Consider the following 72,089-nt stretch of genomic DNA (forward strand, 5'->3'; position numbering starts at 1 on the left):
GTAGCGTTTTGGTTATTTACAAGACCTAAATATGTATATGTATTACATACTTTAGTGACTTATTTATCAAAGTCAAATCAGGTGCGTTTTTAGATAACTGCTGTAGAGCTTTGTCTCTTAAGTAGAATAGTATGCAGTTTTTCTAGTTGTTCCATATATGTTTTCAGTAACATTTTTATTGGTGATTCGTTTACATTTTGAAGATTCCTTTCCTGGAGAAAGCCTAGACAAAATGATTAAGTGCAAAAACAAAATCTGGTTTTAACTCGTTTTTGCTGTTAAATAAAATCTTTGGCATTTGCACACGTTTCTGCATTCTACTATTTTAAGTGTTAATTTTATATATAGCCAAAACAATAAAAGCTAGTGTAAATCCTTAATATGCAAAAATAAGTGGGTTTTTTTCCCCCCCCAAAAAAATGAAAATCATTTAGATGAAAGTTATGCATAAGATGTTGTTGATCGTAGCATGATGCTGTTTCTTGTGGGGAAGTTAGTATTTTTGTAATATGTACTAAAACTTTGATTTGTTAAAGTACAATGTGTCAGCCATCACACTTTTTGTGAGTGCTTGACATTTTTCTAGCTTTTGCTCCAAACTCCTTTTCAACTTTTCATTATGAATAACTTCAACCGCATAAAATACAGGGCAATTCTGCAGTATTGGTATAAACAACATTAAGCTATGAAAAATCAATATGTCTGCAGGTGTCTGGAACAGCAAATATGTGGCCTTAATGGATATTCAGTGTTTACCAGTGCTAATATTCTTATATGGCAGCACCTTGTACTATGAAACTGTAAGGATATTTAAGTGCACTTTTTTTTTTTATAACGGATGCAAGACTTGCGAAATTACTTTTTTCTGTATTACTTTCATCATCTATACTATGTCCCAAACAAAAATCAATCTGTATGGATAATCTAGTCATGTTCCTCAAAATACTGAAAAGTAAGTAGTCATCCACTTCTATTGATAAATCTAGTATCTAATTGAAGATACAAGCAGGATTATTTTCATTTTGAATGTCTTGACAGGAAAGCACATCCACATGAAATCATAGAGTGGAGAGGAGCATTAAGAGAAGCACAAACTATTCCCGTTTCAGATTCTGATTTCTTAGTAGGAGCTATCTGCACTATTTTTTTTCTCATTTAAAAAAAAATTTGTATTACTAAATAGTAATTAAGGAGCAACAGAAGAATTGTGGGAAGCAGTAGACATGACTTTCATTATTTGATTCCATGCTATGAAAAAGATGAAAGACAGCTGATAAATATTTGACTTGTATGGTTCGCTTCAATTATGTAGGTATTTTGAAAACTTTCTTCAGCCGTTACAGCTTCTTTATTCTTTCTTAATTTGGGGGAAGGTGCTATTTTTTCACACCTATTTCTGGAAGAGTGTAGCAATAGTGTGTATAATATTTGCTTTCGAGTTTTAAAGTTTTCATTTTTTTTCCAAAGTTTAAGTTAGACTTCTTTTACATTTCTCAGGAGATTATATTTAGCTACTTTGTAAGCAGTTGCGCTCTCATCAGTGTTTAGATTATTTTAATGAAAGACAAGTTGAGTGGTGTATTTTGTGGTTCTGAGCTAATTCCCTATTAGGGTCCCTTTAAAATAAACTTAAGTCTGTAGAGATCTTCTAATAGGTTTGAAGAAAATGTCATTTGATTTGTTTATAATTTAAGTATTTCTCATTCTGCTTTTTTTCCCCTCCTGTAATACCCCATACTCACCTTTTGAATGTCATACTGCCGATAATTTCTTTATAGCCTTATTTGCCTTTAGAATAGTCTTGTTGTAACAAAGATAACCTGTTGCAGACTGATGGTCATGTCGTTTAAACTACGCACCAAGGTTCCTGCAGAGAGAGTGCTCTACTTTAAGGTGCAGTGTGAGGGCAGTATTCTCTTTTCTTGCCTAGTTAGAGATCAGTGTCCTCTGTGATGTTATGTCACATTTCTGCACTAACAGAAGTAGCAAGCAGTGTGGGAATAATTTTCAAGAGAAGTTGTTGAATTTTCTGGTACTTGGAATTGCAAGGGGAATGGTTTAGAACTTGGAGCTAAATAAACTGCTTTTTAAGAACTTCAGTGGAGGAAGTTGGTCATGCCTCTATTAGGCTTCACAAAGAACCTTAGATAAAAATAGGGTTCATGCCTTTCACATTGTCTCAGTTTGACATTGGGCCATTACGCATTTATATAAAGGTAGAGCAAACTTATTTTTGTAACTGTAAAATGATCTTTGTTTTTCAAAGTATGCTCTACAGTGCTATTGCAAAAAAATGGAACTGATAAAATAGAACAGCCTTTAATACTGCTTGCAAAGATTTTTCTGGAGCAAAACTTTCTGGAGCTAAGTGTACTAAAATACACTTCCAAGACAAAATTATCTCCTCCTTTCTTTTAGACCTTTGTTTAGCTCTATCCAGACATTCTAAAATGGACCTTGATATATTCAAGTTGTATTCCTAAATGCTTCCGTGGAAGAGATTAACTTGTCTTTTCTGCTCATTTTCAGCATTTATTTATAGATGCCAATCTTAGTTTTGCTTGAATCGTTCATTAAAATTATTATTGCTTTGAATAAGCTTCCAGTCTGTGAAAATACAGAACAGTCAGGTTTTCAGGTGACCCAATAGGTAGGTCACCTAAGTGCAATATTCTCAGGTAATGTCCTCATTTTACATAAAGCACAGCTGGAAATTAGGGAAGGTGCTTATTTTGATATCAATATTTCTATAACATGGGAGTAGTAATAGCATTTACAGTAGCTTTTGCGAGTTAGATATATTTTTATAGAAATTACATTTTTATGGTAAGATTTGTCATTAAGGCCGCAAGAGACTATTACAAACCTCTTCTGTTATTGCCTGGCCAAAGAACTTCACCCACTAGTGTTTGCATCAAAACCTAAAATTCCATTTGGAATTGGTGTCTGATAAGCTATTTATTTTTTTTATAGAGCAATCACTTCCTAGTAAACGATACTAGAGTAGTATTAGTATTTTTTTTTTTAGTATGGTCTCTTTGAGCATATGTAACTTAAGAAAAAAAAAATAGATCTGTGTTTAAAGAAAAAAAGGGGATAAGAGTTTTCCGTGACCCAGATAAAGCATGCCTGCTAGCAGCCATAGTAACAATGGGAATAAAGTAATTTCAATTTGTACTTTAGAGTTTAAGTGTTGTTGCATTTCTGATTTCATTGTCTTCAGCCTTAAAAACAGAGGACTTAAGGATTTTGAGAGATATATTTAAAATACACAGCAGAGTATAGAGGGGTGTCAAAAATTCTCAACTGCATTCTGCTCGTGTGTTTTGAAAATAGTATCAAAACATAAAAAGTTTTTACTTTTTCTGGTAGAGGAAAATGCAACTCTGGAAGTTAGTAAATGTGCTTGTAAAGTTTATCTTGTTTTAAAATGTTCTACCACGAAGTATAGAATTGTTAAGTTTTATTGACTTAGTTTGCGTTAAGGGAACTGCTACTTGGATAAAATGAAAAATTATCTCTGGATGTGTCAAACATCTCTATTGTGTACAGAAAATGAAGCATTGCCAAAATACTGGTTTGGTGTAAAAACAATGCTCCCCTAAGTAACTTTGTAATGTATAAAAAAAAAAATGCATGTTTTTAAAGCTATGGTAATTAGAATGTTGTTGTACGAGAAGATATAACTTTGTACGTAAGTTTAGCTCTAAGGTGGTGCGTGGCCCGGTCGGTGGCCGGGCCGTCGCGGCTCGGAGCAGCATTGTGCTGGGCAGGTGTAGCATCAGCGTTCCCGTGTGTCGTGGGAGATAACTGTCACGTGTGTGTTCAAAGTGCAATAAAGGATTAAACTACTCCTTTCGGTTATGCATGCCGTGTTTCTTTCAAAAGCCTCTCGACTTCTCATGTTTCACAGCTCTACAAACTACCACTCATTACTGTAGTCGGTATCGCACGTGATGTCCAGCATCACCCGCAGCCTGTGGGCTTCGCTTAGGGGTTTGTCTGCCTCTTCCACCCCCTCTCCCCTGATCCCTTCTGTGGCCGTTTTGGACATAGCCGACACCTTCCCCCGGGCCGGGTTCAGGAGGCCTTTGCTCCAGCAGCCGAGGTGCAGAGTCCCTCAGCTGCACCAAGGCCGCCTCCTTCCCTCATGGCGCGGCCTTCTCCAGCTGCGTCCCTGGCTGGGCCGTTACCCGCGGGGCGCAAAGCCGGCGGCGGAGCGGGCCGGGCCCCCCGGCGGGCGGCGCCCAGGTGGGCGCGCGGAGGGCGCCGCCCGCCGGGGGGCCCGGCCCGCTCCGCCCGCTGCCCGCGCGGCCGCCACGTCGCCCGGCGCCTGCGCACGCGGCGCGGGGCGGAACGCCGCTCGCCTCCGCGCCCGGGCGGCGGCGGAAAATGGCGGCCGGCATTCGGGAGAAGCAGACGGGTGAGCGGCTGCGCGCGGCGGGGGGCTCCCCCTCCGGCCCTTCCTTCCCCACGGGCCCTCCGCCCGGCGGCGGCCGCCCCGGCCTCGGGGCGGGCTGTGGGCTGCCCCACCGGGGGGTTCTCCCCCCTCTCGGTGCGCGCGCGAGGAGATGGCGGCGGAGGGTCGCGGCGCCCAACGGCCGCGGGCGGAAAGCGAGAGGTGCCGCCTGCCCCCGCGCTCCCCGCGTTTGGGGTCGCTGCTGGCCGCGACGGGAACCAGGGTGCTGCCGTTGGAGGCCTTGGAAAGGGGGAGTTACCGGGGCCGTCAGTGGTGCGGGGGCAAAGGGGGCAGTTTCGTGCCCGGCGCCCCAGATCGCCCGCTCCCCTGCCTCCTGCGGGCTTCTCTTCTGCTGCGCAGAGAGCAGCCCGCGGCCTCCCTGCGCGTGCGGTCGGGGTAGGGACTCGGGCTGAGGTGATCTTAGTTGTGACCAGGGCCACCCCCGAGCAGCTGGAGGAGGAAGGGGGCTGCTCCGCGGGGCTTGGGCCACCCCTCTGAGGACTCTCAAAGGGCGCGTGTCGCTCTGACACCCTGTTTAGTTCCCTCGCCGCAGAAGTTGTCCATGATTCGCACTGCTGTCTTGTCGTCCATTCCTTGACAGAAAGGCAGTGCCTTTCTGGGGGTTAGAGGTTTCTGGGCACGGCTGTTTAACGTGCAGTTTGCAAAAGCATCCACTGAAGAGTCTCAGTTTCTGTGTTGGCTTTAAGCACTTGCTAGTACTGTCAGCCACCTTTCTGTATCCTAAATCCACTTGCTATAGTCTCTACTTTGGTCGGCTGCCACCAACAGTGCTATTTGATGTTCCTTTACTGCGCTTTACTTTTGTTCACTCTGGTACCTCTCTGATTAAGCACCCTGGAGTCCTTGAGTCTTTATTTCACACAACTTTGTTCTGTTCTTCCCTGTTTCCTTCTCCTTAGCGCCTGATTATTTCCATCATTCTTCACTACTGAATCCATATTGTCCGTTGGTAATTTGTCGGGGGAGGTAATTTGTTTCTTGGGACATAATTTGTAAGAAAACTGTTTGAACTGCTAGAGGATGCTCAGGCAGAGACCTGAAGTGGTGTATTATGGTTTAGTATTTTTTATAACCAGACATGTACACCAGCTGCTGTGACCGTGGTCCTGCTCCCTGGCCTGTCAGAGCAAGTCATCATGCAAACAAAGCACAAACCTGATACATGCTCCAGGGCATGTTCAGCCTAAACAGAAATTAAATGACAAGGTGAATATATATATTAAAAAAAAGAAACGTAAATGATGAAAGGATAATGTTTGCCATGATAGTCACAGCACAGTGGTAGTCTGATTGCTGTCTTCTTTTATAGAGTTTTACTTTAAATGGTGAACTCTACAAAGAAGCTGCTTCTCTCCAGCCTCAGCTTTGTACAGAATTGCTCCTCTGGCTGTGGGATACAGAGGATGTCGTCAGTAGGGAGGAGGGAAGCTTGAGCGTCCCATTTGTAATCAGCTCCCGGAGGTCCAGGGTTTAAAAAACATCAGAGGGTAGGGCTGGGTCCAGAGTGATGCAGTGCTCGCTGCCAGTGCCAAGGGTGAGTGTGGCAGCAGTTTTGTTACTGGTTATGATGTGTTTTGAAAATGCAGTATACGGGATGTAGGGGCAGCGTGTGAAGGAAGACTTCAGGCCTGGGCATGTGCATGTGATGTTAGGAAAGCCAGAGTTCAGCTGGGCTTGAGATTTGCAAGGGTTGCAAAGAGTAGTGAAAAGAGCTGCTGCTGCACTGGTGGTGCAAGGAAACAGGTGAGACTGCTGGGGTGAGTGATCAGTGCCAGTGGCGAAGGCTGAGAAACTGGATTTCTTCTTCAGCAGGGTTTTCCAGGCCCTTTGGGAAGTGTTCAAAGAGAATTACTAGGAGTGAATGAGGGCTGGAACAAGGATTATTTGAGAGAACTTGACATGTATGAGTCCCTTGGACCTGATGAGCTACATCCAGCAGCGCTGAAAGATGTAGCTGATGTAGCTTGCAGGGCCACCTCCATCATCTTCGAAAGGTCGTGCTGACCAGGAGTGGTCCCTGATAACTAGAGAGAAGTGAATATTGCACCCATCTTCAAGAGAGCAAAAGGACAATCCAGGGAATAACAGCCTAGTTAGCCTCACCTGATTCCCGTGAAATTCCTGAACCATGTCCAAACCTTCCAACATGAGCTACCCAGTGATCCCAGGAACTCCATAGGAGCTGCACTTAGTACTCAGAGTAGCTTCAGTGTGAACCATTTCCACTAATGTTTCAATATGTGCATCAAAGTTGTTGTCAAGCAAACAGGTGTTTTTGGCTTATGTATATAGTGCTGATCCAGTTTGCTGGGACACGCAGAGCACGCTAGTTCTTAATCTACGGAATGTCCCGTGTCGCCTTTGGAAAGAGACTGCAAGTACTTTTAACGCACTGTAGCAGAATACAGCCCATATGATAAAGAAGAGACATTCTTTCTTAATGTGTTGCGACTTGCGTTTCTTCCTTTTGCAATGTTTCTCTGTGTCCATAAATTCTGTCTGACGTGTGACACTTGTCAGCCAAAAGTTGCCTAAAAATAAGACAATGTGGCTTGTTGTATTTATATTTTGTGGGGGTTTTCCTCTCAAATGAACCATATCATAAAGGCCTGTTACTGTGTTTTGGTTGTGCCAAATAGTATAGCTGTAAAGAGAATAAATCGTTATTCACCTTACTTTGCAGCGGCTTTGAAACGTATGTTGAACTTCAATGTTCCTCCGGTTAAAAACAGCACAGGAGAACCTGTATGGAAGGTAAGTACTTGAGCTAGAACAGCAGAGTTTTTCAGTGCTCTAGAAAGTTTAGATTTAGCTAAATTAAGTTTACTCTAATGTTCTTAACTTGCACAGATCTTTTTTTCCAGTTAAGAATATATAGAAATTGTATGTTAAAATTTCTGGAAATTATATATATTTGAAAGATGGATTACTTAGAGAGACAAAGACTAACAGATTCTGTAGGCAGATATTTTAATGAGCAGCTGGGGAGAATGTTTTAGAATGTGCTTAGGTCTCATTGATATCTATTGGCATAAATTCAGGTGAGAATTATAGGTGAACTCAAAAAGTCACAAAGAGACCTACAGAAAGGGAAATAATTGAAAACTTTAAATTTAGGACAAGTTGATATCAAGGAATCTTCATTAGCTTTAAAGAATTAAATAACTTGATTCTGAGGAATTTTTTGCCACCAGAAATATTCTGTGTCTTCATCTGTTCTGTTGTCTTATGTTACTTCTCCCTCTGTTTCCTCCCAAATATAGTCGGAGAAATTCTGCCCATTTGATAAATAACAAATTACCGACAACCCCTGATCTGACTGACATTTTTTTCAGAAGGAAGTGATGATTTTTTTTCCATTTATCTTTGAGCTTTTTTTTTTTTTTTTTCTTTTTGGTCCTAGTAAGCACAAATGTACAGGTAGTTTGCGACAAATTAATGATTTATTATAAATGGATAAAGGTTTAACATATGCAAGATCATGGCAGTAGTTCCTGAAACGTGAACTACTTCATCCACTTTCCTTACTGCTGTGTAAGAAGGTGTGTATCTTTACAGCCATATCTGTGTTACAGGTTCTTATTTATGACAGATTTGGCCAAGATATAATCTCACCGTTGCTGTCAGTGAAAGAGTTGAGAGATATGGGGATCACTTTGCATCTGTAAGTACTTTAAAAAAAAAAAGGAGGGGGGGGTTGTTTTTTTATTTGTTTAAGTAGTTTACCTAATATTCCAAACAAGTTATGACAATACATGTAAAATCATTTAAAGAACAAGTGCTAAAATAAATATTATATCTTATTTTCCTAAAGTCAAATGACATTATTAAGAATCAGGGTCTGATGAAATGATATTCTTCAGCAGCATATTCTACTCAGTATAGGAGGCCCTTGTTCAAACATAAAAATTATCCAGTAAGGTTTTTTTGAATATCTCTTTGTACAAATCTCTCATATTTCATACATGTTAAGATTTTCGGGCTCAAATGGTTTGTTGGGATTGTGTAGACTCCTTGCATGCATTTTTACATACAAACTTTAATTTTATCTTATCAAAGTTACAATATATTTAAATATTATTTTAAGAGATTTTCAACTTATCTTTAAGTTGTTTTTAGTTTGCTGTTGCTTGGTAGCAACGGCACAGAAGTATTTTGAACCTGCCTTTAGGTTTTTCAAAAGTTTATTAACTTTTGCTAAGTTAAGGCTAGGATTGAAACACAATTTCATCTATTGACACATCAGCAGAAATGAAATAGAAACGTGTTAGCATCTTGCCTGTCCTTGCTTAGAGGAGCAGGTTACTAGTATAAGTTAAACTTTTTTGATGTTGTCATGCTTTAAATTAGCCAACAAGTTGTATTTCATATATAAGCTTTTTTGAATGTTGTATTTTAGTTTCATGTAGATGGAATAATCAAGATTCGAGATTTTTGAAGTCCTTTCTTAATTTTCAAATAAAATTTCAAGATTGCCATTGACATATTTAGCTACTGAAAAAAAGGAGGTTTTTTGCTTTTTTTTTTGTGTTACATTCTTGCTAAAATCTAAGTAAATAAATTGTCAGGAGATGTTCTAGGGAATTAGATTGTTCCTTACAGAAGTGGTTTCTTTAGTGTTACAATGTTGCACAACTCTGAACAAGGACACCTTAGAGATTTAGTTTTCTTTCTTTCAGGCTCTTGCATTCGGATCGGGATGCTATTCCAGACGTTCCAGCTGTTTATTTTGTAATGCCAACAGAAGAAAATATTGACAGAATGTGCCAGGTAATTTGTTTGCTTGATCTCCAAAATGAGTAGATACAACACAGAGAGAGTGTGTTAAGTAATCTTGTCCCAAAGGGAATGTCACTATTCTGCATGCAGTTCTTGTGCGTGTATGAATACACCTTTGCTTGTGTTTTATTACTAAGAAATCTTTGTCATATAATATGTTTCTCCAAAATTTTATGTGGAAAACTTCTGTTTTTCAGAGAGTAGAAGAGTAAATGTGTAATGGAGTTTTGGAGAGTGAGTTCTGGGAATGAGGGGACAAGCAGGCACAAATTAACATACATAGAAATTCTATTTAAACATAAAACAAACAAACACCTCTTTTATAATGTGAGAATGGTCACCCAGTGGAACAGGTTGCCCAGAGGTTGTGGACGCTTCATCCTTGGACATGTTCAAAAACTGGCTGAGTTTTGCCTGAGCAACCTGCTCTGGTTGGACTGATCTGGGCATGGGATAGGACTAGGTGATCTCCAGAGGTCCTGTTCAGCCTCAACAGTTGATTCAGTGGGAGGAGCTGACTGAAGTTGTCATCTTTACCAGAGGAAGAAAAAGTAGCAAAGAGTAATTGTAGTCTGTAATAATGTGTAAAAGACAGGTTATTTCTTAATTTATTTAATTTCCTGGCTGTTCTGAGAATTTTGTTTACTAATTTAAGTCAAAACACTATGTACAAGGGTGTATGAATCAGGCAGAAATGGTAATTTGCCTATGATATTGTACCACCTTGTAAAAGTGTTTATATTTTTAATTATTCCAAAATATATTAGTATTTATTCAGGAAAAAGGTTTTGTCTTCCTTACTTTTAGGATCTTCGAAATCAACTTTACGAATCGTATTATTTAAACTTTATTTCTGCCATTTCAAGAAGTAAACTGGAAGATATTGCAAATGCTGCCATAGGTGCTAATGCAGTAACACAAGTGGCTAAGGTAAGAAAATCACACGGTCTCTGTGTTAAAGATACTATTGCTGCAGGTGTTCTGGTAGTCTTTTTTGGCCACTTGTATGGCACATGTGGCTTTTTTGAAGAAGAAAATGAACAGATTTCTTTCTATTTTGTATAGTTTGACTCAGTGACAGCGTGGATTTACTGGGGAAAATAAGGGCATTACAGTCATCTCAGTAATCCTGCTTACCACTAAACTTATCTTAGAAGTCCGAGTGCTGCAAGGCCTTTGTGGTGAATGATAAGGGAGAAAGTGGCTTCAGAGGCATTCCCAATCTCATCAACTCAGTAACTGCATCCAATCATATTTAATGGTGTGGAGGTTTTAGCTTATAATACATGAAAAAGTTTGTATGAATGCAGTTGTCATTTTAAATGGTGTTCAGTAGTGAGTGATCCGTACATACGCACCGTGGTACTGGACACTTGTAGACCTTTAAAGACCAGTGGACTTGCCAGGACTCAGTCTCTTGTTTTTAGTTTAATACTACATATTATTAATTAATGCCAAAACTACATATTATTAGTTATTTTCATATGCATTTAAATACATTTGTTTTTTCTCAGTCCTGTTGGGGATAACTACTGGAGTGAGAGAAGGAAACAGTTGGGAATTTAAATGAAAAACTAATGATGCTTTTTAAAGCCCTAGATATTCAACAGGGGTAAATTGGTGTAGTGCTGTTGACTAATTTTATCGTACGTATTCATCCCATTCACAATTTATGCTATAGAGGTTTCACTTTTTTTCTGAATGTGCAAGTATTTTACAGAAAGTTTGGAACTGTGTGAAATATAGTCTCCTATTCAATATGTATTACCCTCTCTTTTGTCTCTCCTGGCTGAAAACTGTCTGTATTGTAGTTCTTCATATTAGTAGTACAGTATAATGGTAGTATAGTAATAAAAAATAAGTCTATATTATTACACTGTTTTCCATATATATTGATGTTTAACTACTAAAAGTTCATCCACAGAAATCTCTAAAGTTGGTTTGTTTTCTTTTAGCACTCTTCAGGAGTGCTCTAGTATTCCGCACTCAGCGTTTACAAAGACTTTTCTCATTTGTACAATATGTCTTACATTTATGTCTTCTAAAAGGTAGCTCTATAACACTGAGGTTCAAACAGAAGTGCCAGTAAATCACAAACAGATGTTTTGTACTTCATTATGGACTGTTCTGAATATTGTTCCTTGATTTCCAGGTATTTGATCAGTATCTCAATTTTATTACTTTGGAAGATGATATGTTTATATTGTGTAACCAAAACAAAGAGCTTGTTTCATATCGTGGTAAGTTGGGCAAAAAATATACTGGAATGTTTACTTTTGAAGTTGTATTTAATATCTAACAATGTTTCTATTTGACTTTTCATTTTAAGATTCTCTAAAGTGTTAATATGTAGATTGCATGCACATATCTCTGCATCTATGTATGTTTTTTCACCTTTGACCTCTTCAGACATCAGGATAGCCTGCTAGGTGTGTAGATTAAAATCATGAAGAAAGAAGTTCTTAAGTCTTGAATACACCATTTTTACCATATGACTATTGTAATAGTGAAATGTAAATACGTATTTTCATTTAAGAAAAGAATTAAGATTAAAATATAGTTGTGTTGAACACCTAATTATAGTTTAAATTTTCACGATTTAAAATTTAGCCAAGGGAAATTGTAGCATAGATTTATATATGGATAGTAAGGCTTTTTATGAATGGAGTTATTTAGGAATCATTTCTCCTTACTTACACATACACAGAAACCCTGTGGTGGCTGCTGTGTGCAGGCACTCTTGTTTAGTCATGAGCTCTTCTGTGGTTCTTAAGGGATTAAATACTTTGTGAATGTGAATGCAAATGGTCTGTTATAAAGTTGCCTATAGGCAAAGTAACACAAGAAAAATGACTTTGAATTGATGAAGAGTTGTCCGGACCTTCTAGGCATTAACCAGGCAGTGCCTGTCTTTCCCAGTCAGGATGTGAAAACAGGGGTGCAGACACGTGGGGAGATGGTTGAGCCCAGGGGCTGCAGCAGAGCAGGGAAGAGCCTGGGGAGGAAGAGCACAGAAAGTAGGAACTGCCAGTGCACTCCAAGCACCTGAGCCAGGGAGCTGTTCGTCAGCTTCTCCAGGAAGTCTCAGAGCTGCAAGTGAAATGGGCCTGGGGGAACTGCTTTGTTTTTAGCTCTCTTGAGGCTTCTGTCAGGGCTGTTTTGGAACATAGCAGGAAAGTTATGGAGCTGCTTCCGCCAGCCTTAGCTCAGTCACCGGTAGGCTGCAGTGCAGTCTAAGGCAGTGTCTGTACTGGCTGTCAGCAGCAACCACCTGGATTTTTGTGCTTCTCTGAGCCATTAGTATGCTGAGCTGAGTGAAAACTGTCACCCGCTCACCACTGCCCCCCTTACTCTCATGGCCGGCTACTAGGTGGTGGTGTGGTTTGATGCGAGGGGAAAAATTTGGTAAGAGATGAATCCCCTTGCATTCCAGCCAATCCTCAAAGGTTAGAGGGACTGGAGGCAGCTGGGCTCATCTCTTCATAGGGATGATACCAAATACTATGATAGCTATAGGCCTGACTCTGGCAGTATCAGGTCCATGAACAGCGTGTTGACTGTAGATGCAATCACCTTCAAAACAAGTAGTCAAGTAGCACAATTTATTCAAATGCAACATCTACAAAGCAGTTTTTGGTTCTCATTACGGGAAATTCTCTGCTACAGTGTGGAGTTCTTAGGCAGTTCCTAGGGTACAAATGTGCAATCATCCCTCACCTCAGAAGATGGGAGAGGGCTCTCAGCCTCGATGAGTCTCCTCAGGCAGGGTCCTGACCCAAGGGGAGGAAACAGGTTCAGCCCGTTGACTGATCCAGAAGTTATGGTGGAGTCTGCCCTCTCCCATCTTCCCTCTTCCTTCTTTTTTTCTTCCTTCTTTTTTTCTTCCTTCTTTTTTTCTTCCTTCTTTTTTTCTTCCTTCTTTTTTTCTTCCTTCTTTTTTTCTTCCTTCTTTTTTTCTTCCTTCTTTTTTTCTTCCTTCTTTTTTTCTTCCTTCTTTTTTTCTTCCTTCTTTTTTTCTTCCTTCTTTTTTTCTTCCTTCTTTTTTTCTTCCTTCTTTTTTTCTTCCTTCTTTTTTTCTTCCTTCTTTTTTTCTTCCTTCTTTTTTTCTTCCTTCTTTTTTTCTTCCTTCTTTTTTTCTTCCTTCTTTTTTTCTTCCTTCTTTTTTTCTTCCTTCTTTTTTTCTTCCTTCTTTCTCTATATATCCCTCCTTAGTTCACCTTTTCTTTTACATTTAGCTGGAGCTTGAGTGACTCTAGTCATACTTACTCTTGTTATTTATTGGTTTAAAAAGTCTCTCGAGTTAATTGAAAATCCAGAGAGCATGCTCAGCGAGGAGTGGTTGTTCCTTGGAAGCGGTTAACTTCTGGGATGGGGGTGTGTGTTGGTATTATAATGAGATTAGAATGAGGAGAAGTTTGAGCAAAGTCCATCATAAATCCATCTGCCACCCTTGTTGGCCCAGCACCAGACATCTTATTGTACTGTGTAGCTTATCAGCTGCGTGGTGCGACCAGGTCGCCACGTCTGCAGGGAGCACAACAGAGTTTGGCCGTGGTGTCTTCACTCGGCTCCACCCTCCGTTCGCTCACCAGCTGCCCGGCACCGTCAGGTCACCACCTCCACAGGGAATCCCACACAGGTTGGCCATGGTGTCTCTGTTCTGCTCCACTCTTCCTTTACTCTTATTAGTGTGTGCTGGGAGGGCAGATCGTGTTGCCGAGGAAATCCTTGGCACATACCAACCACACTGGAAGAGGTAACTGTCTCTCACCTCAAGCAAGCCTCTGTAATGCCAGAACTTCTGTTAGGCCCTAGTTTTTCGCTAATTTCCCCTTTCTCAAGCAATTCTCCCACAGGCGGCAGGAGCTAACATGGCAAATGTAGGCTGATTTTCAGTTAACTGATTTGCTGGCGCCGTGACTGTGTTCATGGAGAAGTAGCATGAGAACAATAAGCATGATAACACTTTTCAGTTACGTCAAAGTCTTTCAGAGAGAGAAAAGAGGTAGGAATTGGGTAGGCACAGAAATACACAGGTTTAGCACTTCTTTGGGCAAGGGGGCAGACTGGGTGATCCCTTAGCCTCCTTCAGGATCTTTCAGTAACTGTTCGTAGAAGGAAGAGTAACTAATATTGGTATAACATGGAAGTTCTTGGAGGTTGATATGCAAATGTTATATACCCATACATTTATACACAACTGTATCCATTTGGTAAAAAAAAAAAAAAAAAGGTACTGTAATAAAAATAATCTTTTTTCCCTCCCCTGTGAACTGGGAGACCATTAGTTGGAAGTTAACTACAGGAACTGATACCCCCAGTTAATGTCAAAATTTTGACATTACAAGAAAATACAGAATTAGGAGCAGTCTGATGATTAAGAAAAATGAGCATGGAATAAAAAAGGTGCTGAGGGGAGCACTTCTATTGCTGTTGTCTTTCTAATAGCCTAATAATAAGTTTGACTTGTGAAGTCTAGCTACTGATAAAAACTGCTAATATAATCAATCTCTGTAAAGTTTTCAGAGGACAAAAGTAGGGAGAAAAAATATCATCCTTAAATTAGAGAGTGATTTTGGCTGACCATGCATAAATTTGGGATGGAAAGCTTAATAGTGCTCTGAGCAATGAAGTTCCTGTTTGAGGTAAGGAGATAAGGCAGGTAACTACTTCAGAGATTTTTTTGAAAAGTAAAATAAAATAAAGGAAGGGGATTTATGGTACCAGTCCAGAGTTAGTGCATGATTTGATACGTGTAATAAGATTAAATTGATGTTTCCTATGAGCTTTTATATTCTTGTCAGTGTTAATTCCCAGAAATGCTGCTAAGCAGTTCTTTTACTGACCTAGCAGCAAAGGGAAATATTTCTATCTGTAACATCATGTGTTTTATGGAATTTTCCCTACACTAGAAACTGAAAGTAATTTTAATTTTCTTTTTTTAAAAAAAGGTCTTTAGAAAAGTGTACTGTAAGTTTCTTAAAATATGCATTCCTGAAGATTTCACGTTTGGAAAGTGGTTTCCGAGTGGGTAGCTATTTGCATTTCCTAACACATGGTTTTCTAGGAGGTTTTTACTTCCGCGAGGCAAAAGTTAGTGTGTGCAGTGCCGGAGAGCACTTTGGCCTTACGTGAGGAGCGTTAGTTAAGTTCTCCCCAGTGTCCGACTTAAAAGTAATGGAAATGCTAAAAGGTGCATTTCACAGTTTGATCTCTTCACCCACAGAAGCATTTGGCTGTTAGTGGCACTGGATAAGAGGAGAGTCAGTGTCTCAGTATTAACATAGCATTATGAGTTTCTTTAATCCTATTAGTAACTTTTTTCCCGTACTGTTTTAGCCATTAACAGACCAGATATAACCGACACTGAAATGGAAACGATAATGGACACTATTGTTGATAGTCTCTTCTGCTTCTTTGTTACACTTGGTAAGTGTTCAAATTCTAGCATATTTTCAATGTATTTTCTTTCCAAAAGAGGTACGTTTTTGGTTAGATGTTGCAGCTTGGAGCGGGTCAGGAATGCCAGACATCAACTTCATAGAAGCTGGAACTGACTTCGTTTATTAGCTTTTCATGCAGTACATTTATATGATTCTTAACAATTAGTGATGTAATTACACAGGCTCCTAATTGGTAGACAATGATCTAACTCAGACCCTTACAGCCCCCCTTACTTGTTTAGCTCATCCTTTTAGTTCAACAGCTCTTTTATTCCCTCTGACCTTGGTCTACTTTCTTATCTCCTAGTTAGCACTCCCTTTGTTCTTTCACTGAAACCTGAAGGCTGGAATTGAGCAGGCCTGCTGGGCAGCCATGTACGCGGCTCTCTAGCCATCCCTCTACAATTCCCCCTTTTTCTTTTGTACCAGCAAGGCCTGCTTAGTAGTACAGGACACTTCTTCCTCTCATGATGTTCTGCAGGCTCACACTTCCCACCGCTAGGGTACCAGCTGTTTGCCTGCTACATCTGATGTATGTGAGGTTGCTTCCAGCCAAGGTCTCACCCATTTTGCTGGCACCCATCTGGTTCCAGCATCTGTAATGATACAAGCATACCCTTTTCCCCAGGTTATCAAGTCCAAAGGTCCCGTCCATTTTCCCGTGTTCCAGTCTCTCAGCATCGCCTTACACGGACCCAACTTTACTTCTGTCAGGGCTCCCTTTAGCCCAGCCCTGTGTTTGACCATCAGAGGGACTAGGCTGTCCTGGGGTAATCTCAAAATTTTAAAACATATTCTGCTCTTGCCAATTTTTCTGCAGGCATAATTCCCAATTCTCCTCTTTCTTTTTTTTTTTCTTTTTTTTTTCTTTTTTTTTTTCTTTTTTTTCTTTTTTTTTTCTTTTTTCTTTTTTTTTTCTTTTTTCTTTTTTTTTCTTTTTTTCCCTTTTTTCCCTTTTTTTCTTTTTTTTTTTCCTTTTTTTTCTTTTTTTCTTTTTTTTTTTTTTTTTTATAGCTGGCATTTCAGCGTTTGGTTCATATGTTCCACTATGTCATGGTCCTCAGGATGCAATAGTATGGTGAAAAAACAATCTTTCAAATCGATTATTAAGATGTCCCAATCATTTTGAAAGGTTCTCGATTTCCATTTCTATTTATGTTTGCATAGCTTCAATTTGGTTTCCTCCCCAGAAATTGCTTGGGATTTCTATATATTAAGGAGGCCCCCGCTCCAGTAGCATTGAGGCTTTTACAATTTGTAAGGACTGTTGCAGGTCCTTCCGTGCCAGTTGCACTGGAGCTTGGCCGTCGCTTCATTCTTGTTTCCCATGCTGAAGTACTTCCCTAGTCTCTTTCCAAGGATACAAGTCAGAGTACGGCTCCCAGTCCTCCACTGGTTGTGGGGGGGGAACGCCATAGTCTGAGTTATTCCTGGCTTTCCCTCTTTCAAATTCTGTACTTTCCTGTTGTGCTTATTCAGCCCTCTCTGCTGATATATATATTACACAATAAAGATCTAAAGACCACACACACAAACAGCACAAACACAGTTTCTATCCAGTGGCACGACCTCACGTAGCTGTGCACTCCGCTAGTGAGTTCCACTGGTTGTCGGCAGGACACTGAGACTGAACATTCTCTCGAGTTGGCAGATTAGAGGGTTGCTGACAGGCTCCTAACTCGGCGGGCGTCCCTGCAGAGACAACGTAGCCCTCAGTGTTAGGAGTCTCACCCCTCCTTTCTCTCTGCACTGTCTGTTTATGCCCGGTGCATCCTGCCACGTAGGGCCAGTACGTGCCAGCAGGCAGACCAGGGGGCGGACAAACTCCGCCTTCAGTCACATAACCTTCCCTCCTGGGTGCGCAGGTGCGCATACCAGTAAGTGGTCCTAGTCGTCAGTCTGAGGGTCCTGCCTTTCTCCTCTTACTCCCTCTCAGGTGTTTGACCTTCAAATTAATTTAGAGGATGTTTGCAGTTAAGTTGGCTACAAGCCCGGTCGAGCAGCCGCCTTCAGCTGCTTTTGGAGGAGGTCGGCTGTGAGCCTGGCTGAGCAGCCGCCTCCGTGCTCCTTATCTCTCAGTCTGGGCAGGCAAACATCTTCTTTCTCAAGATCTTGGATTCTATTTCGCACAACAATTTTATGACTCTACAGATCATACAAATTTCCAGCTTTCAACCATACCTCGTGTCAGCATCAATATACAAAGGATACAACACATAATAGAGATGAACATAGCAAATAGAAATAATAGCCCTAATAACGGTTTCTGTCCTCACTTAAAGCATTACAATTCTTCAACCCCCACTTTAAAAGACAGATCAAACCCCTCTGCACCTCCCTCCTGGCTGTTGTCAAGCCCTCAGCAACATAAGTCTCCTTGATCTCATTCGCCTTCTCTTCCCCGGCCCCCCTTCTCCTTTTTTCAAGGTGATCTAACAAGTCCTGGACCCAGCCGGGCCGTTCTTAGGCACGACGGGGTGGTCCGGGAGTGGGGGCACAGACAGTGCAGGCGCCACAGGCACAGATGAGGACGCGGGCGGGGGGGTTGGCAATGGATCTCCAGACACCAGCGGTTTTCGGTGGCGTGGCGGTCCCGGTCCTGAAGTGCTCGCAAAGGCTTTTACAGGTACACTGCTCACAGCTTCGGGAGGCTCACAATCCAGCGGTGGCCCTGTGATGTCCTTTGGGCGATGGTGGGGCTCAGAACCCCCTCGCTTCAGCTTGGGGCTTTGCAAGTGTCCCTTGTCTCTAGCCCATTTATACAGCTCATACAGCTTCTTCATGCTCACTGCTGCCTCCCTCTTTGCTAATAAGTCCAGCAGCAGTTGTACAGCAGCTTCTCGCTCCATTTTGTACGTACACCGGGGTCTCTGCTTCTAGCCCTTCCCTGACGACGTCTTTCCGTCCCGGGCCCCAGCTTCTTGCCCCCCAACGCCGTCTTTTCCGTGTGCGCAATCACGGCCGGCTTACCCGCTCTGGTCCCCTTCTTGGTCGGATCACTCGGCTGCACCCGTATGTCGTCCTCCGGAATCCCGCACCATTGTGCCAGGTCCCTGTACCAGTCCCTGTTCGGAATCTGGTCCCTGTTCGGAATCGAGTCCCTGTTCGGAATCTTGTCCCTGTTCGGGCGCCACTTGTTGCAGCTTGGAGCGGGTCAGGAATGCCAGACATCAACTTCATAGAAGCTGGAACTGACTTCGTTTATTAGCTTTTCATGCAGTACATTTATATGATTCTTAACAATTAGTGATGTAATTACACAGGCTCCTAATTGGTAGACAATGATCTAACTCAGACCCTTACAGCCCCCCTTACTTGTTTAGCTCATCCTTTTAGTTCAACAGCTCTTTTATTCCCTCTGACCTTGGTCTACTTTCTTATCTCCTAGTTAGCACTCCCTTTGTTCTTTCACTGAAACCTGAAGGCTGGAATTGAGCAGGCCTGCTGGGCAGCCATGTACGCGGCTCTCTAGCCATCCCTCTACAGTTAGATATGTAGAAGTTGAGTGATTAAAGCAGCCAAGTAAAACTGGAAACAGAGAAATAACCCCAGACACCAGTACAGGCTGGGGACCGACCTTCTGGAGAGCAGCTCTGCAGAGAGGGACCTGGGTGTCATGGTGGATGACAAGTTGACCATGAGGCAGCAGTGTGCCCTCATGGCCAAGAAGGCCAATGGGATCCTGGGGTGCATTAAGAAGAGCGTCTCCAGCAGGTCGAGGGAGGTGATCCTGCCCCTCTACCCAGCCCTGGTGAGGCCACATCTGGAGTATTGTGTCCAGTTCTGGGCTCCACAGTACAAGAGGGATGTGGAGCTGCTGGAGAGAGTCCAGCACAGGGCCACAAGGATGATCAGGGGCCTGGAACATCTGCCCTATGAGGAGAGGCTGAGGGAGCTGGGCCTGTTCAGCCTGGAGAAGAGAAGGCTGAGAGGGGATCTAATCAGTGTCTATAAGTACCTCAAGGGAGGCATCCACCTGAGGAGGATGGTGCTGGCCTCTTTTCACTGGTGGCCACCGACAGAACTAGAGGTAATGGTCACAAACTGAAACACCAAAAGTTCCACAGGAACTTAAGGAAAAGTTTTTTTACTGTGAGAGTGACAGAGCACGGGAACAGGCTGCCCAGAGAGGTTGTGGAGTCTCCTTCTCTGGAGATCTTCAAAACCCACTTGGACGCAGTCCTGTGCCATGTGCTCTAGGTGACCCTGTGTGTGCAGGAGGGTTGGACTAGAAGACCTCTAGAGGTCCCTTCCCATGTTAAGCATTCTATTCTAGGTGCAAAAACCTGGAATAGTTCACTCTGTAAGTTGCCAGGATTCTTGCTATACATAAAATCTGTCCTACGGTGAGTCTTAGCTTTAAAGATCACTGGGTGAAGTGTACTGCTGAAATGCAAGGTTTGACGTCGTATCTGTGGAATCATAGGCAATGGCTGCAAGGGACAAGCTTAGTATAGTTTATATTGTCCACTTAAAAAAAAACTCAAAATGTCTCAAGATGTTATTTTCTGAAAAATGCACTAACTTATATCTGAAACTTATCACGGAAATGGAAGTTGCTATCTCTTCTATTAGGAGCTATTCCTATAATCAGATGCTCAAGAGGAACTGCAGCTGAAATGGTGGCAGTGGTAAGAATTTTTTTTTTTCCTGAGCAAGTGTCATCGTTTTGAAACTTTCCTTCAGCATATTTGCTCTTTTCAGTATCATATAGAAATCCAGTGGTATTGTATATTTTTGCTTATCAGGGAAGAGAAGCTGGAAAGGAAATAAACCACTTTTCCATTCTGATTTCATTTCCATGGAGCACATCAGTAGAAATTAGAATATTGTAATACTATTACATTGCAATAGTATTGTTTTGCACTGTGATAAAGCTGATGAGAAACTTAAGCCTGAATAAGCATTTCTACCCTAGAGCATATGTTAAGTTTTCTGAGAGGGATGATGGTTAGAACCATTGCACTCTATTTACAGTCTGTAAAGTAATCAAAAAGCTTTCTGTGTGTCCTACTGGGACTGTCTTGCTGGGAAACCCTATGGATACAGGACTTTCTTTACTATATGAAAATAAACTTGATTATAAAATAGAGATGACTAGAGCTGGACTAGATCGTGATGAAAAAATGCCTTGTGCTACTTAAATCAAGTGTTCAGTGTTCATGTATTCATAGTAGTAGTAATCTCATTCATATGAAACATTCCCTGCAGCCCATTTGCTGCTTCTGCAGGTCGTCTGAGCTGTGGTCCCCTGTTTGTGCTTCCTATTAGTGGATTTTTTTGTTTAGGGAGAGGGTGCTAATTGCCTGAGAGGGTCATTAAAATGACCATTGGTCATTAAAAGCTGCCTTTTTTCATTTTTTCCTCAGAAATTAGATAAGAAACTTAGAGAGAATCTAAGGGATGCCAGGAACAGTCTTTTTACGGGTGACACACTTGGAGCTGGCCAGTTCAGGTATGGTGTTTGTGTTTTCGTTTTTCATATTTCAGTTGTCTGAAAGATCTCTTTACAATTAAATCACTGTGCTGAAAACTGTTTACAAGTATTTGGTTCAAATACTGAGTAGCTTGCCTGTGTTAAAAGAATGAGAAGTTATTCTAAGGAAGGTTTTGTATCTTTTTGTATAATCAGGTTGAAAACTTATGTAGCTAAGAGGTATGCAGTGAGTCAAAAAAGGTGATTTTGTTCACTTCTAGGGTCAGCAAGAACCAAGTCCCTGACAATATGCTTGGTTTACAGTTCTAGAACATGCAGTTGGGCGTCTGGACATATGCTAGCATCATTCAGTCAATTAAAAAGAAAGAAATTCGCATTTTCTCACTTGGGAGCAGTTATCAGCTGTAATTACATCAAGGGCAGGTGTTTCTCAGCTCATCTCTGCTTTCACAAGAGGAGAACTACCCAGGGACTGCCTCTTGGATCATTAGACTGATCTGAAACCTTTGTGGGGAAGGAGTGGTTGGAAAAGAAATTGCAGATGCTTCCATTTGTCTGATACGTGTTCTCATTAGCCTCCCACAAATACTTAATCTTAGGGAAGACTCCACAGGCTGCCAGAGAGGGACAGGGACTTGTTATGGTAGCCCACACTGTACGTGAGACGGTAAGGAGACCTATTAGAAAGACTGGGGCTAAAAGAATTGGTTACGATCCCCTAGTGTCCTAGGATATAAAATAGTCCTTACATAGTATTTTTTTTTTCTGAAATCAAGAGCAGCACTTTAGCAAAAGACATTAAAACATCTCTAAGTGTTGCAAAATAAGTCGAGATTGAGAGATATAAGAAAGTAAAAAGAGAAGAAATAGCAGTGAAGTCCCAGTTCCCTCCATTTCATTGGAACTGAATTGTAACCACTGTTTTTCCTTAGAAAGGGTAGCTTTTTTCTTACCATCTAGCATCATACCCTCAGAAAATCAGCATATAAGGAGAAATACGGGAACCATTTATCATTTAAGTGGTTCAGATCCCGAGTTTGTTTTTCAAAATGATAACAGGCAAGTGGTTAAGGCTCTTAAGCATTTTCATCTACATGAAAGAACATGCAGAGAGCCAGAGCATGGAATTAGTGTGCTTTTTATTCCCTTCGAATACCTATCAGACTTACTGTAGGGTTAATGTGCTTTGGGGGATTGTGACAGTCATGTTCTGTACATTTACATCATTCCTGTCTTCACTGTAAATTGTTTATGTAACCATATCCCAAGATATTTAGGCTTATCTGATTTTTTTTTTCTGTAAATTGAGTATCAATGGAGTCATTACGGCACATCTCAGTCTTTTCTTTGCAGACATCGTATGCAAGCAGACAGGAAAAATGAAAGGAAAAACACTTGAGAGATTTATATTTAAGGTTCATAGTGGGGATTAATGTTGAACGTGACCCACTTCAGCTTTTATAGCGTGAAACAGGTGATTAATGCTCCAATATGTATCCACAAGAAGGTCATAACTTATGCCTAAAAGGCCGGTTACTGCTCGGTGCTGCAGACTTCTGTTTCGTGTCCTGCATTGGTAACGGCTCTCAGTGCAAAGCAGGTCATCTTTTTACCACTGGACAGGGATTCATGACGTTTCTGGTAGTGAAGCCACAGGTGCTTCAGGGAAGGCTGCAATTACTCCCTAGCAGAGAACTTGGCTTTTAATTTGAAATCTGAGGTAGAAGGTGGTTTATATCACTCAGGATGTTCTGGAATGTTCTAAATATGTTTAAAGCAAGTACTAATGCAGTGTCGTCTTTTCAGCTTCCAAAGGCCCCTATTAGTCCTTGTTGACAGAAACATAGATTTAGCAACTCCTCTACATCATACTTGGACATACCAAGCTTTAGTGCATGATGTACTGGTAAGAATAAACCTAATTTTATTACCAAAAATATTTTTTGATTCAGTTTATCATTAACCTTAATGCCATATTTTCTTTTAATCAAAACACTGTTTGGTCTGTTTTGTTTGGAAGTTCAGTTAAAAGCAGCTTGGAAGATTTCCTCTAGAAGATTTATTTGATGATAACATCTAAAATGAAATAATTAAAAAGTTGAAATCCGGATATTGCCAAAACGTTGATAATTTAGCAACCCTACTTTGTTTTCAGTAGTTTGTGATCTTTTTTGTTGTGGAAGCTCTAAATTCCACCAGAGACATCTCGGTTTTCCAAAAGAAATAATTAAGTTCTAAGCCATTTTTAGTATTAGCCAGAACTTCTAAAAGTGCCTATTTCTGTTTTTCTCCACAAGATGGTGTAGCTGTTTAGTATAGAAACTGCAAACAGTGTATGACTCTACTCCAAGGAATCTAAAATAAGATTTGGGGGGATTTTTTTTGGAAGTCCACATAGTTTTAAAGCATATTCATTTCCTGGAGTTTATTTTATAAAGCCAATAGTAAAAATATACTGAACAAAACCAAATATGGTTCAGTTGGGATTTATAATTTTCATATATTATTATGTAATGAAATAATAAAAGATATTGTGAGTAAGAGTAATATCTTAAGAGTTTTGTTTTGTTTTACTGTAGCTTTTCTGAGAAATATTTTGTCTTTACGGCTGAGCCTGTTGGAGGAATATGCAAAATATACACCCAAAGACACATGTAGATAAAGTTATGTGTTTGCATTCAGTTTCTTATGATTTAAATAGTCATACATCATGATATCTATGAACTTGTATGGTTGTGATCAGGTTTTTTTTTAGCACAAATAGGACCCTCTAGGACTCATTTGCACTCTGTTCTGTGTAATTCATTGCCCTGTGCTTTATAAAAAGTCCCTTCCTCTTGGAAACAAATAGTAATCACAAAAATAAAAGACTCTGGTTTCTTCATGACAGGCATATATGGAAAAAATACAGTTTACACTGTGTTTAACCACCTGGAGACTTAAAATTAGAGGTATTAAACTTCTGCTTTTTTTTTGAAGACCAGTGCCAGAGTATAGGAGGGAGACCAACATTAGAATCATTAGAGGTGTAAATGTTCTTGCACGAGGTCAGTCTCCCTATGTTCGTTGTCTGCCATGCAGCCAGCAGCAGCTTGCTGACCAGCTCGCCAGGGCACCCGCCTGCGGCCCAGCTCGGAGCGGGAGCGCACGGGCTAGGCTGGGCTCGGCACGCGCACGGGTCAGACGGAGCGTGGAGGAGCAGAGGGGTCAGAGATGCCCTGTGAGCTGAGGATAGCCAGTGCTGCCCACATGGAGAGGGATCAGAATCGTGCTGGTAGGATGGTGTGAGGATCCGTGCATCGGTCTCGGTGCTGCATCAGGTTTCAGTAATTTCTCTGCACCCACTGGTTGCACCTTGCTTTGGACTGAGTTGATGGGTCTACAAATCTGCCTAGTGGAATTGTAACTGAGTTGACTGTGTTTTGTGTTAAGGGACAAAATTTAATTTCAGAATCAGGCAAGTTACAGTTTAAGGCAAGCTGTCCTCTCAAACACAGCCTAATACTTTACCAAGTAACCACAGTAGCCTTTTAAAAGACCCTAAATTGCAACAATGCAAATGTTACCAAGGTGATGATTTTCACTTAAATCAGTCTGTGGACCTTGTGGCTGTTGAGCTAAATGCTGACCTGACCACCGGGTGCTGTGCTGCGGCTGTGCAGGCAGGGCTGGGAGGAAAGTGTCCTCCTGTTTGTGTTCAAAGCACCTTCCAGCAGTGACCTGGGGAGGCTGCGCAGCGTGGAGAGGAAGCCTGTGAAGATAAAACGAGAAGGGACTTCAGTCAGTAAGAGCCAAAGCATAGATCTCCGCTAAAAACTGCGGCCGAGCTTTCAATCAACTGTGGGTTTTTTTCTGTTTCTCTTTTTTCTTTTTTTCTTTTTCTTTTTTGCTGTTAACCTTTTAGTGAACAAATGTTAGTGAAAAATACTCCCTTTTTACTGAAACCTTAAATAGGCCTTGTTAAATGCTATTTCTTCTTTGTGGCAGCATGTGCTTCCTTTGAATCGTTGTTTCTTTCCATTCTGGCAGGAGAGATTTGTAGCATTTTGTTTTTAGTGTGAACTCTGTAAAGTGATAGCTAGAAACACTTTTTGAATTGTTTTTATGTGACAGTTTCACTTATAATGATCTAGTTCTGAACATTGTAATGGACATAATAAAATGCAGTTGTATTTCTGGAAAAAAATACATAATCTGAAAGTTTTTTGACAAACTCTGTGAAGTCCAAGATTTTATTCCTTTTGTCATTATTTACCAAGAAAACAGGACCTTTAGAATTTAAAATGTGTTGCGAAAGGGGTTAGAGTAAAGTCAGTGAGTGGGCTCCTAGCTAGAGGGATGTGCTGCAGAAAACGTCTCTGGCCAAGGAAAGGAAGGGAAAACATATGGGAAGGAGCATGGTGATATAGGATGTGAGCATAAGTAACTGTCATCTATCTGAAAATGGGGTTCCTTGGTTCACACATTTGTGGAAGAAGAAAAGCCCAAAAGAGAAATTTCAGCTTTGTTGCAAGCAATACTGTTTTACTTTTCACTGGGGGGCATTATTTCAGAGGGAGAGAGGGAGGCCTGTGGAGGTGGGTAGATAAATAGTCCTCTCAGTGGATATTCCCCCTACCCGTGTGTTGAAATTCTTTGCTGCTTTGATTCATCTGCTGTAGTTGTGAAAGTGGAATTCAGTCCAAGAAACTTGTTTGTTATTCTGCAGCACTGAAACTTTTACGATGATAGGCAGCTGTTAGGCAGCTGTTAAAGCTCAGTTACTGTTAAATAATTTATTTTCCCTAAAGAAAATACTATTCCTATCAGTTTAATATAAGCAGATTGCTTGCCTATGAGACAGTCAGATATTCCTGCTTGAGATTTGTTGCTTTGTTTGGTAGTTGTTCAATAAGTTTGTGTAATTTTGGAATTATAGCACTGCTGCTCCTATTGTCTAGTTAGTTAGGAGGCACCTTTCTGCCCTCTTATGAATTTAATAAACAGCGGTGTTTCTGTTTATTCTGGAAAATATATTAGAAAGTAATTGGCTCAGAATAAATGACTGATTAAATTATTTCAAAGCTTAACTAAGAAAGTTTAACTAAGATTTCTTTTTTTTTAGGATTTCCATTTAAATAGAGTTAATTTGGAAGAATCAGCAGGAACAGAAAGTTCTCCAGCAGGTGCTAGACCTAAGAAAAAAAATAAGAAGTCCTATGACTTAACTGCATCTGACAAATTTTGGCAAAAGCATAAAGGCAGGTAAGCAGAATACGCGTTTATCTAGTCAATTTGTGTGGAAGGGTTTCTTTGGTGTAGTTGGGCTATATGGGCAAATGATCAGGGAATCAGGGTACTGCAGAGGGGGCTCATAAATCCCAGCATACAGGTGAAGATGTTTTGTAAGGTATTTCCAAGTTAAGGGATTTTTTTTGTCTTTATAGCACAAAAATTTAAGTCTAGTTTTAAAGGTACTAATAACAGTTCTAATACTGTTTTAGGAGGACTTTAATCCACAATAAAAGTTACAGCCATCATAGTATATCTACTAATAACAGCTTTGCTAGTATTGCTAAAATATTTTTGGAGCCCTGAACAGTTCTGGGTTAGAAAGGACAAAAAGAAATGGAAAAGGGTGTTGTCTTTACTCTTATTCAGATGAACAAAAAGCTGTACAGAAGTTCTGTCTGTCTCTAAGCTTACAGCATTTTTTAAAACTTGCAATCTGACTCACATGACTTTTGCCATCTGTTTGCTAAATACTAAATTTTGGGAGAAAATTCACTACATGTAGAATTAATTCTCTGAGTAAGTCATTACAAAAAATAAAATGATAAGGATAGTCTTATGATTCTTTCATATCCTAGTACTTCTGTTTTTGAAGCAATTTGGAAATATATTAGAAGGTTGTTTTATTTTAAACTGAGCAGTTTTTGTTGTCTATCTACATTCATTATCTATGCTTTTTGTTACATAGCGGAAAACTGTTGCTGCTCATGTTTTTGTCAAAAAATATAAAGTTTTACCAGAATTATAAAAAGCTCACAGAAAACAGTGGATATATCTTGGAAAGTTTCAGTAAACATTCAGCAAAATGTCATTATTTTCACTGTTGTGAGTCTGCTGCAGGATTAGTGTATTCATATTCCTAAAATACATTTCTGCAATCATCCTGATCATACAAACTTGTCTGGTTTTAGTGTTTCAGCTCATTCATTTAACTGAGACTAATACAGGATTTTGCATTAGTCCTTTTCCAGAGGTGGCCGAGTCTGTTCAGCAAGAACTGGAATCCTACAGAGCTCAGGAGGATGAAGTCAAAAGACTTAAAAGTATCATGGTGAGATTTATCACACGCATTCGCTGAGTAGTGTAAAATAGCCCTTGGGTGGTGTGTGCTTGCTGGGTGAGAGGCTGTTTTGCTTTGTATTTTTTCAAATATTGGCACATGTTGATATTTGCAAGCTCTCTGTAAGCTGTAATACAGGACTGGAAGTCCCATGTTTCATTATAAAGTTCAGAATTTATTGTTTTTATTGGCATTACATTTATATTACTTCTGTAATAATTGTAAAATATGATCCAGACATTAGCATGAGCGTGAGAAAAGAAGTTAAAAATGCACTGACTGTATTTGTATATGTAGTTGCCATATTTATTATGATTACTTTTATTCATCTTCCAAACTCTTCCCCAAAACCAGGGTATAGAAGGGGAGGATGAAGGAGCAATAAGTATGCTCTCGGATAACACAGCTAAGCTAACCTCAGCGGTGAGGTAAGTCATCAGTGATGCATTATTTCTTAATTAAGTTAATAGGGAACAATTTCTAATTCTCTCTGCCATTTCACTTTTAATGTCCTTTGAAATGAGCAACTTTAAAAATAGACTGTTCAACTCAAGAGGAAACCTTAGGTGCATTATTAATCTGCTAAAGTTTAAGACAATCCTCCTGACAAATACTCATGTGACTTCCATAGCAGGTGTATGTAAGACCCATAAATAGGAATTTGTAGCATTTCATCAAGAGCCATAAATTGTTTTCTGCATCATAGATTTATTTGCATTCTCCCTCTGGAAACACCCTCCTCCCTCTGCATTCCTTTAAAAGCTGTCTATGAAACCCACTTCTGAAAGCATCTGCTTTCTTTACACAATATATGATTAATTACATTTTGATTAATATAGTATTGTAGCTAATATATTAACATCTCTTAGCAAAATTACAGTCATTAAAAACTCTGCATGGAGAATTTAGTATCTTGCTAGTGCATACTTAGAAACTCTGGATGAGACTGAAAGTCTGAGATTTAGACTTTTCCTATCTCTAATTCTGTTCTTCATTCTGTTTCTGCCTTGGTTCAGTTTGCTTTTCTTAAATAAGACCCCATTATCGGCATGAAGCAGAAAGAGAATTATTCTGAGAGGTCCTGTAAATCCATTATGTGTCTATATTGTGTCTTAGTGAGTTGCAGAATGTGCTTTGTGTGCTATGCCAGGGCTGGAATGTGGTTGCAGTTGCAAAGGATGTCTTGGTCACACATTTCCAGACAAGCCAAGAAATGTTTCCAAGTTTGCAAGGTGCTGGTTCTTGGCTTATGGCAGTAAGACAGGGAAGAAACAAGTTTCAAAAGCTTTAAACTTACAGCACCAATGGGGAAAAAAAAAAAACAGCAGAGTATGGCTAAAGCTTTTTGAGGAAGCTTTGCTGTTCAGTGTTTGCAGTCTTCAGGACTCAAAACTGTTTTTTGTGATCATGAGCTTTCAATAATAGTGCTAAGTTACCGTGTTATACATGGTTTGCTAATCAACATTAAAACCTGTTTCAGTCTGTTCCATTGGATAGCTCAGTTCTGCTATGAGAATTATTACATCTATGCTTTCTAACCTTACTGTTCCATAGTAGGTCCAAAAAAAAAAAAAGAGAGAGATGTACAACACCCTATTCAACTAACAGGGCAACTCAGCAGGTTAGTTTGTATTTAATTTTTTCAGCTCTCTTCCAGAACTACTTGAAAAGAAGAGGCTCATCGATCTCCATACAAATGTTGCAACTGCTGTTTTGGAGCATATAAAGGTACAGACTGCTTCAGTTTTCTGTCTGTAATGCCGTTTACCTGAAGAAATGTGTTTGAACAAGTAAAGCAATCAAAAGTGTTGCCTTGGAAAGCAATCATTGTGTAACATCACTTAATGTTGAAGAGTGAGAGGGAATGATTTTTGAATGCCTATGCATTAAAAAATGAATCAAACATACCCTTTTATTTTAAAAGAACTTGTTAGTATACTATCATTTATATATGACAGCCATACTTTCATTGTGGCTTGAAGACCTCCTAAAACATAGTTGTGAAGGAGAAGTCTTTGCTGCGCAGCAAGGTATGATTTGAATCTAAACAATTCTGTGTTCAGTACATACGTATTAAAGGGACTGGTTATTGGTCCCCAAATGGGAGCGATCCCCTGAGGAGCGGCCGTAGTGATGCCCGGCCCTGAACTGCTCTTTCTCGGAGGGTTAGGGGAGTCTCCTGCATCGTGTGGTCTAGACGAACTCAAGAAGGGTGTTTGTCCTCCCACTGCTCTTGGAACAACTTGCAGGCAGTTTCAGTGTCAAGTGAAGACCATGGTTGTTAGCAGGAAGATTTGTAAGATGTCTTTTTCTGAAAGGCTCATGTGTAATTTGTGTTCTCCTAAAGCAGAAAGGTTGGAATCCTGTTCGTGAAAGTGGTTTAGGCATCAGGTCTCATTGAAAGTCAGTAGTTAAGAAAATTTTACACTGCACTGTTTGTAACAGCCATAGGAGGCAGTATGTGTTGAAGCCTCCCTTGGTAACACTTGTGAAGTCTGTTTTACTTCTGGCTATTACTTTTTTTCTTAGCTCACTACTGTAAATGAACTGCAAGGGACACACTTGTGTCTCTTCCTCAGTGTCAAAAATAGAAATAAGATTGATTTCTGCACTAGAATTAAGAATAGATTCGGTTTATTACTGAGGGACTGAGTTTTATGTGCTTTTGCAGTATTAGACGTGTCAGCCATCAGATCTGGCAACTTCTAAAAGCAGTACATTAATTGCAAAGAAAATGGAAATTGACAATGGTGGTTTATTTGTTGTCTAGTCTGTAAAGTCACTTTTCTAAGAAAAATACTGACAGTGCGAGCAGGCTTACACACCAGTAGGATTTTATCTATTTTGTTGAACATGGTTTCAGAACATGCAGAACGAAATGCCATTAGTTTTATCTCCTGTGCCCTCCTGGCTGTGCACTGGAGCTGGATGCCCGTGTTGACTGCATTGCCTGCGGGGGGGGGGGGGCACTTTTCCTTTATGCAGAGGTGGCAGGGACTGTCCTGGGCACCTGGATAAGCACCAGCTAGGAGGCTCCAGGGTGCTCATAGATTCCTTAGTTCTGGAATTGCTAAGTGCTCCGGCTCTTTCCTCCTGATTGCAAAGCTCTCGGGATCACAAAGTGAATGGGCAGGCAGTTTCTTCAGTGTGTTGGTGCTATGTGCTTCTGTATCATCATTTCTATTGATTTAGAATCATTCCCTTCCTCTCCGGATGTTTAGAAAACTACTTAAAACTGCTGCAAAAGTAGGAGCACTTTTTTTCCATTGGAATTTAGCTGCGCTAAAAACTTTTCAACAAACAAATAAGAAGTTTCCTCAAATGGTCCCAACTTTTTTCCCTTGTGATTTTACTCTCCTTTTTTACAAACAACATCTTTCTAACTTGAGCTGTAGAATTGTAAATTTAAGCTGAGATGTTACTCGGCGTAGCCGTGAGATATGTTTCCAAAAGAAGCAGTGTCTCAGCCACCATTTATACAGAAGTTCTGATGACAACTTGGGGCTGTGCTAGTAGGTTTTACATACAGTTAAATAATTAAGCCAGACTAGGGTAAGAGGAAGACTAAAAAAAATTTTGGCAAGTGCCAAGGCCATGGGAAGTGCCATTTCAATCTATTCTTTTCTTCAGGTTGCTACATTTTTGGTTCCAAAATAATCTGGAAGCACAATTATGCTTTAAAATTGCTTGTGTGTGTTGTTCATAACATTTTGTACTATAGTAAATTTTTAAGCATTTTTCTTCATTGAGTATGAGAATCAGTGCAAAGAATTCTCAGAGACCTTCTCAGGATACACTGAGTAAGTTTAGCTTTCTTAATGGTCGTATATTAGTGTTCAGTTTACAGCTGCTTTCCACATTGTCTTGGAATCATTTTCTGAGACACAGTAAGAGGAAACCAGAAATTAATCACCTGCTCGGAGGTCCTGGCAGTTTTCTGGCATATCCAAATGTTCAGTGCAAGGAAGGGGAGAAAGAAGCGCTGCTTCGCGGGGCCGACCAGCGGCCGGCAGCGCCCGGCAGCGCGCAGAGCTCCGAGCCCGGCCGGCACCGGCCGCCTTTGCTGCGCGGGGGCTGCTCGCTAAAGGAGGGTGCCCACAAGTTAGCACATTGCAGGGTGGAACGGGGGGTGTCTTTCAAGCTGCTTTCGTATTTTGAGTAACTCCTATCTTTGCTTGCCTGTCTAATATTAACATTTGCATTACTGATTTGTGTTAAATTGTGACATATGAAAAAGGATATGCTTAGACTTCTCTGAAGCAATTAATCTGAGGGGAAGATTAGGTAACATCTTGCTAGAATGCTGTGCCTATGAATGTAAGTGGCAATTTTTTGTGTGGATTATTCTCATCTTGGATTGCTGATAGATTTAAGATTTTTAATTCTTACATGATTTTCTTATCACATACCTCCAGTGCTGCAGTTATTACTTGGCTTGATCTCAAGGACTGACAACCTGAATAACTCCTCTACCTGTACTGCCAGTAGTCTTTCAGGTGAACTATTTCTTACTTGGTGAAGGAGTTCCGCTTGCGTACCTTGTCCTCCAACAGAGTAGTTAAAGATTTGTCTTGCCGTGTGAACAGCGAACGTGTGTGTTGTGAAACGTGTGTCACTGGCAGGGACTGTGGCAGTTTTTGTGTGACTCGGACTTCGTTATTAAGTCACTTCCCAATACGTGACAGTTTGGATGAGTTCAGTTCCAGTGGCTTCTCCTTCCCTCTTCCTTGGATGTTGTGTGCAGTGCAGCAGGAAGGAGCAGGATCTGCCTGCCCCTTTCAGCTTCCTGCCCAGGTTCTTTTCCCTCTTGATGACAGCAGCTGTAATTTCCTGGCAAGCCTCACTGTTAAGTTTTCTAGGGCTGTTACCTTGTGTTGTTTTATTTGACACCTGGTCATTTTCTGTCAGTGTCCTTGAGAAATCCTTCCAGTAATTTCTTCCTATGAGTATTTCCTTTTTTTTTTGCATATTCTCTCTCTCTTTAAGAGGAAGAACTTCTGTCCTGTAGAGAGGGTAAGAGAGTCTCCTACAAGTCTATGCAAAGTGACCCTCCAACAGATTTAAATGGGTGCTTCTTCTCTGCTTAAGGAGGAAGGATTTTGTGTTTGGCTTGGATTAGTGCTCGGGTGGAGAGCTACAGAACCACAGACCAGCTGAGGCTGGAAGGGCCCTTTAGAGAGAGTCCATCCACCCCCAACTCAGGCAGGGTCACCTCGAGCAGGTTCCCCAGGCGTGGAGGCTCTCCAGCCTCTCCGGACAACTTGTTCCAGATTCAGACAGAATTCCTGTGTTTCAGTTTGTGCTGCTGCCTCTTGTCCTGCACGGGGCACCCTGAAAACAGCCTTTGCACACTGACCTCAGGCGTGTGTACACATCGGTGAGGCCCCCCCAGGAACAGCTGCAGCTGTCTGAGCCCTTCCTTGTGCAAAGGACCCTCTCCTGCCTTGACCAGCTCGGTACCAACCAGCCCTCCTGCTGGCCAGCTCGGATTGCAGCGGAGATACTTGCTCAATCAACGGGATTGTTTCGTTCCTGTCCCCCAGCTTTTCCTCCCGGCCTGTGTGTGCGGTTGGCAGTGAGTGAGCAAAACTGCAGTTACTTAAAGTAAATGGAACATCTGCTTCACATCAGTGCTTCTTAGAACAGTTGGCTCTTTGGGAAATAGCCGTCTCATTGATGTGGCATATCTGGGAAATCTGTCAAAGGGTAACCAGTATTCTCTAGGGCTGTTCAGTAATCAGTGTGAAATTTAATTTGGTGTTCATCTAATTCCCAGTGAACCAGGGTTAAGAAAAAAACAAATTAGCACCTTTACTAGAAATTTTGGTCAGTTGTCTACTGAAGAAGCAGCTAATCAGGTTTGTTTTGCCAGACCGATCCATCTCTGATCTCTGTCATTCATACTTCTGTCACATCAACAGGAGAATGTAGAAATTTTTATATTGCTGCTATTTCTCATATTCAGACTTCCTCATGTGATAGAAGCAAATTTCCAGAGTTTTGTCAGGATTTTCAGTTTGGCTTGTTTTCCTCCAGGAGTGCCAGGTACGCGCTGGAAGTAACTGGCCCAGACCCTTGAGGAGAGCAAGTCCCACTGCACATGTGCCATAAGGGCTTCTGATTAGGCTCAAAGAGTAGCAAAAATGCTCACCCACAGGGAGATCTTTGCTGCAATTGGTCTCGTTTGGTTAGTAGCCTTAGCCAAATAGCTGTGAAGCTCCATAAGGTCAAGAAGTGCAGTTTGTGCTCAAAATAAGTTTACGACTGTAAATCTATTTTTATATTTTAAAATCTTTCCTACTTGAAGTGTAAGAACAGCATTTTATTAAAAAGTTAAATATTTAACAGATACTATAGGAAATTATTTAGCATTTTTTTCATCATACACTATTACCATTTGAATAAATTTGTCTTAAACAGCACACCAGCTAACATAATATGTGTATTGCCAAATTCAACACTAATGTATTTATCTTAATAAAATGAAGATTCCAGATTTCTTGACAATCCTTTGTTAGATGCCTTTTGTCTGGAAAAATATTTCCAACTTAGATGCACTGAATTTTGCTCCTTTTGAGGAGACACTGGTGCGGTGAAGTGCAGGGAGCGAGTGACGGTTTCGTTGGCGCTCGCTGTGTTTCTCGGCGCAGGGGCAGAGGGCAGCGCAGCAGCCTGAGGGCTCCGCGGAGCCGGAGCAGAAGCCGAGCGCTCGGCCAGGCCCCTAGGCAGGTGCTGGCTAGTAAGGCTTTGTAGCACTGGGAACCTTCGCTGTGATGCTCCATTCCTGTGTTCAAATCCTCAGAATTGTCTGTGATGGAAGTTGTGTTTTTCTTTAATCTTTGAAATGAGTCTTTCTGTTTGGTTAGGTAGAAAGGCCGGGGTCTGGTGGCTGGGTGTGCGGGGCCTGGCTCCTTGCGCAGATGCGCCGCGTTGCAGCCCTGCGTGTCGCGCTCACATCTTCGTGAAGCTTCAGCCTCGCTAGGTCCGAGCCACGGGGGACCATCCTCCTCCTCCTCCTCCCCCTCCTCCTCCTCTTTAAAAAGAACCTGTGCGGCTCGGCCCTCGTGCCTGCTCTGTCAATATGGCGCAGTACGGGAAAAGCTTTCTTTTCCAAAATTTGTCAGATAAGTTTATTCTAAACACTTCCCTCTTTGGTATGAATGAATTACTGCAAGACTCCAATCTGAAGCAGTTATTTCGGTGCAAGCCCTTTGGATCCAAATGGAAGACCGCCAGTTTCTCTCCAGGACGATGCTGGAGCACATTTAGGAGTTTCCAGCATCTATGAGCACTAACCAACTGCCTGGTTGTCCAGGAGCTTCGAGGTTCAGTGTAAATTTGCCTTCATGTGCACGTCAGCATCATTCTGTCTGACTACAGCATAGCAGGACCTGTCGTGGCATGTAGGTTTTTCTCAGCTCTGGTTTCGCATTCCAGTCTTCCTTTGCCTAATAGGAGATTTTACATTTGATACGAAAGTTACTTAAGCATCAGTTTTCTGAGAGTAAGTTCTTATAATGAAAGCCTTATTTTTTCTGTTAATTTGCATTTAAAAATCATTAAAAGTAGTCTTGATCAGTAAAGCTTAGATCTCTTTTTAAAAGTCTCTAAATACTCCTTCACAATAGAAAAGATGTTAATTCTAACACTTACTCTTAAACAGACTCGAAAGCTAGATGTGTATTTTGAATATGAGGAAAAAATAATGAGCAAATCCACTCTGGATAAATCTCTGCTGGACATGATTTCTGACCCAGACGGTAAGTACTTTGAATCCGAACTTGGTGTAAACTTTGTTAAGAGATGCACTAGATCAATACCTTCTATGACATTAGGTTTGGAAGGTAAATAGTGTATGTTTGTTGTAAGCTATGCAAGACTTATAAAGAAAAACTTTTTTTTTTTTAACTAATTTTAGTAGCAGTCTAAAGAGTTTACTATTTAAGTCGAGTAGCATCTGAAAATTATTGGAAATTTTGTGCAGCTCAAAATCCCTTCCTAGATCCTGATGTTTGAAGGTCAAATACACTTTGTGCTTTCCCAGTGCTTACTAGTACAGCATGAAACTGTGTCACCCTAAATACTGTTCTGTTAGAGTTTTACATTCTTAGAAATCATATCGTATAAATCCTGGTGTGAAAATGGATACGTGCATCACAGGATGCATGTAGGCAGCTTCGCTCCTCTGAGGGAAAGGATGGAAGGAGCTTCCCCCAAAGAGGGGAAGCCAAATCGGAACTACTCGAGCTGCACAGGGCTCTCGTGTGGCTGGGTCTGCAGCAGCAGCCAATGTTACTGCGTGCCTGACGTTCCGTGAAGCCCTGTCGCTTGTACTAGACCTTGCAAAGTTTGGAGTTTCTGGAAACAGTGTATAGAAGTGCTACAGCGCATATTTCTTTATCTTTTCCTGTTTTGCCTACAGAGTCAAAGGCAGTAAAAGAAATAATACATGGTCGATGGAAGTTCTAGCTAAAGTTTTACATAGGTCAGATCCGGTCGGGACTTGTAGAAAATCTGCGGTCAGGCATAGTAATTCAACACAGATCCCTGTTGTTACAGTAAAATTACTATGAATGTGTAATATTAATTAAGAAGCTCCGCTTCTGCTTAGCATTAGTGCAAACTATTCCTTTTTTATGTTTAGTACTAATTGTTCAAGTGCTATTTTGATTTTCTTTTATTTGCACAAACGGCTGGTGCTTATACATGAAAGTGGAGGTGATTGTGCTCTCTAGTATTTCCTGCTGGATCAGTTACTGTCTCTGAGCCCCTATTTCCTATGTGTTTTGGATTGTTTTCTTTAGAATGTCAGTTTATGTAACAAAAGGCTTTAAGTGACAGCACAGAGGTTTTTTAAGGGCATGCTGTCTTGTACAAATGCCTGGCTTCCTATTGAGTGATTCATTGTGAGGTACCAACAGAAAACATTTATTTTGAAGGAATAATGCATGAAGTCTTCCAGCACATTCAGTGGTGAACTGTTTGTTTGTGTTATCTGTGGGGTACTCCTCTCGAGGACAGTGATTTCTGCAGTTTTTCACAGCAGCCTGTTGACCACTTCAGTCTCCCATTTCCTCCCTTCTTACGACCATGTAGCTAATCCACAATTAGCTGCCTCCGGGTTCAGTGGACACTGTTGACAAGACCCGAGTTACTGCATAGTTGAGCAGCAGCCCCAGAGGCTTCCTGGGCGGTTGTGGACGGCGACTGAAGTTGTTTCTGTCCGGGGTTCGCCGGGTTCCGTTCGTCCGAAGCCCCCGGGGCCGCTCCTCGGGGTGCAGCGCTGGCGGCTGCGCCGGCCGGGTCCGTTGATCGCAGCCGTGATGGCATCGTTGGGCTGCTTGGAGGAACGTGCTCCTCCCTTGCAAAGTGGTTTTCTCATTTAGTAAAGGTACAAGGTATAATCACTTTTTCCTCCCCCCCCTCCAATTTATTATTTTTGGTAAGACAAAATGCCAGTTATGTTGCTGCTGGACACTACATGCCGTCCAGTGAGCACAAACCTTCCAGGAGACTAGTAATGCAGGAATCTGCTCACTCCAGGACAGGCTGCCTGGTGCCAACCAGCTTCAGTGCAAACTGAAACTTAGTGATCAGCAAAGTACTGAGGATATAAATGGGCTCGTTTGGAGCCAAGTTTGGGCAGGTACGCTGTGTGTTTCAGACACTGGAGGTGATTTTTGCCCAAGTAGTTTCCACATGAGCATCTACCTTGAAAGCTGGCTTTTGCTTCTGGTAATGCAAATTTTCTTTGATTCTTGTTCTTCTGATATATTAGTATTTGATAGAGATTAATAATATTTATTTTCCACAAATATTATACCAACTCATAAATGGTCATCACAAGAGCAGATGGACCAAGGAATGGACTGCTTAACTTCTGCCAAACTAAATAAATTCTCACTTATAAACAGTGTTACATTTTAATTCAGATGACCGCCCCCCCCCACTGACAACAGGATTGCTGCATTCTCTAGTGCAGAAAAAAAAAAGATTAACTCTTTCCTACCCCACGAGTGTAAAAAAAAAAAAAAAAAATTGCCTCTTTCTTGCTGTCCTATATGTAAAGGTATCAGACTTTTTAAATGAAGTATTACATTACAGATTTTTTAGTTTGTTTCACCAAGTTTTGGTTCTGAATTAGTACTTTTAAACCTTTTATTTTGCTAACAGTGATTTTGGTCTTCTAGAAACTAGTAGACGCTGTTCAGAATTTGATACAGTTGCTTAGAATCGAACTGACCCATGACCATGTCTTAGTGTTTTGATGCGGCAAAGATTAGTTTTAATTCCCATTGATAATTGTTCCCAAAAATTCCTAGCAATGTTTTTCCCCAGGAGTGAGGTGATAGTAAGTGATTCAGGGGTAAAATACTTCCTGAAGACGGAAGTTCTTAAATTCCTGGAAATTTAAGCTGTCCTCTTGCTGACTGAGGCTTCACTTAAGTGCTTTTGCAGCATTTGCAGCCTCCATCAATGCCGTGGAGGCTGCAGAAACAGATTGTAGAAAAAAATGTGCTGTGGCTTTTACTTTTAAGCCTTCTATTTAGTCTCTTTCACTTTGCAGTCGTCTCATACAATGGGACTTAGTGCCATTAGGAAACTTGTGACTTTGTGTACTGCTTGAAAGAATGCTCTAGGCAAAACAGGAAAGTGTGAATAAACCTTCAGGAACAATGATCCAATCTAACCAATTTTTCAATAAATTTTTTGAATTTTTTTTAAACATTTTATATTCTGAACCAGTCCATAGACTTTTTAAATGCATAATAATCATCATCATAGCTAAAAGTCTGAGTGTGTGTGTATATGTGTGTGTGTGTGTGTGTATATATATATATATATACATATATATATATATATAAACCTGAAAAATAATAACATAGTTGCATTGTTACAATTTTAGAGTGTTTTCTCTCTTTTGTTCCCTGCAGCAGGAACTCCCGAAGACAAAATGCGATTGTTTCTTATCTATTACATCAGCTCAGCTCAGGCGCCTTCAGAGGTACGTGCCCTCCAGCTTGCAAGACCAAACCCTGCCTGGCAGCATTTTCCTGCATTGTCTGAGTTGTGTTTCGACTTCTCTTTAAAGAAAACTAGGAAATGCCAATGTAATATTAAAACTTTAAACAAATGTTGTAGTACTACCAGGAAATCTGTCTGCTCTCAAAGCTTTAGGTAGGCTTTTGAAGGATATGAATGACTACTAAGAATGAAGAAATCATCTAAGTCTTTTAAAAACTGTCTTCTTTGAAATATTTAGTTCAGAATTCCCCCAAAGCACATCCTGCTATGCTTCCTGTTACTGTGCTCCACTGCTCTATAAAAGTAAATGCAACAAAATGTTAATATGATTCTTCTCACCTGGTGCTTGTACATTCAGAAATGTAATTTGGTCTGTTGACTTGTAGATACATAAAGGAAATGCTTCTTGTTCACATATATGAATAAGTCCAGAAGAAATTTCTTAGTATTTCTCTTGAGTTTATGAAGATGTATTTCAAGCTTTGTCATTACACTACACAGTTGAAATGTGATATACAGAATGAATGTAGACAACATGGAATCATTATCAATTCAATTATTTATTGTATTTACTTTGAATATTCTCTACAAATGTATTCTAACTCTTCATCATTTTATTTTATTTATTTCATTATTTAATTCCACAACTACTGCTAAAATTAATGAGAGGTACATTTTAATTTGCATCTTCATATGTTGTTTATATATTATTTAGTTGAGGATAAGTATTTAGTTAAGTCTTTTCACGTAGAGAGAGTTTAGAGTGGTCTAAACCAGATGCAATTCTCCACTTTGTCTTTTCAGGTTGATTTGGAGCAGTATAAAAAAGCGTTGCTGGATGCAGGGTGTAATCTTGCTCCTTTGAGCTACGTGAAGCAGTGGAAGTGAGTGTCAGATCTTATTCTCACGACTGGGGATATAATTAGGTAGTTTTATAGAACTCGGGAGTGATATCAAAGAATTATGTGTTACTCTGATACCTTGTAAAGTCTCCTTAAATACCCATTCTGGCATAATGTTTTATTGTTATAGTTTTGGTAATACATGCAAGACTTATTTTAAAACTATGCTTTCGTGGTGCCAGACCTCTACTGAGCACAATGCAAAGCAGGGTCCTTAATGATCCAAAGCACTAACAACTTAAGGAGATTCGGTGAAAAGTTGGGTTAGTTCAGACACCACGGGTTTTTTTTTGTGCTAAAAGGGCTGTGATTCCTATCAGTTATTCTAGTTTTATGTGTTACAGAAATAAAAATCTTTAAATCTAGTCCCTTTTACTTTCTTAAACATTGTGTGTGGCTATGATGAGATGAGAGTGATGCATGTAACGAAATAGTTACTTCCTGAACAAGTTTGAGAAGCAGAAATGTTTTTTACTTTCAAATGACCAGAGTGGAGCATTCTGCAGCAGGATATGTCATGAGATGAAGCATTTGATTTCTACCCCTGCTTTCACAGGGCTTTCACTAAGATGGCTTCAGCTCCCACCAGCTATGGAAACACTACACCTAAACCTTTGGGGTATGTTTTTCATTCATTTTCTGTAAGCCTTTGGATTCAGTTACCTTATTTTACAAATATTCAAATATGTGATCAGTGCTGTGCAAGGCAAAGAATAAAACATTTTTCCATCTCCAAAAAGTTTAAAGCCAAAATTACAAGCACAAATCACTTTTGTAGCCCATAAACAGTTCACAGGACTTGCTCTTGAGAAAATACAAGGGTCTGTGGCTAAATCTCAGAAGTAACTTGGTACAGTGGCATCTGTGCCTGCATGAGAAATGTTTAGGCTTCCAGAGGAGTATTTATTACCAAGAGATAGGTCTACGGCAGCCACCGTGCTGAGCCTGATAGCAGAAATACAGAACATTCCTGTGCATCCAAAACTAACTCCCTCCAGGGCTTAGAGACAGACTGGGATGTAAGAATGTCCTGTTCTTCCCTTAGGATCTCCTGGGTTTGGTGTCTGGCATCATACTGAAAGGTAGAGTGACTCGTTTCAAGACACGACCAGAGAGTCCGTGACTGTTCATGTGCTGTGGGTACCTGTTCCTCATCTAGAACACAGGGTACAGGACCTGAGTCACTCTGTTCTTGAGAGGATTTGAATTTTCACTCCTGATCTTTCAAAAAAGCCCTGTCACAAGGAGGCTTTATGGTAGTATGCTTAGGAATTTGAAAAGTCGGAATAATAAAACAATTTCCTGATGACTTATTTTTTTTTCCCTTCAAAGATGATAGATTTTGGAAAAAAAAGTATACAAACTTTAACTACAGGGATTGAAAGGCCTCCTCCTTTACGTTAAGCCACTTTTTTGGGTGTGTCTGTCAGTTTTATAATGGTATGTGAAATCCCTTGGAAGTTGTACTCCAAAATTGTTCATAATGAGCAAAAAAAAAAAAAAGGATGAAGTGAGCATTTAACTTAGACATTTTCTTTATTTTGTTCTTTTTTCAGTCTGTTTTCACGTGTTATGAATACAGGATCACAGTTTGTGATGGAAGGAGTGAAGAACTTGGTACTGAAACAACAGGTAAGTTCAAAGACAAAAAATTTAGAGCTACTAAGTCTGTAGTGACTTAGTAGGTATTGTGAACACTTAGAAAAATTACTCATTACCTCTGTGAAATTGTAATGAAATTAGTCGTGTGTTTAAAGAAACTGCTGGCAGATAGATTTGTCACTTCATAGCTTCCAGCTGTCAGTCAAGTAGTGACTAAAGATCAAATGTCTTTGAGTCCCTCCATTTATAAGGAATCAGATCCCAGCATGTGGGTGATTAAGACTGATTTCAGTCTGTCAGGTGACAATAACTTAATATTTACTGAATATTGATTATTAAAAATTTTAACTTTGAAATACGTGAACATCAGGATTTCTAAGAAAAAAGATTTAGTCATGTAATTATTTTCAGTGGAAGCAACAGAAATTTAGAAATAAACCATGTGGTAAATGCCTTTGGTTGTGTAATGTCAGTACTTAACAAAATGAAATTTCAACTCAAGTTAAATCATACATCTGCTTGACATGGTTAATCTGATCATAGATGTTGTTTCTTTAATCATTTTAATACATAATCGATGCATGAAAAGTATCAGCTATCACATGAAAGTTTTAAAATTGGCTTTTACAGTTTTTTAAGGTAGTCAATGAAAGTAATTCTGCAGGAATTTGAAAGCAGTGCAATGTCGTGAAATGCAGTTGAGAAAAATGTTTTAAATTTGAAGCTTGCCTTTTTATATAGAGCTTCAGATAAACTGGTTATTAGTAGGTAAGAATTTCATTCTATAAGAGAAGGTTATTTTCTTTCTTCCAAAGTGTGGTAAGGATGGTGTCTTACCTGGAATCCTTTTCTTGCTTATTTCTTCTGTCCATGTTACTAGTTCATGTGAAACTTTTATTTATTTTTCATACAGAGAATCTGTGGAATTCAAGGTTAAAGGACTGGATGTTAATAAATGTTCTTCATAATGGTGCAGTTAGTTAACTACCTCCTGTCAAAATCCCATGCGCATTTTTTTGGTACAATGAGAATTTAAAGCTTTCCTACAATAGGACTGACCATTTCAGTGGCTAGTGGGCAAGCTCGTACAAACTCAGAAGTCTTCCAGTCTGGACGGGTTGCTTGTTTAAAGAGAATTGAGGGGAGTTATGTTAATTATGCACTGCTAAGGAAAATACTGTGCTTCATAGCAAAGACTTGGTTTTGGTTCAGTAATTTTCTTAATGTAGCTTTATTATAATGTAAGTAGACTATTCTTTTGCAGAGTAGATAACTTGGATATTGATTAAAACTGCTCAACCTCTTCCAAACATGGCAGCAGAACAGTTTAAAGTACCTTCAAATGTTCTGTTGACACATGGCTCTAATGTTTTGCATGGTGAACATCTTACTCCGTAAACTGGAGTGTGTCTGTGTACAGCAACCCCTTCAGTATTCCATTAGTCCCTCATTCTGTTTCACAGAATCTACCAGTCACGCGTATACTGGACAACCTCATGGAGATGAAGTCAAACCCTGTGAGTATGAAATCTTTAAGCTGTGGTGTGTAATAGTCATGACAATTCTTTGTTCTTGATAGAGCACTTAAATGTAATGGTGCTCTGTCTCAATGATGGAGCCATTTTTGTAGCTATTGCATGAGAATTTTTACCATAAAAATGGTTTGCTTATAATAATTATTTATAGATGACAACTTATTTTACATTATTGATGTGTTTATCACTTTCTTACTATATTTCTGTTAAGGGAAGTGAGAGTGGAAGCAGTTTTTGAGTTCTTGGCTTCTAATATTCTTGTAGTGTACCCAGTTCCTGTTGCTTTTAAGTTTTTCTGGGGCCTGAAATTTTCTTTTTCACAAGATAACTTTTTTTTTTTTTTTTTGCTCAAGAGTGTGATTTCAGATGTTTAGCAGTTATTAAGTATATTGCATAAAATTGGGCTTTCCATGTCTTTAAAGCTATTTATGAGAAAATAGTATTATCAGTCTTTCAGTTTGCAAGCACTTTTGGTTTTGTGTCAGAAATGTCCTTGTTTCTCCCTGTTTCTATGAAAAATTACTCAGATTTGTCTGAGTTTTATAAACTTTTGAAAAACTTAAATTTTAGATGCACGGTCAAAAGAGTTGCCAAAATTTAAAACAACAGCAACAAAAAAGCCCCAAATCATGTCTACATAGTGTATGGCCAAAGCTGCTTTATTCTCACTATATACTGAGTTCATTCAGCACTCTTCCATATGAGCATGCTGTACCTGTCCTTGTTCTGCAAAATCCTGTTTGGAAAGTTACTTAAAAAGCATTAGCATGCCTGCCACATTTCACTGGTCTTCCTGTTTTAATTACATTAGGAACAGCTAGAGCTGCACCTGTAGTATCTCACACTGGTTTAGCTGTACGCCTAGAAAGATGTAAGGGAAAGGGGAAATTGCTTTGACCTCATCATTTGAGCAACATTCTTGGCACTACGGAAGCAAGTTTTTACATTATTTTACTTACCCGTGTTTTTAAAGAAGTACAAAGGATACATGGACTGGCAATACTGAATTTTGGCACTAGCTGAATTTTCACCCATAGCTTAACCGTATCTCACACTTTCTCGCTCTTCAGGCTGGGCCCTTTGTATCCACTGGTCCCTCTCTGCATCGCTAGTAGGTTACGCCTGCCCTTTAGTTGGTGCTGCCCTGGTCAGGTGCCTGTCCTTTCCTGAGCTACCAAATCCAGCGAGTTTAATGATAGGTTTTACTCTTTACTGCACTGGTTATGACAGAAGGGCAGGTATGCTTGGTTTAATAATAAGTACTAATCATGTGTAATAGGGAGATAAGTAATAGTAAAACAAAAAAGTAATCAACATGCAGGTAGTCCCACCTTTTCTTAAGCTTTATGGATAACATATGTAATGGCTGTTTGTTAGGCAAAACATTTGCTTTTGGTTAAAGAACCAAGAAATTTATGTTTTCAGGGCTAAGTAAGTGGAGTTGTTAAGGGCATATAAGCATATGCAAGTTTTGGAAACGACATGCTGTGCAGTACAGCGCTGTTCCCGTGAGGTTCTGCTCTCCTTTACCTTCTATCCAGCTCCAGCATTCCTGCAAACCTACCTGTGAAAAAAGGTAGATGAAAGAAAAACGTCAACAAGTTTGAAAAGACCTTTTAGCCTATTTTATATAGTCATCCAGTAGAGGTCACTCAGAATGCCTAATAAGCTACTGGTAGTAGATGAAAGTAAGTGAAAACTGGAAAAAAAAATCTGATAAACACCAGCTTCCTCAGCCTTTAAATATAGAAACTGGTCTGGAGAAGTTTGCAAGTAAGTCAGTCACGCACTTTAGTTTTCTTCACTTGATACTGTCAAATTGCACTCAGTAGAGAACAGCCTAGATGAGATTATATTTGGAGAAAACATCAATCTTCTTTCTTGAAAAAACAGAGATTGAGGCAGCCCTTCAGACCAATGCCTCATATCTACTATCATGTCAGACACTAGAATTCATGATCCAAAAAGATGTTCTATTCATCAGGCCTAAGGAGAGGCAGGAAGCCCTAAAGAACAGTTCTCTTTCTTAGTTTTCCCCGTTCAGCTAGTAGCAGAAAGGCAGGGAGGTGTCACTGTGTTACGGTTACGCCTGCTGTTGGCTCACCAGGAGGACAGTGTGCACATTTATACCCACGTGGTCTCTGTTCTGATGGTCGACGTCCTCTGCATCCTCAGAGTGGACAACCCAGGGTCCTGCTCGCAGAGGGAGTTTAAAAAGAAAATGTCTGTAATTCAGTGAGTCTTACTAGCTCTCCACAGTGATCAGTGTATGAGACCATACAGAGAACATTTTTTTTTTTTTTTTTACAAAATTACACTTTTTTACACTTTTATGCAAAATTAAAACAGATTTTTCAGTAGTCATGCTAATTGCATGTAAATAAATTTCAATTGTATCGTTGCTTATTATATTTAGCATAAGGCAGCATACTAAAGGTAAAACTTGTGCCACAGCCATTCCCAACTATTACTGTCAGTTAAAATTTTTAAATTATCCCGAACAGTACGCTATGCATAACCAATACCCAGTTGTCTTTAAATGATTCTGTGTGTTACTCAAGGACTTGTCCTTCAGACAAAACAAACAGCAGGGACAACTACTGGAAGGCCAAATAAGTGCACAGTTGTGGTTTAAAAGTTTTTCATAAGCAGGAACAGAAAGAACAACTCTTACTGATAAAAATAACATCCTGTAATTTTTTTGAACTATCCTGTAAATCAAGAAGAATTATTTCTGCTCTACAGAACTATCAAAACACAGAGGTCCTGCATGTAGCGCACAAATGAAATCAACTTAACTCCTGCATGCAATTTATCTGTAAACTAAACTTCACAGTACCTGGCTGAAAATGCAGGATAGAAAGAGGGAGGCCAAATAGCTGTCAAAAGCAATTTCTAAGACACTTTATTTTTCATCTATAATAACTGGCAAAACTCTTGCCTGTTGCCAATAAAAATATTGGATGCATCTCAAAGTTTTGCATGAAAAAAAGAATTTTTGTGTAATTTAGACAGTTCTTGAAGAACTTGCTTCTTCACAAATGTAATTTTGTTTTAATAAGAGTCATAAATCATGAAATGAAAAGAGTAAGTTTCAGAATAGTAGCAGATTTTGATCTATGCTGCATTTAGCTTTCATTGCTGTAAAAGTATTTTGGTTAATAATAATCAGATATTACTATACTCTGGAAAATGTTAACATTCATAAACTCACTACATGATAGTCCTCTAAAGCTGGTGACACGTTAAGGTTTTTTTTTTTTTTTAATTATTTTTCCATCTGCTGCCTTTCTGCTGGGGATTATTATGCAACCAATACTTTTTTTTTGGAAAGTTTGTTATAGTGGATTTTAGATGAACCAGAAACAGAGTCACTTCAGTAGCATCCTTCATGGCTCTAACTTTTGTGGAAAAACCACTGTGTGTACTCTGCTGGTACAGTTCTATATAAACATGGTAATATATGTGGACATCACAACTAATCCTGTGCGATGTAACTGCTAAATGAGGGAGTTGCATAGGTCTGGATTATGTTTAATATATGAGCAAATATTTGTAAACTGAATTAAGATCTTTAAGGTTAAACGCATATTATTTAACAGGAGACAGATGACTACAGGTATTTTGACCCCAAGATGCTCCGAGGTAGTGACAGGTGAGTTTAAGATTTGCTTTCTTCCTTCTGCTACATGAAATGGATAACTAAAGAAAGAATTTCATTTTTATTTTATGTACTGACTGCACAAGGTATTTAATTATTAATTCTAAGTCAAGGTAGTTGAGCAAATTTAGTTAGAATCTGGATCAATCAGATATATTTTTGTAATATTGTTCAAAAAATTTTGTTCCAATGATAAAACATATTGCTAAAATCTACGTCTGTGGAAAGAGGAATATGTACTAACATTTAGCAATGTATTTGACATTATTAGAGTAATACCTTTAAAAAAAATCCTTGTGCATTTATTAAACTGAAGTCATTTGATACTATGCTAAAACTGTTCTATCACTTCACAGTTGAAATTTTAATTTGAATACGTTTTAAAATTTGCTAGTAATTTTGCTAAAATTAATTAAAAATTGAGTTTTTTTCCTTGTATAAACAGATACACGTTATATATTCCTGTACATATGAAAGGCTTATAATTTATATTGCCACTAAAAAGAGAGGAAAATAAGTTTATAAATTTGTAGTGAACTTACTTATTATAACTTTTGCTTCTGTGAATATTATGGCTGCTAAGCTCACCTCTAATATTCTAGAAAGGATGACGCTGCATTAAGAATTTCCATCTGAGCTGCAGGAGAATAACCAGTGCATTTAATTGCATAAGTTAATTATTGGACTAATAGATACAGTACTTGCATATTGCATATTTACAATAGCAAAAGTGGTAATGAAAAATAAATTCCATAGACTGTATGATGTAAAAGAAATACTGCAACCTTTATCATTTCAAAAATGAAACTACTTTTGAAAGCATTAAAGAAAAAAAGGACAGTATATAGTTTAATTTTAATTGTATCTTTTGTTGTTTTATTTTCCTTTTCTAGCATTTTAGAATATTTTGTCTGAGAAATCTGTTTTATTGTTTATTGCTTGTCTATACATAAAGGAGTGTTCCTACCCATTATAGGTGCTGTTTCTCTGGGTTTGAACAATTTAATGGTGTACATCTACAGCAATTCATAAGTGTGTCATTCTGTGCGACTGCAATGATTACTACAGGAAGAGTTTTAAATTTTGGTTTGAGTCTTATTTTTTAAATGAACTCGTTATATTCCCAAACCTTGTTTAAGCTTTTTGGGCTGAAGAGCCCTATGCTGGAAGTGCAGAAATTAATTTTCCTGGTTTTCTTAGTAACTTTTTAGGACTTCATAGTAGTAGGACACAGACAATACATTGCTGAAAACTTATGTTTAGAGAAAATGTTGGGAATATGTTTTAATAGTACATTTTAAGTTAATGCTGTACACTTCAATTTTTATTTAAACTGCATTGTGTAAAGTTAAAATATAGGTTGAACAGATTTATGGAGGCGTGTCTAACAAAAGTTGCCTCATCAGAATTATACCTGACATATCCATTATAAAATTATACCGGTGGGATAAGAAGTAAGTGTCTTTTTTCATTCAGTAGTTGGGTTTTAAATAGGGTAGATTGGTAGGCACCATTGCTTTATCAAAATCAAGTGCCTAGTGTCAGCTTTTGAGACATCTAATGCACAAGTCATTGACAAGTCATTTAGGTGATCCTGCCCCTCTGCTCAGCCCTGGTGAGGCCACATCTGGAGTATTGTGTCCAGTTCTGGGCTCCACAGCACAAGAGGGATGTGGAGCTGCTGGAGAGAGTCCAGCGCAGGGCTACAAGGATGATCAGGGGCCTGGAACATCTGCCCTATGAGGAGAGGCTGAGGGAGCTGGGCCTGTTCAGCCTGGAGAAGAGAAGGCTGAGAGGGGATCTAATCAGTGTCTATAAGTACCTCAAGGGAGGGAGTGAGGAGGATGGTGCTGGCCTCTTTTCACTGGTGGCCACCGACAGAACTAGAGGTAATGGCCACAGACTGAAGCACCAAAAGTTCCACAGGAACTTAAGGAAAAAATTTCTTAACAGTGAGGGTGACAGAGCCCTGGAACAGGCTGCCCAGAGAGGTTGTGGAGTCTCCTTCTCTGGAGATCTTCCAAACCCGCTTGGACACAGTCCTGTGCCACGTGCTCTAGGTGTCCCTGCGTATGCAAGGGGGTTGGACTAGATGACCTCTAGAGGTCCCTTCCAACCTTAAGCATTCTATGATTCTATGACTTTCTTTGCTTTTCCAGTTACTACTATTCTTAGTGCATCCCATGCAGTTTGAATATGTAGCTACATAAATATAATGGTCATTAAACTGAGCACTAAATCATTAAAACAAATCTGCACATCAGAGGTATTCAGTTTTCTCATAGAGAAGGGATGCTTGGAGGACAGTGTGCTGATGTGTTTTGTTCATGTGACAAGTGTCACAACCACTATAACACCACCTTAATATATATCATCCATTGTATGGTTAAAGATTTCAAATTACCTTAAATGAAATTTGAGCATGACTCTGCTATAACCAAAACTCTAGTATAACCGTTAGAGGCATTCATCTAATTCTCCCATCTAGACGGTATCTCAAGTATTTAAAGATTTTTCAAAAAAGGTAGGTTATCTGGCTTGACAAAATATTACTTGCCTAAAATGTCAGTATTCAATAGAATAACTAATGCAAAGATATTAAAAAGTGTTCCTTAAAAGGAATCATTTTGTTCTAACCTACTCCTCCCGTTTTAAGAGCTACTGGCATTTCTGCCTATTAGTTTTAAATAGAGTGGAGATCACATTACTTAAATTCAGCCTTTACAAACCAACACCTCTATATTGCATGCAGAGCCTATGTAAAGCCCAAACAGGGCTTACCCTCTTTCAGCATGGTGGAGTTGTCTCTTATTTAAACAGGAGAGAGGTAGGCTAGCAATTCTGCAGTTTGAGATTCAAAGGAGTGTATTTATAGATAGAAAAGCTGGTGTTTTTCATACACTGGGAGCTATGTTACATACAGCGTGCATTGGTCACTTCAGAGATGGGGAAAAATTTCTTGGAATAAGAGAAAAAATAACCTGGAAGGGGAAATAGGGTGTTTTGTTTTAGGATCGAAAATAGTTAGAACAGCTGGGTGTGCAGGCCAGGCCAGGGCAGCAGGCAGAGGAGTTGGGGAAGGGGAGCAGGCTGCTCCAAGGGCGCCTTAGCCGCACAGACCCTCCTCTCTGGGTACAAACCTACCCCCTGCTGACGAGGCTCTTACTAATAGCTCCTTCACTGTCCTTATGCTCAGGCTCCAGAAGGGAGCTCATAATTCAAAAGACAGCTTTAAAAATGAGGAAGTAGGATTCCTGTTTACTCATGTATCATTCCTGTGGAATGAATTGTTTTGCATAATAAATTATTTACTTAAGATGAAATAAATCTTACTTAGCAGAAAGGTAATTACTGCTCTATTTTAAATATACAGCATTCCATAAACATGATATATGGTAATTTATTTTGTGTATTTATATCAGTGTCAAATAAGATTTTGGTTAAAATGTAGTTTATTTTTTTTACAGCTCTGTTCCAAGAAACAAAAATCCATTCCAGGAGGTAAGTCATGTAGAAATCATTTTTCAATGTTTGTGCATTTTTTTTCATAAAGTAACAGTCATTTTTAATGATTATGATTAAGAAAATTAAAAGTTTTTGTTTGCAAGAACCACTTAATTTAATTACATCTAGCATTAGTTGTACTTAGCACTTACTCTGAAGTAATCTTTTCATCTTCAAAGGTCTATGAAAGCATTAACTAATCCTGGAGAAAAAAAAATAGAAAATGCTTCTGGAGGCAATTACAGGAATTAAATAATACTGTAATTGGTACTCAGAAATTTAAAACTCTCATTGTTATAGTAGGCTTTTATAAGGCTTTTCATCATATTTATGTCCTTACACAGTCAATCACTGATATAAGTGATTGTACTTTAGACAGTTCCTCTAATTAAAGGAGGAAAAAAAAATCCTCCCTTGCTATTTAATACAAATTTTATGGCAGTAATTTTCATCATTTTTAATATAAGCATTTGGAAACAGTAACCATCTTACCTACTTAAGCCTAATACTAAGTTTCAGATGGAAAAACATTTGCTTTGTCAGTGTCTTTGATTTCTCTTGAAACATCTTAGCTTTTTGTAGAAAATGATATACCATAAGGGCACAATATATGACTAGGAAAAGGTCATGGCAGCTATGACAGTAGCAACAAAGCCCATATAAAACTCGAACAGTTACAAAAGTATTTTCTGGTTTCCCATCATAATTCCTAGTGGTCCATAAAAATATTTTTAACTGTTTCTGAACACTGGAGACATCTCCACATGAAAAAAATGATATATTGAAACTTCCAAAATATCCAAAATTTTGTAGTAGCTGATGATATGTTAAAAGCTCCCAGCTTGCCTCTTTGTTTACCTATAAAAATTTTCAACTACCCTATTGCAAGTAGGAAGCCAATATAGTTTTGATTATTCTTAGAAAGAAGTGTGACTGATGAGGATGCCTGTTGCTCTCTGTTTAATGATTTGGTCTCTGTTCTAAGCTGAAATGTTAAGATTTGGTTGCATGTTCTGAATATGTGTGTGTTGCATTTTAGGCAATAGTATTTGTAGTCGGAGGAGGCAACTATATTGAATATCAAAATCTTGTTGACTACGTAAAGGTATGTCCACTTATAAAAGCTGTATGGTATAACACTGATAGCAACCAATTTTATCAGACTTTCTGCAGTCTGCAGTATATTTCATGCTTTTATTAAATTTACATATTTATTATTTGCACAATCAAGAAAAAAAAAGATGTGGAAACATCAGTAGGAAATGAGGGTTTTTAATTTTTGCTCATGTTGCTTATGTTTTGAATTGAGCTAATAAAAAGAATTCTGCCTTATTTTGTCTTTCATAATTTACTACTATACACCAGGTTTTAATTTTGCCAGAAAGGGCTGTAAGTCTTGGTCTTTACCTGTGCTAGAGAACGCAAGAAATTCAGATCCAACATAATATTTCAGTAAAAAACATATTGGACTTTCAAAAAGGACTGAGGTTATTTTATTTCAGATGTTAAGTGATTTAAACTTCTCTCTACTGATTATATAGCTATATTCCCTTTGTTTAAATGTTCTGAGTAATATTTAAAGTGTTTTTATTTAAAATTACCTGTTTAGAAGAACAAGTAGATGACACAGTGCAAGCATCCATGAAGATGTATTTTAATTACTTGGAACGCAGTGGTCCCATTTTATAAAAGACATTTATAAAAGACAGAAATAACTGTATTTGGTACAGAAATAAATGCTATTCAGTTATTCTGCTGAAAATGGGACCTGACAAAACGCCAGTTTAGATCAAAACTTGTAAGGATGAAAACAGAAGGCAGCCCCCGCCCCGCCCAGCTGACCAGGAACGTTGGCAGACTCGAGCTCAAGCGCCTGCGTACGGAGAAGAGCAGCGCAGTATCAGAAATCACTCGGATTTGAGGGTGGACGAGGGCTTGCAGCGGGCCTGCCGGCCGCCCGCTTAGCACGCGGTCACCACCATAGCGCCTTGTGCCGAAACAGCCACACGGACGCAGCAGCGCTGGGGAAGGCTCATGTGCCTGTTTTGCTCTGTAATAATTACAGCTCTAACTTCCTGTCAGAAAGGCTAACAGGTTTGCAGATAGGCTTATTCTAGGCTGGTTTTGTCTGGCCAGCTCTCCTCCCTGCTTCTCGTTTGTTAGTCATAAATGCAGAGCTGGAAGGGTTCTCCTTATCACAGGAGGCTAATAACATGGGGGGAAAAAAAAGGCAAAGTAATTTAACAGGGAAGCTGATTAACTTGTTTTCTCAAGACTATCCCTGAACTCTGAGGAACAATAGCTCAACACTGGAAATAAACTCAGTTTGAAACTACGTATTACTTGTATTTATTTTCATTTTCAAAATGCTAACCCAGCACTTTGGTAGCCTTTTTACTGTCAAGCAAGTACTGTTAAACCATTCACTGCAACTGTAGTTATTATGTATCTACCTGAATTAATCATAACCTTCTGTTTCCAAATCCTTTTACAAAAGATGCTGCTTCTAACTTCGTGATACGGGAGTGCATCACAGGCACAGGTTTCTTGGCTTTTGCCACCACCAGTAGCAAATGTGCCCTGCATTCCTTGCAGCAGTGAGCAGCTAGTCCAAGGGGCAGAGATTTGGCTGCTTTCCCTGACAGGCAGCAGAGGGGATGAGCTGCCCAGTGAAGTTGTTACCCTCCCCGTACCAGTGAGAGAGTCCAGGATTCCCCTGGGCTTAAAGGGGTAAACAGCCTTTTTTTTTTTTTTTTTGGGCCACAGTGTACAAATAATTATTCTTTTCCTGACCAACAATGTGGGACGTCATCAAGAGATGAGGTGTTTGGTTTTGGTGTACAATTAATTTTAAATTAATTTAGCACTTTGGCTACTTCCTCTTGTCTGTTCTTAGGGTAAACAAGGCAAACATGTGCTGTATGGCTGCAGTGAACTCTTTAATGCTGCACAGTTTGTAAAGCAGGTAAGTTACCTTTGGTAGTATCTCTGTAATTTTTATTACTTATATAATTGTGTGTTGAATAATTTACCTTTACATCTTTTTTTCTTTTTTTTTTCTTTTTGGTAAATTTTCAAATTGTTTTTTAGTTTAGAACATACTCTGTTATCTATATTTACTTGATTGAGTCATTGCTTTTGTTAACTTTTGCAGGCCTGTATTGTAAATGTTTGTTCCACAGGTGAATAAGTTTGCAAAAGCCTTAGCAAAACTCATGCTTTTTTTTAAAAAAAAAAAAAAAAAAAAAGGCAGAAAGGCAAAGACAAAGAAACTCCCCACACAGTTCTTGGTACTCTCTAAAAATAGCATGTCTTTTCAGGTTATTTCAGCAACTCAGAAAATTAAAATCTGACATTCAAATGTGTTTTTTGAAACCTTTGTCCTAAATATTGCTTGCTGGCTTATAGGGAACTGGCTTATAGGGAGCTCAAAGTTGTCCATATCTATTAAAAACAGTCTTTGAATGCTACTGATGAAGTTGTTTTTTTCCAATGCAAGTGTAAAATGCAAACTATTCATGTTTGGTCAGCAACTGATAGGCCTTGAGTGCCTGTCACCATCTATGCTTTTGCTTCCTGCTAACATCAGAATAAATTGTTACTCAAAACTACATTTTACTGCACTAAACTCATTCTTGTTGCACCTGAAAGAGACTAAACAAAGGGTACGTATCAGCTTACAGCTTTTCAGTCCGTTTAATTAACTTTTTCATACCTCAGAGACTGCCTGTGTGTACTGGACTTCTACCATCTAAATTTATGACAGTGTTATGTTTTTTTAGTTCAGATCCATTCCTGTAAGTGTATGTCTTAAATATTTTCTCTATTACTACTATGCCTTTGGGTGCAAGTAACAGCCCAACGCTGTAGGACAGGCAACACTTACTCTATAAAATGGCTGTTAGTTTGACTGAAAGAGTAAGATCATCAACCTAATGTTATTTTTTGTCTTTTCCTCTTTAGTTGTCCCAGCTTGGCCAGAAATAAGACTGAAACACCATTACCTGGAAGGCAGCATGACAACGAAGAATTGTTACAACACTCAGCTATCTTCACATCTATAATTCTGTCATTACATTAAAACTTAAACAGTTCCATTAATTTGATATTTTTTTTTAAAGATCTGTACTTAACATAGTGTATAACAATATTTCAAAAATAAACCTTGAAACATGCTATATTTTTGATGGGGGTCAATTTCACATTATCACTTCCTAAATACAGTATTAGCTGTGCCCTATGACAGAGTTAGCTACAAAGTTTAGCATTCTGGGCATATTGTATATAATTGTAAAATAAAAACAGTAATTTGAAGAAAAAAAAGTCAAATCTTGTTTTAGGAGACATGTTCTTACTGATAGGCTAGGCCCTCTTTAGTTAAATAACAGAAGAGGACAACTGAGTTTTAGGACCGCAGAGAAGCAGCCTTAGCATGAGAAGTACTGCTAGTGGTTGTCCTTTCAGTATCTACCAAAGCCTTATACTTGTCTTCGGGTTTGCTCAGTCTTAATCATCTTAATCATCTGAGTTGTACTTGAAGGCACTTCAATACACCCTTCTGATACAGTAATTGAGCTGTCTTCTCTAAGGTTGAATATCTGTATTTGTTTGCCTACCTTATAAAATTGTGAAAACTTTAATACTTTTTTTTTTTCCTCATGTATCTTTATTGTAACTACTTTGGCCATTCTGGAAAGAAACTAAGCCACGCCCCTAGTAAAAACTAACTTTTATATGCACACATTTAAAATACTGTTTTTATCAGTTGCATTAGGAAGAGCTGGTTTACATGTGGCCAGTAAGCCAACAAATCTTTGGGTGTAAGTAATGATAGCTATGGAGATTATGGATAAGGGAATTTAAAGAAGGCAACACTTGCTTTATAGTACCTCTCTGCCTCTAAAAACACCCTCCCAGAAAGTTGTGCTACAGGTGAAGCAATAATACAGCATAGCCTAGGTAAAGTCTGACCTACTCAAGGAAGCATTGAGCACTTACTGTAGGCGAGGAAAAGACTTAACTGTGTATTAGCAAACTGTGAAATCATAAGAGTTACTGACCTTGTGGAAATTTTTAGAAATGGAAATTTTTGCAGTATTCTTCAGACAAAGTTTAATATTAATTTTGGTTTAGAGGCAATATTCTTTCCCCAAGTAGAATTATTTTTGAAACTTCATTAGAAATGCAGCCGATCTCTTCCTTAACATAGAAGTATGGCAATAAAAAGAGGCATAGTTTAGATCATTTTATCCAAAACTAGTGTTTTTAATTACCCTAGCAGAGCACTACAGCTCTAAACTACTAACTTCACTAATACAATAAATTTATTTATGCTGATGTTAATTACTGTTCTTGTGAGCATTCTCCTATAGTTCAGCCAGCTAGAGGACTCACTCTCTCAAACATGGTTCATTATTCCTCCAGTTCCCTAATGTGCATGGTAATTACATGCACACTGTGTTTGCTAGACAAAGTCAAAGAAGGGCATTTGGAAAAGAGAATGACGTTTAAGGTGGTTCTTGTTTTTTGTCAGCATTTGTTCCATGAGTTTGAAATAATCCCTGTAAAAATGAGTTAAAGCAGAGCTTGAACTTTGCAGCTGTCACCTAAGTTTTGGGAACACTGCAAACTGCAGATTTTCAGGGGAAAGAACTAGCAACTTGAGCCAATGCTGTTTTTTTGGTTAACATCTTTCTGTTTAATCTGAGAACTCCTATGGTCTTGATACATGTTTCTGAGTTCGTCAATTGCAGACAGCTGCTTCATGCCTAGGTTAGAGCTGTATTTTTTCAGCCAGGCGCTGTGAAAAATACACATAAGACAAGTTGTTTTGCTGGCCCAAAAGACAAAACTGCAGTACCACCCTACAGATTTTTTTTTTTAAGCTGAGAGCAAGTAGCTTGTGAGCTAAATCACAGCTTGTTACGCTCTGTAGCCGTAAACTGCCAGCCAGAGAGCCTCTGCCGTTTATGTAGCTTATTCATGAAATACCTGCTGGCTCCCGACACGGTCGGCCCCGGCGGTGCTGCGCGTCCCCTGCGGAGCCCACGGCTGCCGGGAGAGCCGCAGCCGGCGCGTAGAGAAGCCCCTCGCGCCAGCGGCGCCCAGCAGCAGCCCAGGAACAGTGCCGAGAATTGCTCACTTCACTGGACGTAGGCAGCAATAAAGAGCCTGAAAATAAAAATCATGTGATGGTTGCAGCATCAACTGCTTCTTTTAAAAGGCATGTAAGACAACAGGTTTTTATACAGCCTTTACTTGTTCCCTCTTCCTTTGTTCATTAAAAGTGTTTTGAAGTAGCAAGACTTTGTGTATTTGACATAAAGGTTGCAGATTAAGTTTTCTGTTGCCTCTGGAGACAGGTTTAATTTGTGTCCAGCTTTATAGTTGGATCTTCAGGTTTGTTTTGTGAACATGCATTGATCGAGTAAGGCTTTTTAAAAAAAAAAAAATAAATACAATTTTAACATGTTAAACATTCTTCTCTTTCTCTTTCCACATCAATTTGTTCATATTTGGTAGGTAGCAGTCCTAAAGCTCTGTGTTAACATTAAGCCCATAGATACCCCCCACTATGTCTTTGTGAAAGCCTGCTCAGCATAGTTCTTCCTTTCTGACACAACCTGCTTATTACCAGTTATTTTTTTGTTACACAGCCCCTTACATGGACCTCTCTAGAGTAAGGAGTGTAAAAGCTCATTCACCATTTCCAGAGGCAGGAGAAATTACAAGTAACAGGCCCCATTAACTAAGCTTCCGGAAGGTCTAGTCAGTGGCCATACCCTTCACCTCCTCCGAGGCCTTTGCTGCAGAGCCGGAAAGCCCGTCCCAGCACTCCGGCAGGGAGCATTCAAGCAAAGCGATCCCCGCCACAGTCGGGCTGCTAAATACATTAAGTGGGTTCCTGCGGGAGCAGCAGGTCTGGGGACATTTCTAACCATTCCCCCACCCCAACAAGGTGTTTGTTCCTACGGCTGAGGCAGGGCTGGGGGCAGCTCCAGCGGCTCGGGCTGGCAGCCCGTCCTCACTTCGGTAAGCAGAGCAGAGCAAGACGCAGTTTCAAGGTATTGAGTCTGTTCTCAGGGGAAAAAAATAAGTCTGGTCTTTCTTCTGCTGTCTTCCAAGAAGGCATTTGCCATCTCTCACTCACAGCTTGAAACAATAATCCTTTTTCTTTCTTTTGCTTTACTTCAAAGGGCTGTGAATATTTAGCTGGCTGTTTTGTGAATTAATGATGAATTAAATTAGTGCTTTTGCTTTTTAAAATGAGACTTAAAAAAAAAAAAAAGCCCCTGAGTACCACTGCTTAATTTATATGCCCTTACTAGCACAACACTTACTGATACAAATCATATTTCTTGCCTGCATTAGAATACAAAAGTGCTTCGATTACCTGGTCTCTGTCCTTGGCTGGCTGCTTTGTTGCTGACAACAACGCTAGGTTAGAGAGAGCTAAACCCAAGGAGGGCTCGAGTATTACAGAAACGTGTATTACAGGGGCTCCTCTGCACAGCCTGGCAAAATATGTCCTAAGTTTTTGTTTTGGGTTGAGTAGCAGTGACACGGTAGGAACAGGACATGGTGAGAATACAGTCCTACCCATCCTTTTCTATTCCTAACACCTAGAGCAAGGTCCTTGTTTCAAATTTTTTGCACTAGACATTAAAGATTCCTAAATACCACACACCAAATGTTCATCCTTAATATTATAGAGCGATTATAATGCACACAAATAAAGGTCTCATTGTCCAACTTCAGTTCACCTGATTTTTTTCTTGTTTTATATGTTCTGTAAAGTTTTTTTTGTTTGTTTGTTTTTTTTTTAAGTGCAACATTTTAGTTTCACCAATTTTAGGAACACAGCCATAAGCAGCCTCATCCCTATTATCCAAGAACCCTTATGCAAAAGTAAAGTTACAGTTATTTAAAAAAAAAATTAATTACATCTCTTGAACATATCTAATCAGCGCTTCTTTTGTACTAAGCCATGGTAAGTAAAAAGATGTTTCTTATTGTGAAAGCAAATTTTATTATTTCCATACTTAAGAAATACTGCATAAGTTTTTAACATTTCATTCCTCTTAGCCTTTTTCACCCCCCCCCACTAACTATATTTTAAGTAGCTTCCCTCTAGAAGAAAAGGTTTTGAAGTAATATTTACATCTAGCTCTAGTTTGAACACATAAGGGGATTGCTCCTACTTTTGGAGAATAAAATTTTAAAAGAGCACAAAACACTTTTAGTGATTACCTGAGCTGTTTTATTTTCTCCCTGAAGTGTGCTAAGGCCACTTGCATATTCAACTTCAGCAAAGCTTTTTTCTCCCCCAGGTCTTGCTGCATTTCAAACAGAGAGAGTATCTGCAACATCCTAAAGGTTCTAATTTGGCACCGAACATATGAATGCTATCAGCAGATCTGTTCACTGCTCAGAAGTTTTTCTTTCAACTCAAACATAAAATTAAATCACTTTAAAATAGATTCCAAGTATTCAGTATTATGCAAGATTCTCCAAAATATTTCTAAACCACAAATAAATACAGTTTGTATCTATTTCAAATGCTAACAACTGTTCATACATTGCACATGCTGACTTTTTCTAGACCACAAATTTGGAGTCTACAAAAAAGACTGAACAAGGGCATCATTTTCTGTCATCTGTGGATCGCATACGAGAGCAGCGATGCTGTTTGGTTTCTCTGTTCTTGTACCCAACAAACATTACACAGGTAACTAATGACAAGAGCCTTTGTGTGCTGCTTGCATAGCAGCTTTGCCAATTTCTCCTCACACTGAAAAAACCCTTTCTACTTACAAGAGCATGAAGCTGAACACTGCTGCCACAGTACTTTCCTCAGCTCCCCTTACTAACGTGCTCCAGCCCTCTAGGAGGGCACCCGCAGCTCCCTCGCTTGGTGTGAGGGCAGCGCCGCATCCCAGTTGTGAGGAACCTCGTGCCTGACTGCGGCAGCGCTGAGTTTCCCTGAGCCCAGTCCACCAGCCGTCGGCCCTGTGCTCACAAACAGTTTTTGAATCTTTAACAAGAAAGATTCTGTTACCTGCTCCTAAATACTACAGCCTACCACTATTGAAAAAAAAAAAAAAAAAAAAAAAAAAACACAAGGCAGGACAGAGAACTACCTTTAAATTTGTTCTGCCCGGTGAAGGAGCACGGGAGACGGAGCCTGCTGCCAGCTGACTCACCTGCCAGCGAGGGCTTCGCGAGCGCCCTGCCCTAGGATGAGCACTGCAATATGGGGAGAGCGGCACGCTATTTAAATAGAAATGGTTTGCAGAAACACAGCAATACTGTAGCTAACATTTGCAGTCATGTGTGCCTGAACTGTCCTGCAGTCTTCTCTCCTGCTCCCCTCGGCCCCATCTACCCAATGCCTAGGCACCTTCTCCATTGTGTCCTGGGGTCCTCCGTCCTGGGGGCTGAAGCCTGCTGGACCTTTTCCTGATACTGAGGCAGGACAGCACAGAGCTGTGCAGAGCCCCCACTGCCCATTCCCCTCTGTGCCTGGCCAGCCTTGCCAGGGGCCTCTCAGCAGCACCACATTAGGACTCTCCTTGGCCACTGCTGCCTCCAGGAGACACAGACCCTGCCCTTGGTCTCTGTGCGAGTTCCTCGGTCTGCAGGCGCCTCTCCTCTCCCAAGGTTGTAGCAATAGGCAGTTCTCCAAGTGTGAGCCTGTCTGCAGCCTATAGGACCTCACCATGTCCTGCATTTTGTTATTATTTAGAGCAACCAAGAGGCTTTATTTCGTGTTTCGGAAAGTTTCCTTGTGTTTTACTCTGAAATATACTTTTGAAAGTGTTTATCTGCTCAGGAAAATAGCAGCTATGAATGAAAAGAAAAAAAAAAAAAAAAAAAGGAACCGAACAAAAACCAGGCTCCTTAGCTTGCTCTACCAGTCTCACTCTTACAATACATACATACATAAAACACACACGCATACACGTTTTCTCCTCATAATATTCCCATGTTTAGCTCAAGAAGGTAGAAACCCAGTCAAACAGATATCCTACATGTTTCATTCTTCCTTTCTCCCAAACGTAACTACCACTCCATTTCAAAAGAGGTTCTCCTGCAGCCATCATAGACATGCTGGTTGGAAGGGACCTTTAGATATCATCTAATCCAACATCCTGCTTGAAGTGGTAGCACTGCCAGCCCATCATGCTGATGTGTGAAAGTCAACATGGCTTTGTCAAGTGGTGTTTTGAACATCTCCATGGATGAAGATGCCGTGATATTTCTGGGAAACCAGTTCCAATGCTTCTCTGCCCTCCCAGCAAAAAATCTTTTTCTAACATCCAGCTTCACAAGCTCAGAGCTCTTGCATCACCTGGCATTACTGAAACCAGCTTGGCTCTGTTATCTTTGTAACTACCTTTCAAGTAGTCATAGTCTGCTATTAGATTATCATTTAATATCCTCCTTGCCAGCCTACACAACCCAGCCCCGTCAGCTTTCCTCACAAACTTTTGTTTAAAGATATCTTTACCACCAAACATTTGCATTCCTCTCCCTCAAGTCTCCGTATTTTATGTTAACAAAAGAGTTGTACTGGTGAGACACATTCAGAGCACTGGGTCCAGTTTGGGCTCCCTCATAGAAGGCAGATGTGGACACCCTGGAACAAGTCCAGTGAGCAGGTAAAAAATAATGAAGGAAGTGGCATAACTGTCACATGAGGAGAGGCGGAGAGTACTGGGGCTCAGAAGACTTATTAAGCTCATTAACATGTACATATAATGGATGGGAGAGCAGAAAGAAGGATCTGGTCCTGTCCTCTGAAAGTGCCTAGTGATAGGATGAGAGGCACAGAGCACAGACACAGGAAAATCCATTTGAATATTAAAAACGAACACACACACACACAAAATCAAAACCACTTTACCAAAATCAAACCACATTTATGAAAACCAAAAATCAAAAACTACTTTACTGTGAGGGAAATTGAGCACAGAAACAGTCTGTGCAGAGGGGCTGTGGAGTCTCCATGCCTAGAGATATTCAAAATCCAACATGGTCCCAGGTAACCTGTTCTAACTAACCTTGCTTGAGCAAAAGGGTTGGACCAGATGATTTAAAGAGGTCCCTCCCAATCTCAACTGTTCTGTGATACAACAGAACATGGACCATACTGAACAGTGCTGAGCTGTATAAGATATTAAACATATTCTCATTTTACGGGAAACACTCATTATCAGAGGTAAACTCCAATAGCTAAAATGACGCCATCACAGCCACCTCTGGAATCACAAGAGGCCTATGAGAGCGAGTGCTCACTGGTGAGGCAGGAGAGGCCGAGATTGCATAGGCCAAGGAAAGGCAGCGCTATCAGCAGCTCAGTGCTCTCCTGGACAAGAGAGAAGAGCGCTGTTACATGGCCTGGAACCACCTCTTCCTCCTCTCTGGAAAAGATGAGCTTCTGAAGACCCAGGGAGTTGCACGAAACCAGGTAAAGCAAAAGGAGGTCACTCTTGTACAGAAGTTCATTATTCATTGTGGGAGAATCTCTCTCCTATTAATTAGGATTTATTTTATGTCTTTTTTCTTTCCCTCTTCCCCCTCAATTCACAGGAATATAAATGATCAAAACCACAGTCCACATACTTTGGGATCAGTTTCAGATTAGCCAAACAGTCAGGGACAACGTGATGAAAACTAATGGAGTTGTGTAATTGGGGCATTCAAACCACCTACACCAAATACATGATGTTTTCCAAATTCATTTTCCCCCTTTCCATTTTCCCCCCCGTCACTTGTAATTTGTTCTGCTTTTCTCCTGGCCTAGTTTCCCTCCTCACAACCTCTGTCTTGTCAGCATGTGGGATCCAAGTGCCTGCACTCCCCAGTGTCCTCGCCAGCCGTTCTTCAAGGCCTGCCAGCTTCTCAGGTCCATTCATCTACACTGGCAGAAGCTCTAGATTCCACACGGACCTCAAACTTGTTCCAGCATCCCAACAGAGACAAGGATTTAGCCCCAAAATGCTAGCATCGATATGCGATCAAAGGGAACAGCTAGCTGCCTTCCCAAACCCACAGGAATATTTGTACATCTAAAGTTCCTGAAGGAAAAACACACCATATTTAGAAGACTCTTTTGGCACAGGATGACCTTACTTTCCATTACCTATTTAAAATGAGCTGCCGTTTGCAAAGTGAAAAACAGTGCTATGAAAATAAAGCTAGCTCCGGCTGACTGGGATTCAGGAAGATGAAAGATGAAATCAGGACTGCATACTTTGGAAGCTTCCTCAGCAGGAGACCAAGAACCAATGTCTCTATCATTTTACTAATATTTCACATTTTGATGCTGCTCAGCTGTATAATCTCATAATGACAATTAGAAAGCTGAATGCCCTTAAAATATATCAACTCAAATGCAATCTTAATCTTGTCTCCTTTTCCCTTAAAATTATTACATTAAAATTATTTTGTGTTGTTCAAATGTTTTACCAGTTCCCCTAATATTGCCTCTATATACACAGTACATTCCAGGTTGTTCTGTCTTGTCCCTGCTCTTCCTTATACTAGTAAAACTGTCAGGAAAGGGGTGAAAGTAGCCTAGCTGCTAGTTGAAGTATAGTTAGGACTGTATGTGTCCTAATGGACCTCACCATTTCCAGAGCTGCACGGCTCAGCACAGCACAGCCTGAATCTAAGCTTTGTAACACATGGTTCTTCAACAATGATGGTGGCATGTGTGCCCAAATTCTAGCCCAAGATGCTTGAGGAGAGACAAGAGAAAACAAAATTCACCGAGGCCCAGACCGTGGTCACACAGTACAGACCTTACTGTTGGGTAGGTGGGAATGCAACTGGCGTCAGAAATGGACTGTATGTTCCAGATGAACCACCTGCCCTTCCCCAAGACTGATGGCCCGTAAGAGAAGATTTGGGGATAAGACAAGAAGAAAGAAGGGCTTGTAGGACTAGCAAAGCTCATAGCTAAGTTATTTGGGTCAATGAGAGGTTGGGAGCAACCAAGTATTCAAAGGATCTTTATTCAACAATTCCTCTACAGCAAGGATTTGTAACCAGGGGACGCTGCTGTACCAAGGGGGTTTCAGTCCCTCTTGCAAAGGGAAGAGGGAGAATCAGGCCCTTGCCAAGAGGCCTGCGGACAGAGTGGCTAGGGACTGCTGGTGCAGCAGCATGGAAGAAGCTAGGGATCTCAAAGAGAGCACTTTGAAGCACACACCTAATAGGGGGTTCTGCCCTGAAACAAAAGGCAGAGACATAGGGGGTCCAACAGGAGTGCTGGGCCCCATCCCATGTAATGGGTCGAGGATGGGAGCCGCCTCTACCCCTTCTCTCTTTTACATGGGCTCCCGTAGCTCGGTGCTCATTACCGAGCAGACCCAGGGATAGCACCCGCATCTCACACTTGGAGTGAGCGGACATTCTGCAAGCGTCACTAGAGCAATGAGATCTTGGGAAACTAACACACAAGTTCATGCATTTAGGCATGGTGCTGAAGACCAGCAATCACGAACGCTGCCCACCCAAAAACTATTTTCAGATCTTTTGTCAACAGAAGCCATAAGTACAAAGAAAATACATTTTGAACATTAGCTACAGTTCCACTGTATTAGGCTTTGGGAGGACACACAAGACTTGATGATTTGGCAGTCACTACTGAAGATAGAGATTAAAGAAACTAGGTAGGTCCTGCTGTACTTGCTACCTACCAGAAAGTCTGCATTGAAAAGAAAAAAAAAATCCTAATCAGGCCCAAGTATTGAACAGAAGTTTGCTAAAACTAAGATTACCTTTTGCTACAAAAATATTTGCATTCCAGCAACCTGGACAGGAAGAAAAGGAAAATGTTTATGCCATCCAGCTGCACTGAGATAGAGAACTGAATTCTCAAGTCTTTCAGTGCTCCACTATTCCTGTAAGTATATGCAACTCTATGTAAATTAAATGCTTGAAAAGAAATTAAATATCTGCATGCAGGACTTTTATAACAGTGTTTTGTGTTCTGCTCATCTCTGAAAATAATGAAATTTTAATGAATTATGTGCTACAATGGCAGGTATGCTATAAATATTTCCACATGCACAGAGACAGAAGTAATTTCATAATTAAACTAAACGGAGCTTCAGGAATGTTAACATTTTCTGTGATCCAAGTTATAATTAATGTGTTGTCTTTGTTTTGTTTGTGTCTCATACTTAAAAGTATCATGTATCAATTTAGAACATGTCTAAATTACTTACTAAAGGCAGTAAGGCAGCTGTTTGGAAATGAGCAAAGAGTTTACCTAATGATGTGAATTTATATAAAATTACTGCTAATCAAATGCCATCAAGTTATTCTTCTTGCTACTTGTATTGAACCTGACTGGTATGTGGGTAGTATAAGCAATTCTTAAAACAGAATCTGAATTAAAAGAAAAAAAAGTGTTTTTCATAACTTGGTGTTCCTTTTTCCTTTCCCCACTGAGATGAAAATTTAACTAAAAGATCATCTGGCAACAGAAATGTTATTTCCATTTTGCCCACAGATACAGTCATTTCCCAGGGGTTGGTTGATAGCAGACACTTTTGTAGATAGTCTTTTAAATAACAACAACAGCAAGTTTTTTTTTAAAAAAAAAAAAACATAGTCACTGGAGATTCTTTTTCCATCAAAGAGAAGAACCTCTGAGGAGTCTTCTCAGATTGCAAACTCTCTGAATCTCAAAGATACATTTAGTTTCTATTTTTAACTCCTAAATTTCTAGATCTGAAATAAAGCTCAGGGTAACTACAAAGCTTCCTTACAGGATAGGCCTATTCAACTTTATTTCACAGTGTACTTTTAAGGATGGGAGCGGGCAGCTGCGGCTGGAAGCCCGTGCTGCAGCGGAAGCGCCCAGCTGACCGAGCCGCCCCCCGTGAAGGACAGTGTTGCTGCTGTGTTGGGCACAGAATTACAGCGGGTAGGCAGTTTGAGGACGAGGGCATAAAGCAGAACCTGGGAAGCGAGAGACATTCCGAGTACAAAGAGCACGGGAGAACATACACAGCCCAGTGCAAAGTGCACAGGCCTCCTACTTCGCAGATCATGAGGACAGACTACATAAGTGCAATTGAAGGAAATAGGGGAGTCATAAGCACAGTAGAAAAGAAGCGTCACAGGAGAAAATGAGAGGATGGAAAAGCCACCATTTGAGTTAGACACTCAAATCAAGAATTAATCTTTTATAGAAAAGGAATAGAAGAAAGCACACATAATCGCACATAAAGTAACATCCCTGAAAGAGGAAAGCTTTTCCTGCTGCAAGAGAAAAGGACCCTGTTCTCCTGAAATGAAATACAAGTTATTTAACAAGACTTAGCCAAGAGAAAAAAGAGCATCTTAGAACAATGTATCTATTATAGCCTTGTTTTTCAGCAGATGTTTTGAGGTGACATAGAACAGCTTAGTAGTTGGGTGTTCTGTTTTAAATATCATGCTGTGAGTCGTTCCGGCACAGAACTATTTTGGCTATAGAGGACTTTTAAATTATCATTTTTAAGTGTAGTTCAGATGTTGAGCTATGTGTACCTAAAGATTTTTGTTTGGGGAGGAAGGGTAGGAGGCCAAGAAAGGTAACTCCAAAAGAAAAATGTGCTTTATTTAAGCAAAGTGCACAAACAGTGCTAATCTGTTTTTCATACATCGCTTTGCAACCTTAGTAAAATAATGTATTTCACTCAAATTCAAAACTAACAGGACACAAAATAAAAGCTTCTGCTTTGCAACAATATTTTTGCAACAATCAGATGTCTGAATGTACTTCCCAAAGAACACAAGGCAAATAACGATGCTACAAACTCTGTTTGACCTTTAGGCAGTTTTCATCTTGAAACTGGGCCTTTGCTGAAGCAACGGCACTATTCATAATGAAAAAAAAATGAACAAAGTTGTTCAGCATGAACTTAAGTTTCCACAAGATGTTTGAATAAATGAACCACCGAATGCAAGAAACACAACGATTTGCTGCATCTTGCCAATGCTCCCACCTTAACCAGAGGCCTGGGAGCAGCTGTGTGACCAGAGCAGCCACCTCTGCAGAGCTCATATCATAGAGCGTGGCAGAGTGGCAGTGCCCCCTTCAAACCCAACTACTTACACAGGCTTGCAGACATCATTGACATAAAACAGAGCCAAATTATTTCCCATGTTTATTATTTTGCCCATCTCACCCTGACGCAGCGAGCTAAAAAGCCCTGATCCTAGGTAATCATTGCTTTTACTAGGTGAAGCCAAAATAATAAAATAAAATTTTGTACCCATCTCCAGCACAAACAGAACTAGAATATTAATATGTACACTCTACAACTTAACATGCAGATATATATTTACTAAGAAAATAGCAGACAGAAATACAATACAGCTATTATATTGTTCCTGCCCTCAGTAAACACTTGGAAAAAGAGCACTTTTATTGTGATATTTTACACACAAAGCTGCATCAAGCACTGCCCTTAAGGCACATGTCCGGCAGCTGCAGAGCTGCCTGTGAAGATGCTTAGCTTATCTGAAAAACCTAAGTTACTACTATGAGCTTCTAGTGTATAGTTCATGTGTCTAGTAAAGTACTTCTATGTTTGAGAATAGCAACCTGAGCTAAATCTCTTTATTTAAAATTTCACGACTAGTAACTACAGTGCAATTCGTGAGAGAGAAAAAGAAAGAGTTTTCTATCATTTCTGTAGGAAGGGTGAAGCAGCAGCCGAGTGTTGCACTGCCAGGCACATCTCCATAGTGCTGGAGCGTCTGCTCCCAAGACAACTCTAGTAGTGTTAGCATCATGGGTAGGGATCTGCCTACGGAGTGCAACAAGCAGGAAGACACTATATTTTACAGTTTCATTTGCCAGAAGATAGGCATCCTTGGTTTTCCCAATTATTTCTATAAATAACAGACACCAACAACCAGCCTGTGGATATCTCCATAAATAACTCACTAAGAAAATTTCAACACCCTTAATACATTAAAGCTCTTAAAACTTTTGTCAGCTAGGTCCATTGCATGCTTATATTCATTTTCATTTGATACCACACAGTTACTGACAAGCCTTTCAAAGAGTAAGAAAAATTCCCATTGCACATTTTAAAATGGATTTGATTTCAGTCACATGCTTTATGTATAAAACAATTGGGTTTTATCAAAAGTGCTCTCCATCACCTTAGTTCTGCTGCAGCTGAAGCCAGCAGAACACAGGAAAACACAACAATCATGTTAGCAAGGCCAAGCAACCCAGCTATCTCAGTGACTAGTGGAGGGTCAGTACTGGTTGCTTTGAGGAAAAGAAATTTTTGCAGCAGAGAACTTTGTTCTAACACAGATTTCCATCTCACTATCAACTGATCTCAACAAATCCATCCAAACTCTATCAATATTTCAAAGCTAACATCAAAAAAATATTACATGTGCTCTACGCACACGACCATATTTGAGCATTTGCTCTCATGGACACTGGCCTGCTAGTTAGCTTGCTTGCTAATGTAGGTTAGTGGAAAAGCAAGTTTAGTGCAAAGAGCCCAAGTTGGAAAGCCCCATCTTGAAAATTTCTTCCTAAGGAATATGTACATATAAACACACATGCTTTTTCTCTCCACATAAAACCTGAAAGCTGTTTGTGAGTTGAGCTCCAAGTCGCATACTGCCCACACCTAAACCAGTACAATACACATCTCTGCACGCAGGCTGGGCAGCAGGAGATTGATACAACACTTTCCTGCCATTCAGAGGAGCACAAACAACCTAAGTCTTGTAAAACCAAGATTTCCGACTGCCACAGGAATCCAAGTCAAAATTTAAAATAATGAACGTCACTGCCAGTCCCTGAAGTGATGTCCATGTCTTTTCTGACACATGGATGAAACTTAAGTGTGACGAAATATTCCCTGTATTCTTAGTTTCTTGAAAGCACAATTCGCATATGCTTTTTAATCATAAGTGTACCTTTGATCTTTTGAGGATCTTTTATTTTCTACTGCGCAACTTCCAGGAAACTAGAGGCATACTAGAAGCAACTATTACTGCTGATGGTATTGCCTATTGCAAACTTTCTCTAGACAAACAACGCTACTAAGTTCTCCTTTCTTGTTTTAATATTTTTCTTTCTACTCACTCACCAGCAGACATTTTTCACAGGCAGATTTTCTTTCTCACTTACAAATCCCCACTTGGCATTCACTAACATACTGCAGGATATAGTTAAAAGCCAGAGGATTAAAATTCATTTAAATCAGAGATAGAAAAGCAAGAACCTGGTGAGGCGTGGGAAGAAACAATAATTTGTTCACACAGACTTGCTCTACCGATCTAACGACAAGAGTCCCCCCATGACAATCTCTGCAAGTTTCATGTGAGCATTTTTAAGGAAAAAAGAAGAAAAAGGAAAATCAGAAAGTATGTATGGCAATATTAGTAGAATCTTAAGATTGTCATATCTGATGGTTTAAAATACACCCTCTGCCTTCAGAGATTTTGTAGGCAAGCATGGAAGGAAATATTTTTCTGCAATGACTCTTACTGACATGGAAAGAGATGCCCATACGTGTTATTAAACAAACAGGCTCATCCACACTACGCTAAAATAATTAATTTCATTATGCTTATACTAAGGTTAATGCACAATTTGTGCTACCTAAATGGACTCCACTCTAGTCTATATTTTGTCAGGCAGTGATTTAAAATTCAAGAGAAACATGCAAGTGCCAGGAGAGCAAAAAATTTTGCTTTTTCTACAAGCAAGTGAAGGACAGGATTCCTTTTTTTTTTTTTTTTTTTTTTCTCCTCTCTCCTCTCTCTCCTCCTCCTGAAAATCAGTAATGTAATGAAGGTGGAAAGGGGGTGCTTGAAAACTTCCTAACCACTTAAATTGCTTTCAAACTACATTTTAGAACATCGAGTGTAGAGAAGCAGGCAAAGCCCAGTGGTTTAAAAAAAAAAAAAAAAAAAAAAAAAAGAATTTCATTGCTTGCTGACCCTCCACTCGCTGTGTAATCACATGCAGCTATTTAAATATTTCACTAAGGAAGCTCTAGAAGGACTTGGAGAAGTCCAGTGCCTGCAACTATTAAATGCATTGTACTTGGGCATTTTGACTGAAGACCTTCTGCCAGCACTCCTGGCTTTATATTGTAAAAGTTGCATACACAGAAAGCACATTTTTGGCCAGCAGGCCTTTTGTCATGCTCATAGGAGGTGCGTTTTATTACACAAGAAGCAAGCAGTATTGCGGCTGCACTCCAGGGTAGCAGGGATAGCCTTCCTCCTCTAGGAACAGAAGTTTAGATTAAACTTCAGTTAAGGAGGTGCAATACAGAGAGTTTATTACCAAACCATGAGAATGACTTAAGTAGACTTACAGCAAAATTGAAAACATGGAAGTTAGGTAACCAACTTTACTTTTGCCTGAATTGTTTGTCAAATCAATTAGCAATGATGTTTCAAATCAGAGATTTAGATTCACTGCTAAGTAAATTACTTGGGACTTAAAAATCTTTCATGTAAAAAAAATTCTAATGAATCTTAGAATTGAAAAGATACTTTTATTCTATAATTCCTGCATATATTCTATAATTCCTGCATACAATTTCTGAGCCGATTACTTTGATCTGATTTAGATATAGTTACAGTGTTTTTACTTCTTAATTAGCATATTTGTTATCATTCTTAGTTTTATTAAAGTTTCCTTGATTTTAAGGGACTTAATTGAAAAAGGTACAATATACAATTATGATTATTTTGATAAGAAATACACAGCTAGAACTCTTGGTAGGATCTATTCTGATGAAAGACTTGAGTAGCTCCCAAAAGCTTAGTCCTTCCAGAACAAGCCGACACAAAGACGACTTCTGTCTCCAGCATTTAGCGAGTAATACAATAGGTTTTTTTTTTTTAATAGTAGTCATACTTCTAAAATACATACTTTAGCAAAAAGAACACTCTAGGTATTGCAAATAATGCTTATAAAGGTTTAATTTTAAAATGCAACCTGTCAACAGTACATGTCAAAAAATTCAGTTTTTAGCCAATATTCAAACTTTTGATACCCTGCTACGTTTTAAGGGTTGAAGATTCTCTCATTCAGGAAATGCAGCATGGGTAATGTTCCACAGAAAAAGCTGGCCCTTATGAATAAGGAATTTTGTATATATTAACAGAAAAAAAATAGTAATTAAAAAAATGCTGAAGAACTTAGCGTTAACCATGGTCACAAGGGTACGTTGCTGCCTCAAGAAGGCCAATGACCTCCTGGCCTGCATCAGGAGTGTTGCCAGCAGGTCGAAAGAGGGGATCCTGCCCCTCTCTGGTGAGGCCGCACCTGGAGTATTGGGTGCAGTTCTGGGCTCCCCAGTACAAGAGGGATGTGGAGCTTCTGGAGAGGTTGCAGCATAGAGCAACAAAGATGATTAAGGGAATGGAGCAGCCATCTTATGAGGAAAGACTAAACAAGCTGGGCCTTTTTAGCCTGGGAAGAGAAAACCGAGAGGGAATCATATCAACATGTGCAAACACGTGAAGAGAGAATGTAGGAAGGATGGGGCCATACTCTTCTTGATGACAGCCAGCAACAGAATAAGGGGTAATGGGTACAAATTGAAACACGGGAAGTTCCATCTCCATATGAAGAACGTCTTTACTGTGAGGGTGACGGAGCACTGGAACAGGCTGCCCAGAGAAGTTGTGGAGACTCCTTCTCTGGAGTTCTCTAGAGGTCCCTTCCAGCCTCAACCATTCTTTGATTCTGTGATAAGCAAATTCCAACAAATTTTGGTCTGTGGTCAAGAGAAAAAGCAAAGATACCAGTTTTACTCAAGAAGTCACTCACTGCAAATACTTTATCCAGATCCAGCTCTAACTTCTGAACAGCTGAACATCCACTGAACTTCCAGAGAATTCAATAACTACATAATCCCCTGCCCCCACACGAATTTCTTAGTGCCTGAAATGATACTGACTCATCTTTCTCACTTAAGCCTACAGAATCTCCAAAACTTTTAAAATAGATTAATATTAATAATAAAAAACAGAGTATAAAAGATAGGTGGTCTATATTAAAAATGAATTAAATTTGTTTCTTTTTTTTTAATTTTGATTTTTCTGCAGAATTTCTATAATTCCTGCATAGTGCATAGCATTGAGTCAGGTCACTATCACCTGTTTTGACTTTGTTTATGAACCTTTGAGAACTTTTACATACGTGGAAACTGTTCTAACCACCAGGTAATTTCAACAACAACTATTTAACCACTACCAGCAAGAAGACAACCTACTTAACTCCACTAATATTTGCCAAAGCCAACAGATTAAGTCAATGTACTCATCTGGAAGTTCTACGCTGAGCTATTTTGGAGATATAGCCAAGAGAGCTAGGAAAGCATTCAAGTGGTGAGTTAATCTTATTTTTCTGAAGCAGCAGAATTTCTCAATGCCTTTTCTAATTTGTCTCAATTTTCCAAAAGCATAAAATAAAATAAACCTGATGAAAGATTACAGATGCATTGGGTGAAGTATTTTGGTTATGGTGAGGTTAGTAAACATGAAAAGCGAAAAAACAATGTAAACGTGGAGGCAAGATCAGTCCCTAGAAAGGGAATGAGGAAAAAAAAGACAAATTTACACAAATTTATTTAGAAAACTAAAGTATTGCTTTACTAAAATCTTTTTTCACACCTACTCTCTTAAACCACAACAGAGGGAAATGACAATGTACTTCCAAGCAGATAAGCAACTGGAAAGAACTCGGAAGTATTACAGGAACCAGGTTCTATCTTCCTCTATTCTGCCAAGAGTTTGACCTACAAGAGATGCAGTGCAGGGAAATGGGAGAATCAAATGGACCCCAGACTCCTGGTGAGAGAAAGTCCATTTCTTTCTCTCCCAGAGATGCACTGGAAATCTCACGTTTGAGCTTGGGCCATGCAGGCAGAAAGACTTACCCAGGCAGGCACAGAACAAGTAAACCCAAAGATGAGGGAAAAACAGAGGTAAAATTCAGTGGGTTGAACAAACGTGCAAATAAATTGATATGGAGAAAAGAGGGGACAGATCTGGGCAATAAGGAGCAAAATTAATTGTTGAACATATGAAAAGATTCCCTCCACAATGCCTGACAAAAGGGTCTATCACTGATATTCAATCATGCTTAAAATAAAGCAAAAGTGTTTTGAGAGTGAGACTTGGAAAAGATCATTACTAGATGCCTTCCAGATTAAATAGCATTCCCAAACTTCATTTGATAAATCAAAGTAGATATTTATAACAATAATGGAAAGAATTGTGCTCAGCTTTTGCTGGAGGAGCACTTATTATTGAGACTGGCAGGGGAGAAGGGTTCTTAATGACTTAAATAGGATGAAGTTTGGTAGTAGTTTAACAATACCAA

At 39.7% G+C, this 72,089-nt stretch overlaps 1 protein-coding gene across 1 annotated transcript; it reads left to right on the forward strand.

The window, feature by feature from the left end:
• Nucleotides 1-4,388: 4,388 nt before the first annotated feature.
• SCFD1 (sec1 family domain containing 1) lies at nt 4,389-53,846 on the forward strand. The gene is made up of 25 exons (XM_088529201.1): nt 4,389-4,423; nt 7,164-7,234; nt 8,056-8,144; nt 9,160-9,250; nt 10,067-10,189; nt 11,412-11,499; nt 15,599-15,688; nt 20,278-20,333; nt 21,072-21,157; nt 22,946-23,045; nt 26,244-26,383; nt 27,371-27,461; nt 27,825-27,898; nt 29,117-29,198; nt 35,134-35,230; nt 38,405-38,475; nt 39,300-39,379; nt 39,954-40,016; nt 40,954-41,029; nt 42,463-42,514; nt 46,135-46,189; nt 49,663-49,696; nt 50,739-50,804; nt 52,596-52,664; nt 53,663-53,846. The coding sequence occupies exons 1-25, from the start codon at nt 4,393-4,395 to the stop codon at nt 53,684-53,686; spliced, it is 1,899 nt and encodes a 632-aa protein (XP_088385327.1). The 5' UTR covers nt 4,389-4,392; the 3' UTR covers nt 53,687-53,846.
• The last annotated feature ends 18,243 nt before the right edge of the window (nt 53,847-72,089 follow it).

Source organism: Tinamus guttatus, unplaced genomic scaffold, assembly GCF_059628265.1.
Source record: "Tinamus guttatus ecotype Peru unplaced genomic scaffold, ASM5962826v1 Tinamus_guttatus_pri_ptg000327l, whole genome shotgun sequence".
Lineage (NCBI taxonomy): Eukaryota > Metazoa > Chordata > Aves > Tinamiformes > Tinamidae > Tinamus > Tinamus guttatus.

Coding starts and splice junctions, on each gene's coding strand:
- SCFD1 (XM_088529201.1), top strand. CDS start 4,393: ATGGCGGCCGGCATTCGGGAGAAGCAGACGG. Junction 11,500..15,598: donor AGAGCTTGTTTCATATCGTG/GTAAGTTGGGCA, acceptor GTACTGTTTTAG/CCATTAACAGACCAGATATA. Junction 27,462..27,824: donor AAAGACTTAAAAGTATCATG/GTGAGATTTATC, acceptor CCCCAAAACCAG/GGTATAGAAGGGGAGGATGA.